Here is a 72,089-nt window from a genome sequence, read left to right on the forward strand (position 1 = left end):
ACTGTATATAAACGTCATTCTCTTTCCATTGGCTCAAATTGAAATCTCTGGAGTATATGCTGCCACGTTCAGACATCAGCTCACTCAAATTTTCTGGCCGGAGAAACTCCGGGTAAAGTCTGCGCGAAAAATGTGGCTGTTTGCGTTCACACATAGACTAAAGTCCCTCCGGGTAGCAAAATCTCTGGAGTTTTTCAGGAGATTTCCGTATGTGTGAAAAGGGTTTAAGTCTTTTAAGGAAATGTCTACTTTTCCTGCATATCATCCCGTGAAATTTTCAAAGTCCAGGGCTCATTAAGGTCAGGTTTATTATCAGGCTAAATTACGTTTAAACACAGACCTGTAAAGTAAAGCTTCGATTATAAAAAGTTAAGTGAAGCTTCATGACAAATGTTGTTGTCTCCTCTTTACAGCAACTCCATGCTGTATCATTTGCATATTTGTCTGCATCAGTCTCTCTGCAGATGGATTTTCTGACTCTCTGATCCGTGTCGTGGGCTCCGTGGTGCCGCTGCCTGCTGTGTGGTCCGGTCTGCGTGGGGCCGGCGGGGCCCCTCCGCACACTGTTTATGTTAATCACATCATAATGTTATTTAGATCAATTGATCGGATGCTCGCCGGGCTGCCAGGCTGAGGTCAGGAGCCGCGGGGGGGCAATGGGTTACATTTGCACAACACGTTGGCGCCGGGCGTCCCGTTGGACCGTGAAGCAACCTCTCGTCGTAGTGAGCGGTCGACGGCGTCCTCATGCCTGCGGCCCCTTGCTGAGCCTCAGAGCACTGGCCTTTTCCCCTCGCCAGCTTGTCAGACGCAGGCAGACTGACGGAGAGTCCCTAACCCCCCCGGCTGCCTTCAGACATCATTCCCCTCGTCGTCTGCTGCTGTCAGACGCTCAGATATCACTCCGACTTATTCTGCAAACCCCAACTCACCAACACGCCGGTTTAAAAACCCGCCGAAGAACAACTGAGGAGCACTCGGAGCTCATGACCTTTACTGTGAAGTGAGCTCAAATAAATGATAAATAACTGCAGCTTTGAGCTCACAGGATAACAGAGGAACCTTTAACACACTCCTGAGGACATGTTTGGGCCTTTTGTTTCGTACTCACAGGACTTGAAGTCAAACTGTCACAGAGAATATAAATAAATATCACACACCAGCAGCAGAAGTGTTTCTGTGTGTTTGACATTAAATATCTAAAGTCATACGACCCCTCTGCACATTTCAAATGCTCAGTTCACCGCTAAGAGAATACATTATTATGGGATTCAATATGATGCTTGGCAAATGCGTATCTCTGATATGATGTAATATAATGATGATTAATGATATTAGAAAACCACATCGAGATATGACATGATGCAATACTGTACTTTGTGATTTGATATGATGTGAATCGGACAATATGATGTTTAATGTTTTTATAATAAACTCTAGACCGACTCATTTTGTAAAGTGTCTTGCGAAAACTACTGTTATTCTTTAACACTTTAAAAATACAAGCTGAGTCAAATCAACAAGGCTTTAACTGAGGGACTTCCTGTGAGAAGCGAAAAGAAGGTACCTGTTGAATGTTTTTAAGTTACATCATAAACTGTATATAAGCACGGACGTTCTGTGACGATCCACATTGGTTTATGAAGCAGACTTTGAAGCTCATCTGTGGTGGTTGCCATATTGGAAACGCTGTCTCAAACTAACTTTCGGTAAACTTAGAAACAGACAAAGAGGTTGAGCTACAACAAGCCGGTCCGTCAGTCAGATGAGCCACGTTCCTTTTCACGTGAACCCCTCCCTCTCTAACTGTTAGCCCTGCCATATGGAGGAGGAGAGATGGCCCCACCCACTCAGGGACGCAGTTTTCAGGGGCATAATGACGGACTGTCATCAAAGCGAAGGAGAAGCAACTGACTAGAACAATACTTTCTTTGGTCTAAAAACAAAAAAAAGATGGTCAAATAAATTAACTTTGGGCTGCTTATCTGAATATAGAGAGTCCTGCAAACTCAGACTTGAATGTCGGTACACAAAGGGAGGGGAAGCGGGGGCGGTGTATAGTAGGGGGAATGCACAGAGGAACACAGGAGGTATTGGCAAAGATACTGAGAGACCGGTGCTTAAGTTCGACATATACTGGACATCTACTCTGAAAGTCCCATATTGTTGGCTACCTTTAAATGTTCTACATATTCTAACTTGATGTTAGCGCTCTAGTACACAACTGACAGTGTCTTTGAAACTTCAACAACTTCACTTCGGCTAAGACTCGCAATTGGAGGAAGCAGCCTCTCACCATCTGTGTCTATCAATTTGAAAGGAAGAATCAAAAGTCACACCAAGGCTTTAAGCAAAAGATTTTTAAAATGCTGACAGTGGGTTAGTTTTTTTTTTTAATTTTCTTTGCTTATTATGTTATCAAGAATATTATATATATATTATTATGTATCAAGAAGTTTTGTGCCATCCTGTCTTTAATATCTTGGAAGCAGTCAAGCAGCGGATGCAAAGACTGCAGGCTGCAGCTTTTGAGTGATGTGTTTGTCATCTGCAAAACCAAAACGATATGTCGGGGTTCCTTATAAGGGCACCCAGTGGCAGCATGTACAGATAAAACAGAAGAGGCACTAAAACTGAACCCTGAGGAACCCCCCAGTTAAGGGAGGCAGAGGAGGAAAAAGTATTTTTCAAGCTCACCTTTAAAACTTCTGTCCAACAATCCAATGCTAAAGTCTGGTGATTATCAGGTTTTGATCGGCCATGTCAGAGGCAGCACTGAGATCTTAAAGTATCAAAATTGCACATTCTCTGATGTCTACTGCTCGAAAAAATAATTAAATCATCAAAATGAGGCCTGTCTCCTGCAGAATTTCTGCACAACATATCATATGAAAGTGGGACGCAAGAGGATTTTCTGCAAGAAATGTGCAGAGATTACAAGACAGGTAGACTCAAAAATAAATAAATAAATAAATAAAATGGACACACCGTACGAATATGACTGCATTTACCGACTGTGTGGCTAATTTTAGCTTGATTGATTGTACTTTATGTCCATGTTCTGTACCCCTGCTTGTACTTGTACATGAGCTATTGTACAGTGGCAAAGCCATACGACCAAGGAAGTGTACCATGCTTGAGCATGAAGCGGAGCACTCACACTAGTCAAACGAACTGGAATTTGGGGGTCAAATGTGCCTGGGCACAGTACAGATTATCTGTGAGTGCACCCTAAAGGCTAGATAATTCTCCGCAGAAAAACTTTATCAGTTGCTGCACTAATTTCTGCTGCTGTGTTCACCTTGTCTCACTTCACCATCAGTGGAAATGTTCAGTTTAATGTGCGTAATATCATCTCATTTTATGAAGGCTACAGAGTTAGCTGCTGCTAATAACTTCACTCCTACGATCTATTTGTTTAGCGGGAGAAATACATCATTTTTAAATCATTAAAATAATTTCCAAGTCATTATTTTGTTTAAAATTATCGATTTCTTGAGTAAGTAGCCGTATAATGAGCGGAGATAATGTATAGTGAGCAGGTTGTTATCAAAAAGGAACCTCTTTCATGACCCTCCACGGGTTTCATTCCATGATAACAACCTGCTGACTACATTATCCCTAACATAGTGGAGCAGGACACGCCCTAAATCAACCGTAGATCATGTGATGCAGACGGTTTAAAAATGGCCGACGACTCTCAGGTGTCCTCGTAGAGACGGACGAAATCTCAAGTGTCACTGAAACATTTGCTCAGTATTTTAATGTGCGCTTGTTGTGATTTATTTCCTTTACGCTCGATAAGCAACATGTTGCACACACATACAATAAACTGAACAAACTAAACATCTTCCTCTCCTCCACACAAACACTCGTAAAGACAATACCCGCTCTCTATCTCACACACACACACACACACACACACACACACACATACACTCAAACACAGAGCCTCCCTCACTTGTTTGGCCTCCCCTAGGACCCATAGGCGTTGTCGGAGCGCGGCGCTGTCCCCCGGCGCTGCGGTTCACCAGGTGTTGTCTGCAACAGGCAATTAGTAGAATAGGTGTAGCTGTCAATCATGCGGCTGGAAGATTAGCTGCTTGGCCGTAATTAGCGGGTTAGAGGCTTCTTGGCCCAGAGGATAAAGGCTTTGCCAATAATGGGCCCTGGGGTATTAATTACTGAAGGTCGAAGCTGCCGAAAAGGCCAGGATCTTAGCAGCAGCGCACGTAAGATGATTGTTTAAATTTCAAAAATAATACTGGTCTGACAGTTGTTGGAGTCCCGCGGGGCGGCGGGTACAAGGTAGCCGAGGTAATTAGTTTGAAGAGGGAAAGGGCATGGTTACAGGCGTGTTTGTGAAGAGCAGGGAGGGAGGGAGGGAGGAAAATATAAATGTGAGGAGGGAGAGAGGGGAGGAGAGGGAGGGAGGAAATACAGAGAAATAGGGGGAAAAACAGAGGAGGAAAGAGAGACAGACGGAGAAGAGGAGAGGAAATATAGAGAAATGTGAGAAATGGAAACACAAGAGGAAGGGGAGTGATTGGGAGGAGGAGGAGGAGGAGGAGGAGGAAGGGATTAAGAGAGAAGAGAAATCTAAAGGGGCAGATAACAAAGGTGTAAAAATGTTCAGGATGAGAGAGACAGAGGGAGAGAAAACACAAGTATGAGGATTGAGAGAAAAGTGAAAAATAACAACAAGAGAGGAAGAGGAGGGATTGGGAGGAGGAGAGGGAAGAGATGAAGGGATGGGATTACCGAAAAGGAATCCAAAAAGGAAAGGTGAGAAAAATAGAAATGAAGGAAGAGACGAAAGGTAAGGTTGGTTGTTAACAGAAAAATAGAAACATATGAGACAAAATAGAGGAGTCAGAGAGTGAAAGATATAGGAATAGAAAACTTAGATAGTAGAAGAAAATAAATCGAAATGTTTGGAGTGATGCGGAGGAATAGAGGATGGTGGAAAATCTAAATGGGGACATAACAAAGGTGTAAAAATGTGCTGAAAGAAGACAAGGTATGGAAGGAGAGAAGAGAGGAGAGGAGGGAGGAGAAATACAACTGGAGATGTAAGGGAGTGATTTGAAGGAGGAGGAAGGAGTGATAAGCAAAACGGCGATCCAAAGAAGCGGACTGAACAGAGGGGGAAAAACACTATTGAAGAGGTGAAGAGAGGAAACAAAGAAACAAAAAACACAAAAGGAAAAGGAAGAGAAGTGATGCAGAGGAGAAAGATGGATGGATTAAAATAGGAGAAATCATAAGGGCTAAATAACAAGGTGTTAAAAAAATGTGTTGAGGGGGAAGAGAAATATACAGAGGAGGGAGGATTTTGAGACTAACATCTAACATAAGAGGAGGACGAGATACAGACAGATGAGAGAAAAATAGAAGAAGGAAAAAGATGAATAGAAGAGAGGGAGGAAAGGAGGATATACAGAGGAATGTGAAAATGTAAAAGTTGCTGGAAGGAGGAGAAGAACAAAAAATCAGGAATAGAAAATGTGTTAAACAAAGAAGAGATGGAGGGAAGAGAAAATTAAAATGTGTGAGGAGAGGGAAGAGAAGATGGAAAGAAGTTATAAGGAGGGGGAGGAGGCGGGGTTAAAAGAAGAAGGGAGGGATTAAAAAGGACATTTTAAGGGAGAAAGGTAAAGGAGGGATGAAAAAAGAAAAGAAGAAGAGATATAAAGATAGATTGACCATACGTCCTGCTTTGACCTGGACCATCCTGGTTTCAAGCTCCGTGTCCTGAGTACCCACGAATATCTATAAAACATGACTATGTCCCGGTTTTGAACAGTCCCTGTCCCGGTTTAACCAACCAGAACGATACACCGTGATGGCAACACTGATCTGTCTGTATGTCAGTCAGCGTCATGTTTAAACCAATAGAAAAACATCACAAAGTTCAATACTGATTTGTCTGTACATGTGTCAATCAATCTCTGGGTTGTGGATGTTGCTTAACTCTAGCTTATCATACTAACAGGACCTGCTGCGTAACGACAGGTCGGCTAGCTGTCATCCTGAAAAGGAAGTCAGAGTTTTCCAGAGAGCTCAGTGAGTTAGAGCTTCCTTTGAAAAACGACCAGGAAATTAATATTCTGCGTTTTGCCGACACTGCAAGAGTCGATATTCAGTTGCCCACTGTGAATGCCGACATACAAAGCCATATTAAAACGAGCTAAAAGGTGGGTACAGACTGGAAGTAACACTGTTTCGACCTACATCAGTGATGCAAAAGTCTGTGACAACCAACTTCAACGGGCTGCTCAGAAGGAAACCTTTGCCTACCACCTTGTAGTGCAGGTCACAGATCTGTTGATCGATGCACATGGGTTTGAAGTACGAGTAAAGTGTCCCGATTTGGAGGTTTGAAAATATGGTTTCCCTTTATTAAGAGAATAGAGAAAAGAAAACAAGAGAAAAAATCACAACAAACTCCAACAAACGATTAATTTTCCCTCAGATTTGATGCACAAATGTATCTCATATATCTGTTCAAATGAGTCAAAAACAAAGCGTCTAACTATTCACTAAACAAACACAAAGGGTTAAAGCTTTCACTAACTGCACTGCAGAGCAAACAGGCTCCGGTGGTGTTTGTGTTCGGATGTAAAGATAAAGAAATGTGACAGTTTTAGACAACATCATCCATTTGCCTGTTTCTTTGTTCGTGATAGTTGTACCTCTTCATGTGTTTTATTTTTGTGAAATATTTATTATGAGGTAACTAAAACTGTCAGATGAATGTAGAGGAGGTCAAATCTGAACAGGCCAACAAATTGTTCAATAACATATGTGTGCAATACTGATATGTCACTGGATGAAACTGGCAGTAGTCAGGTAGAAACTAGCTTTTTTGTAGAGTGGTATAATAGAAATCTTAAGAATTTAAAAGTCAGAAATGTGATTTTTTTTGTTGTGGTTTGTTGTGTACAGAACATTAAAATTGTACAAAAAGAATCTGCTGAAACTGACAAAAAAAATATAATATGTCTACACCCAGAGAAATAAAAACAGAAGGTGAAATCTGTCAGATAAGTTTCAGCAGACTCTGTAAAAAAAAAAAAAAAAAAAAAAAGGTTTCTTTGTGTGTGTTTGTGTTGTTTGTTGTATCTTTGTCTCTCGGCCTCTGGTTGTAATGCAGTCTTTCTCTCTGTGCTTGAGCTGAGTTGTGTTCGGTGTGTTTCCTGTAATAACTGCTGACATGAGAGTGAATCTTGTTTCCTCCTGCAGACGTCTCAGCAGTAATAAAACAGCAGTAAAATATTTCTTCTCCTCCTCCTGTCTGTACTGTGAATAAATACATCAGCAGGTGATGCTCTTTTACTGTCTGTCTCTGCTGATCTTACTGTCGCTCACCTGATACTTCCCTCTGACTCTCGGGTTTCTCTCGATGCAAACTGCAGCTGTAAAATAAAATCAGCAGATTATAACATTTCAGCTGAAAGGACAGGGACGGAAAAGTCATCAGCAAGAAGCCCTGACGCTACAAAAGTATAAATAACAACACAAACAAGGATTCTGCACAGCTGGAATACAGTTTTATTCTTAAGATTTTGCACCTTACTATTAGATTCTACAATTCACTTAGCAGACGCTTTTATCCAAAGCAACATACATCAGAGAGTAAAAACAACACAAGCAAGGATCTAGAAAAAAAAAAGGGAACAATGTCAGTAAGAGCAAACGATCAGCTTTGAGTCTGATTGGACACACAGGTGCTGACAGGAAGTGACCAGAGGCAAAGCACAACATTGAGGGCAGTTCTTGAGAGCTCTAATCAGTATAGAAACCATCTTACAAGTCATCGTTATCAAACAAAAACCATCGTCATTACCATCATCATCATCAATAATATGGAGACCATCATCATTAAGTTAGTAGGTATTCATGAAAGAGCTGGGTCTTTAGCTTTTTCTTAAAGGTGCACAGGGACTCGAGATAATAGTAAAAGTTTTGCAACCTTTAAATTTCTTATTCAAATTCAGCCCGTACAGTTGTCTTGAAGAGAAATGAGCTATAGAGACTAGTGTTGTAGTACTTGAAATCGATCTTGGTCTTAAGACCGTACTCCAGACCACTTTTTTGAAGGTCTTGGTCTCGTCTTGGAATCGAAAGCATTTTTACCCGACCTTGTCTCGGTCTCAGACTGGGCGGACTCTGGATTTTAAATCAAGACCGATCAAGACCACCACTGACAGGCTATTTTTCTATGTCATTACTGTGACTAGACGGAAAACGGCTCTTTTACTAACAGAACAAACAGCTTCAATTAATTCATAATTTGATGTTTAACCCCGAGTTACGGTCGTAACCTTCCCGGTTTTACGGTCTAAGTGAGTGACGCCCCCACTGCACACAAGATGATGATTTTTCATTGATATTTATGGTCTTGTTCTTGGGCTTGCCCTGCCTAGGTCTTGGTCTTGTCTCGGCCTGGTGTGGTGCCTGGATTAGTGTGGTCTGGACTACAACACTAACAAAGACCAAAAACTATTCTTTGTACCAGGCTGTAGACATGTTTATTTCTGCTGTAAAGCTGGACATTTTAACATGGGGTTCTATGGGGACTGAGTTACTACAGGAGACGGTCTCCAGTGGAAACTGTAGGAACTGCAGTTTTTGCTACATTTTTGCTGCCCTTGTGTTTTTCCTGCAAATAAAGACACAACATAGATTGCATTGATTGATTTGCATTTGTTTGTTATTTAAAATAGCTTAAAGAAAAACTACAAAATGTTGATATTGAAAGTCACAGTCAGTCACAGCAGTAGATGATACTTGAGCAGAGTGCCCCCCCCCCCCCCCCCCCCCCCCCCCCGTGTCCCCTGTCTCCCTCCTTTGTCTCCCCGTTCTCCATGGCGACCATACAGTAAATCTCTCCTCATGTAAAACTCTGCACCTGTGGCCCCCAGCGGCTCCTGATCCGAGGGCCACAATAAACATGTCAGTCCATCCCTCCATAAATAAACATAAAAACACAGCAGCAGTGCATGCTGGGAGGAGCCAGGGGTCATTACTGTGTGTGTGTGTGTGTGTGTGTGTGTGTGTGTGTGTGTGTGTGTGTGTGTGTGCGTGTGCATGTGTGTGTGTGTGTGTGTTGTGGGATTTGAACCTGCGGCTGAATCACCAGCAGGAGAGCGCGGCAGGTCGAGCTGCAGAGTTTATCATTTTTATCTCCTCTGTGGCTCATCTCGATGTCACAGCGGCCACACTGCTGCACATCACGCCCCGCTTACACACTCATGTGTTCATTCGAAATCATTAAACTTTATTTACAGTATTGACTTCAAAGATTCGGCCTTCTAAAAAACATCTTCAGCAGATGCGTGAAATACCTCTTTCTGATTGCATAACTTGAAATGTTGCTTTCTAATAATAAGGAGACCAGACCAAGGGGCTGTTTGTTTGTTTGTTTGTTTGTTGGGCTGGATAAATAAAGCCACAATATAGAGAACACACATTCTTCAGCGCAAAGTGCAAACTCACTGTGTAGAAAAGGAGCAAAAAAATAACATAAAAGGGATTTTTTTTTATGCAGTACTAATAATTTTTTCACTATAAACCAAAATGTTGCCAATGTATTTGTGCAATTTAGACAGTGTGAAGTAGTTTGCCTTCAATTTTTGATGGACTCATTCTTCTCTTGCACACCTGTTTTATGAAAAAGATGTTTTTTTTAAGCTTCATTGCTTTTGATGGTGTTGATTATTAACAGACTGTATACCCTTAAAATGTTGTCGACCTTTAATTCATTGTTTTAAAGGGTCATTGTAATGGAGGTGTGGCTAATATCTCAGGGTTAGTGGAGGGGCCCAATGTGAGATCTGCTCATCCACCAGAAATCCTGGAGACGCCACTGCTGTTACTTCTTCCTCTTGTTAAATTTCCTGAAACAAGAGAAAAGTTTCCCAACTCGGATCCAGATTTCTTCTTCTTTTCTTCTGTTCAGTCTTTAATGTGATTAAACCGACAGTAGGTCATTACGGAGGGTTTCACCTGACTGCACGCTGATCACTGCACACTGATCACTTCATGTAATATGGAACAGGAGAAGAAACCGAGCGTGCTCATTAACCTCTGACCTCGCCGCTCTCGGAAATTAAAAGTGAAAAAGGCAGAAAAAGGAAAAGTGAATTAACTCGTCGTCTCATGGAAATGAAATTCAGTGATAGTTTTTCGAGTGTTTAATAATGTGTGACGAGAGGTTCATGATCTGCACGCACAAAGACTTCAGAATAAAATAAATCCAGATCAGACAGAGGGCGGCTTTAAGTCAGATCGGTCTCATTAGAAAGAGGAGAAGGAGGATATTTTAGACGCATTGTTCCTTTAACTCATCCTGTGATCAAACTGTTAAACTGTGGAAAACCACAAACATCCTGTTGTAACACACAGACATACGGCTTCTGGATAATGCGTTTCGGCCATCACTTTTATTTAGGTCAGATTTAGGTCTGCATCCGCATTTGTAATCTAAACAGAGCAGCATATGATGCTTTTATGGTAATCTTTTTTTTAAATTGCACAGCTTTCCCCGCCTTTACGGTAGTGATCTCAGGGGCAAAGGAAACACACAGCGAAGCAATTCAGTTTTCTGACTACTCAAACAGAACATGTTTACAGGATGACCTGAAGCTCAGATCTCTCATGAAACAAGAGGAGGTGTGAGAGTGGGATATAGAGGAAAGGAGAGAGAGAGAGAGAGAGAGAAAGAGAAAGAGATTAAACTTCATGTTCATTTTAGATGTGTCACTTTTTTAAGCATGGCTCCTTGAGAGGCTCAAGGTTTTTTTCATACAAATACCGTAAAATCCGTGTGTAAGACGCACTTTTAATACCTATTTTTTCGTCTTAAAAGTTGGCTGCGTCTTACACACCGGTGCGACCAATATACCAGTATAAAATACTGAAACATGCGTCATCATTACCGCGGGTGCAGCAGCCCCTATCACTGCGACTTGACGTGATTAAAAACCCATCCGCATTCATTGTGTATTGAAAGCTGAGTGCACGCTGTGCTGGAAAAGACGGCGACACAGACCAGGCTGGCTGTGCGACTTTTTTCTTCTTTCTTCCTCATGAGGTCATAATCATGCATTTACAGAAACAGTGGTATATTGTTCCGTAAATAAACCTTGTGGAGTTCTCTTTTGATTGAAAGAGTCCTATATTAAAGTTAAAGAGTGACTAGCGGAGTCGGGCAGCGCGACTTGCAAGCTAGCAGGTCGCCTCTGTCCCTGCAGGCTGAGACCTCAACTACCGTACTGTAGCTAGTAGGAGTGCAAACTCCCGAAAGTGAAAACAGACGGAACTAACAGTTTAAAAAAAAAAATTCTCTCAAAGAGAACTTCAAAACAGGGTGCGTCTTATATACCGGTGCGACTTATATTCCGGATTTTACGGTAAGAGGGGTCCAAGTAAACAGGTTGGGAAAAATCTCCTCCATTATTACTGATGTGTTTCTGGTTGGATGATTATGAAAAACCGGAGTTGTGCTTTAGATGAAGAACGTTTTTCGTAGCAGATCTGCAAAGCCATGGAGAAAAGACAGAGTATACTGTTGAAGTCAGAGATGTAAAGGCAACATGCAACTTTTTTACTGTACCGTAGCATGTATGTATGCTATGGGTGAGTTAATACACAGTCAATGTACTTTACTGATAAATACTTGAACTTTGTTGCATTTGAACGCAGAATCTCCGCTCACAGTCGAGTATTACGGTACTTTTTTGTTTTCCTGGAGTCGAGGATCTGAACAGTGACTTTAGCGAAGAAGTTGTTTACTGAAGGGAGATAAATCTTTTCATTTACTCGACAACATGTCAATCTGTCAACCTGCTGATGTGAAGCAACATTTACAAATGAATGTTGACAGTGACGCTTCCGTCTGTGTCAGGAGGTTTGTAGGTGTGTATGATGCTGTGTGTGTGTGTGTGTGTGTGTGTGTGTGTGTGTGTGTGTGTGTGTGTGCATTTGTGCGTTTGAAGGAGGGTGTTATGGCACATTTCGTCCCGTCTGTAAACCTCCAGCTGGTGTTGAGCTCCCAGCAGACAATCCCACCCTGGACCCTGCACCTTGTTTAGGAGGAAACAAATGGCAAATGAAAAGACATTAAGTTCCACATGTTAGGCACAGGTGTCAGAGTAATAACGCGTATCACAGAAGAAGAAAAAGAAGAAGAAGAGGGAGAGGAGGAGGGTTTGTGTTTACCGGTGGATAATCTGAGGGTTCTCTCGAGGGAGGAGGAGTGTGAAGCTGCTGTCGGTTCCCACTCGTCCTCCTCCTGCAGAGGAGGGCGTTTGATTGGACGCTTGTTTTTTGCCGTTTGATGTCGGCTCTAATGGGGCCTGAAAGCCGACATGCTGTTTCTGCTCCAACAACATTTATCCTGAACGTCTGTTTGCTGCTTGTCTGCAGGAAGAAGAGCATTTTCTGAGCGGTCGAGCCGTCAGAAAGGTTTATGATTCAGGTGAAAGGCATCTTAGGTTCTAAAAAAATGAAGAAAGTAACATTCAGAATGTATTTCATAAAAGCATTAAAAATGTAAACTATCTTAACATCTGTTTTTGTCCTATAATTAATTAATTAAGAGTTAATGTCATAAACCACACAGTCAAAAACATGGCCCAGAGGTGAAGTTCAGTGACTGAATTACCTGAGGTAACACCTTGCAGAGAGCTATCAGCTCACACCTATCACTTAAAGAGGCCACATCCCTAATTGTACATCACTTTTAGTCTTAATATAATTTTAAACGGGTGAGTTGTATAAAATTCATCCCGTTCAGTTATCATGGAAAGAGGAGTTTGCTAAAGAGACTAAAAGTATTTATTTTTATTTTTTTACCAGGCTGTGAACATGTTTATCTCTGCTGTAAATATATACATTTTAACATGGGGCTCTATGGGGATTGACTCACTGCAGAAGACAGCATCTAGTGGACACTTAAGGAACTGCAGGTTGATTCACTTGCTTCCTTTTTTCTTATTGAAAATTGCCCCTTGAAAGAGAAAACACATCTGGTCTCCAAATTTGCAGGACTCAGTTGTTATATTAATAATTATTTAAAGTATAATTTAGACACTATATTTACAGATCTTTTATTTTTAATTCATACAGAGACTTAATTGTTTTCCTGATCACTGGAAAGTTTGAGTGTGACATTTCATAAATAGTGTGGTGCAGTTATCACCAACTCTCAGCAGACGCTCATTTTTTCACTCGAACTGTGAGTGGCTGTTAGCGCCGCTGTTTGTGAATTAGACGATTTTTCCAATTAGGCTGATTTTTATAGAAAGGGGCCAACTTTTCCTGAAGTTATTGGATAATTTATACACACAAAAACAGCACTGGTGCACAGAGATGCTGTTTCCTCTGCAGGGCATAGGGCAGCATTTAACCCCTTTGTGTGTGTTTTGAATTCAATTGTGTCTTTTTGACTTTTTGCACAGATTTAGAGGGCGTAAAAGCTGCATAATCCTTATGTGAATCCCCCTCTGACAACAGTTGAGTAAAATACCAACGGACAAAATCGGGGGTATTAACTGGAGTATCTTAATCATTCTCTTATCAATAATCAATAATATGATAATTCCTCTGGTTATTTTCTTGTATTTTCCTCCATTTGTCCTTGCTTTAGATTGATTCTGGCAAACTGTTAAGTGTTACACTGCGGTATTATTTATTGGTCAGTGTGTACTGAACAGTTGTATTTTATTTCCAGGCTTCCTCTTTAACACCTGTCCAGGGACAGCAGATGAAAACTTGCCTGCAGGCGAACTCTGGATCATTTACACAGTTTTGTCTTTTCTTTGATCAATGAGCAGCGCCCTTGTTAAACTGAATGAAATAAAAGAAAAAAACCCAACATTGGAAAAATGCACCAAGAATGAAAGAATACAAGAATTAAAAAAGAGCAAACTCTGATTTTGTTCAACTGAAATGATATGAATAGAAATGAAAAAATCCCTCCATTCACGGCTTAGTCAAATCTACACTGAATTCACCCTTGTTTCATTGAAGATAAATTTAAGGCTAAATATCAGAATAAATCACTTAATAAAAATTATTTTATCAAAAGTTACCTGCATTAAACCAGAGAACAATAAATAATGTTGAATAAGACTTACAGTATCCAAATACGGACATTTTGTGACTGAAATACAAAGTTAGTCTTTCCCAGAAACATGCAGAAATGTAAATGGAGTTCTGATTGTGTTGTTGTTAAACACTTCATTAAACTGCAGATCTCCTGCCTCTCCTATCCAAAAAGAAAAAAAAAAGACAGAACCATGTCCCAAGGGCCTGACCAGCCTGAGGTCACAACACACTCACACACATTTTCACACTCACGCATAAACACACAGACACAGGGTCCTGCCTAGGAGGCTCGACTCAGGAAACACACACCCAAAATGTTCCCTCGATTAAGAACGAACCTCCAACATCCTCCAATACACACACAAAGGTGGTGTGTGTGTGTGTGCGCGTGTGTGTGTATGAATGCGATGTTTGTATTCAGATCACTCTTCTTCTCTTGTTTTTAACTCGTGTGAAACTCTCGGCCTGACCTGGAACCAGCTCCAGGGCTCGGTCTAATTGTTGGCTGAATAATAAGTTTGAAGGATTTGGAGACGCTCGTTTCCAAACACTAAACTGTGTCTCTGTTGTTCTCTGTTCCCACGTCGCTCTGACTCGTTCAGGCCGAAGGTTAGGAAACGTACATTTCTCCTTTATTTCTCTCTCAGGGAAACCTCAATCATCTCTGGTCGTCCATCTTTGAGAAAAATCAAAAAACTTTTTGAGATTGAAGATTTAGAACTTAGTTAAAGTTTCTATCATGCCAAAACTGCTCTATTTAGACTCAAATATCACATATTTTTATTTTCTCCGACCTCATTTCTGAAAGTTTAAAGCTTACATTTTCTATAGTTCTGTTCACATTAACGTAAACAAACAGCCTGTATATGGTTTGACAGTTCAAAAACTGAAAGAAAAACAGAATAATGGACCACATTATTCCAGTGTGTGACATGTTTCTTCATTGTGAACACAATTTTTGGAATATATTGACACACTATTCTCACGGTCCCAAATCCTCACTATAGAGTCCCATATGGGGAATCATCCGCCACTGAAATCAGTCCTGAACAAATGTCCTTTTAAATGTTAAACTAAATATTTCTTGTAGTAAAACCAACAAATAAAACAATAAAAGCAGCGGTAGACCAGCAACTCCTGTGTTCTGTGAGGTAACGTTCCTGATTTTATTTATGTGGTCTGTTGTGTTTGTAGACAGTGATGTACAGTAACAGCTGTTTGAACAAAAAGGTCTATCTCTGTGGGGTTGTAATGTAAGAACACTTTGAATTGCCCAAATAAAACCTTTTTAATTTGATTTGATTTGATTTTGATCAGAATCAGAGTGGGATTTTCTGGCACAACTTCACCAACTAGCCAGGTGCATGAAGAGTTCCAGCAACACTTTCAGTAAGATCAACTTTATTAGGCCACAAGCCGAAACGCCTCGGTTAGAATAAAAATCTGATCAAACTTTATGGACCTTTCAGTCATTTGGAAAATAAATATAAAGTAGATACGACCCAGGTTCATAAATACAGAAATAACCCATTTTTGAATCAATGCAAAGACTGCAGCTTTTCAGATTTTGACCTTAAGCCTCACATGTACAGAAGGGTGATTAAAAAAAGTGAATTTGTCATTTATACTTTTTTTTGAGTTCAAAGATGGTATGGGTTTTGTCTTTTCAATATTATCTGGTTCCTCACTTTGCAAAGTCACTTTCTTTTGCGATGAATTGTTGGTGAGTCTTTTTTTTCTATGATTTCTGAAAAGAGAACTAGAAGTAATCATTTAAAAACATAAATATATTGTTTTTACGGAAAAAATACAGTTAAAAGAATATTTTTATTTTGTACGTTTAAACGTCTTGATGTGGCCGAATCGGAGGACCATGTGTTGTGATGAAAAGCTCCAGAATAAGACCGGAAGTGGACCTGGACCCGTTTGATCTTTCAGTTTCAGTGTCAAAAGTAAAACCCAGCAAACTCCATCATTTTAAAGTAGTGCAATCTGAAGGAGTGAGGGTGTAAGTGCAGGATAAACTCTTTGTGTGATGAAATAAACATTAGCGCGGTGGAGGTGAGCTGTTCCTCGGGCGGCTGCAGGTCGGAGGAGAAGCTCGGGGAGTTCGGATCTCCTCGTCAATAATGAAACACAGAAATATGTCGGAGTAAACACATGCAGAGCGTTTCCCCTCCACCTGCCGGCCTCGCCTCCTCCACCTCCAAACATCCAGGCTCTAGCGATTTCCACCAGCACACACACACACACACACACACACACACACACACACACACACACCGCCGAGGACGCCCGGCTTCCCCCTCAGAGGGATTCTGGTATACATAGCCTCCCCTCCATCCTAACTCCAAGTTGGATTCAGAGCGAGCGGCCTCAGGTGGAGAGGCGGAGAACAAAGTCACAAGCGTCCAACGAGGAGAAGAGAAAGAAAACAATGTGGAGATAGAAGTGTGAGCGTGCATGCCAAATGATGCAGAAAGAAACCCAAAAAAATACCAAATCCAAGTCTGACGGACTCACATTTGGTGATAAGTACACAAAGAGCGAACAAAAGTGTATTTAATGTGTCTGAATTTAGGGACTGCACTCTATAAACAAAGATCTTCTGCAAAGATGAGAACGCTGAAGTACCAAAAACTGCAGTTCCTCAAGGCTTCATTATGGACTGCCTATTAAAATAAGTGAAGCTTGGTGCCTTAGTTAGCTTACATTGTTTATGTCAGCTGTATTTAACAAAGCAGCAACCTCCAGGGCAAAAAAAAAAGGGGGTGGGGGGGTGGGGTGTCTTTGGGCGAGAGGCGGGGCACACCCAGTCAATCACAGGGCTGACATGTACAGACACATTCACTTTCACACACCTACAGGCAATTTAGAGTCACTAATTAAGCTAACAGGCATGTCTTTGAACTGTGGGAAGTAACCGGGGAGAACATGCAGACTCCATACAGAGAGGCCCTGTCGGACGGGGGATTCAAACCAGGGACCGACTGACCAATGCACCACCGTGCAGCCCATTTGATGATGTGATACACAAGATTAATGGAGACACATTTTGATTCGAAGTGCTGTTAAAATGCATTGTTTCAAATCACTGAGGAGTCGAAAAGTTATATTTAAATAAATGTTTGTGTGACTTGTGATCCGGTGCACCGCTACAAAACATCCTTTTTTTTTTATTGATGTAAAGAACTTCATGAATCTGTCCGGAGTCAGACTCAGGTTTATGTTTGCGCACCGTCATTTCAGATCATAAGAACTGACTGCACATCAGCTTAAAAAACCTTCCACTGCCAGGTAAAATGCAGCTCGGCTGAATCTCAGGGTTTTGTCCTCTCCGCTGGAAACATTTAACAGATTCAGTAAGTCTGAGTAACTGTGATCAGGGTGCAATAATTTAACCTAAAATCATATAATCACAGAATGGGTGATATCTAGTGTACCATTATAAAGACACCAAGTCTAACAGGCTGATGAAAAGCTCTCAGTTTTGGGGGAATGTTCTTCAGGTGGATGGTTCTCTGTAGACAGATGGAGGGGAAATTACAGTTTTTATGGTCGATGTGAGGAGAGAGGCGGACGAGCGGGAGGTAATTCTGTTAAAAAAAAGGTATAATAATGAGATCCTTCAGTTTGTCTGTGATTTGTTATCTTGAAATCTAAAATATACATTTCGTGTTCCTCGTCCTTGCTGTGTAAACTTTGGTTTTGTTGATGTTTTTGAACCTTTATATCAGATGTTTTCATCCTGCAGTTATCATATTATTCCTAAAAGAAGTCGACTCTGTGATTTAACGTCCTGTTTGGAGGACAATGTGTTACCTGAGCGCTGATCCACATTCAGGTGTTGACGGGGTCCTGCAGGCATCCGAGGTGTCCTGAGAGCGCCTGTCAGAGCGCCATGAATAAGACAGGCTGATCAGCCTTGGACTGTCAGACACCACAGAAGAAGAACACGAGTGTCTGTGATGCAGGCTCGTTCCGATTGGTCGTCTCTCTCTCTCCCTCTCTCTCTCTCTCTCTTTGTGATGGACAGCAGCAGTTCAATGAGTCGTTACCTCGCCGCGTCACACCTGCCGGCCAGGTCGCTCCAAATCTTTTTAGACTTTGAGTGTTCGTGACACGCGTGCTGATCTGAAGGACAGAATTTTAATCTGAAGGATTTCATTTTAATCCGACAGATTTCATTTTAAAGAGCTCATATTTTAAATTTTCAGGCTCCCAGTGACCATGGGCCAAGTTCACCAGATAAATACTACGACTGAAATCTGACTTTTTATGGTGCTACTTTGGCCGGTAACAGTTAAACGGCCCTCACAGATCACATTCATATCTGTATTATATTCACAACATGTCCCATTCAAATCAAATATTGAGAGCATGAGGGCGCTGAAGTCTTGAAATGATTATTTCTTCTTAACAAGAAGGCCACTTTTGTAGACTGTGAGGACATTTTTAGATATTTTAAAACAGTTATGGGATTAATTTGCACTCTTGCACAGAAGGCAAAAACGAATCTGTGACTCTCAAACATGTGCAGATGTGAGCTATCAAACAAAGCTGCATTAAAACACATATCGCCTCAGGACACAGTCAAATACTTAGAGGGAAAGATAATAGTCAAACATTTTTATAAAGTTATAGAAAGTTAGGATAAACCTGAAGCATACGGTGAGAGTCAAAACACTTTTGAGAGCCATTTCTGGAACATTAGATTTTGGATTATCGGAATATTTTTGGAGAATAAAATTTAGATGAGAATTTTTTTTTGAGGAGAAAACAATATTAGACATTTAGAATGGACATTTTATTTTATTATTTTTTTTTTTTTTACAAATGTTTAGAGCGAAGACATTGTTGTAGATTCAGGAGGTTATGGAGGATGTTTCTTAAAGTGAGTTTTAGATTTTGTTCAGAAGTCTAAAGGGGCAAGGAAGTAAAACAAAAAATGGGTATCATCTTTCAAAAGCAAAACTAAGGAAGCCCTAAAAGGACATACATCCATAAATGTTATTTTACTCCATGTTCCTGTCAGGAAACAGAACAGAAGTGTAATGTAATTTATCTTGTTAAAAATCACACAACTAGCATCACCTGGCCCCTCCCTCATCTCACTCTCTCTCTGGGTGGGGGGAGGGTGTCCATGGCGATGATGATGATGCAGTTGGCGATGTGTTTTTTGAGGCGTGTCGACCAACCAGTGAGCCCGTCTGTTGTCATGGCGAGCAGCTGATGTGTGTGTGTGTGTGTGTGTATGATGTTTGTGAGAGAGTGACATTAGAAGGGTTAATCCACATAAATGTTGACAGCCATATTGCTGACACAGGGAGTTAATAAGACTAACAGATTATTAGCTTCCTAACATTCCTCCGTCATCACGCCACCGCCTGTCAATCATCGACACAATTAAATTGTTTAATGAATAAATTTGCATTGATAATGGTGGGCTGCCGGGGAACATCTGGCTGCGGTGGTTTAATGGCGAGCGTTGCATCAGACGCCCATATGGAGGCCGAGTGGAGGGGCCGTTTGATGCTAACTAAATGAAAAGTATCACTCAAATTAATTTGGCTCGTTTGACAGTCAGGAAATCACTTAGTAAGACTGATTCTGCCCAATTACAACCTCCAGCGCTAATTACTATAGGAGGAGCCATTCGCATGTCCCCTGTTCACAAACACACAACTCACCTTCCTCCGTCAGCAACCAGGAAATACCTCCACCCAACAACAACAACAGCCGCTAACAGCTTCTTCATCGCTGCATCTCAATACGACTCCGCTGTGAGGAGCCGCCGACGGCGTTAAAATGAAATGCAAATCACTCGCTGTCCTCGCTGGCTCGCTCTCCTCCATCACATCTGGTCCGCACACTGTCTTAAAATCTTCCTGTGTGTTTCTTCACAATTAAAACGAACAGCGGGATCCTCCTGCAGCAGCCGCTCGGATATACATTTCAAAATAAGACGTAATTATCCTGCAGGAGAGAAGGGAGACTTCAGTGTCGTTATGAGAGAGGGGGAACGAGACTCAGAAGAACAATCAACAACTGGTGCTCAGCTGAAATCATTTCCGGAAAAAGAAACATGAATATTCACGGTCACATGAATTCAGGCCTTATACGCTTCGTCTCAAGTTGGAAAAAGTTCTGCAGAGTCGACGTTACGTCTTCAGCAAGAAACAAAAACCTCATCAACATCTGCAGAAGCCTACTTTTAAATGATGCATTCACAAATTTACTGCAGGAAGAAAGAACTGCAAGAAAAAGTTTTTTTATATTTATATGACTAATTGAGTTCTAAATGATAGAACAATTAAAAACAATTCTAAAGATAATTAAATAAGAAAAGATTATATCACAGGATACGTTTGCGTCTGATTAAAAGAAGAGAGAGAAATGAGACAGGTGATTGAAGTAGAGTTATTTAAATAAAAAAAGACGTTGGGAAGAAATTTATACAGAAGAAATAAAGACGTAAGGAAAGAGGGAGGAAGAGAACAGAAGCCTGCAGAAATGGAAGAAGTTGTAAATATTTTTTAAATCTTGATCACTTTTTCAATGTTAAGATGTAACTGAAAACTCTCAAAATGACGCTTTATTATAGCAGGAGTGCCCTGCTGTCAAACAGGAAATGAGGGGAGAACAGAATCAGAAAGAAGGAAAGAAAGAAAGAAAGGAAGGAAGAAAGAGAAAGAAAGAAAGAAAGACAGAAAGACAGAAAGAAAGGAAGAAAGAGAAAGAAAGAAAGACAGAAAGAAAGGAAGAAAGAGAAAGAAAGGAAGAAAGAAAGAGAAAGAAAGAAAGAAAGAAAGAGAAAAGTACTGAAGAAAGCTTGAAGCTAAGAAGGAAAATTCATAATTTCTGTTCACAGTAAACACGTACGTTTAACTGTTGGATTGAGAGAAAGATGCTGATTTAAGTGTTAGTAAGGCTAAAATATAGACAAAATAACTATCAGAAAGCTAGCCAAATGACAATTTTGTAAATTGAAAAATAAAGGGTTTGTGGTTTTTGTAGATTTGAACCCTTTCAGATAGATAGAAATAAAAGACAAGAAAAGCAAGAAGAAAAGACGTTTCTGGATTTAAAAAATGAATGTCTTCAGTAAGTTATTAAAGAAGAAAATGATCTTAAACTGGAACAAAGGACATCATGGAGTAGATTAACTTCTCTTTATAACTCTGTCTCTCTCAGGTCATGATGAAGGACACTCTCTCTCGCTCTCTCTCTCTCAGTTTGACAGGTTTCACACGGCGTCTTGTCCATGTCTGTTTGGACGTGATTAACAGGCCATCGGGACGCAGGGAGGCCATGTTGGCGTCAATTTAGGGAGGCGAGGCCTGGTAGTGTGGAGGATCTGAAGTCAGAAAAAAAGATTTAAAGTTTAATATCAAACATGTCAGTGAGGTGGGAGAGAAGGGGGGGGGGGGGGGGGAGGAGGTCACAGCAGCTCTTTGTGTCGTCTGTTTGCTTTGCATTTGAAATTCAAACCTCCGCGGGTCGAGTGCGGCTGATAACTGCCAGACTCAGGGAGCGGCCGGGACTCTCCCGCTCCCTCCTCGCTCATCAGCTGCTGGGAAGATTCAGGACTGGTCTGGAAGACGTCCACGCCGGCCCACACAGCATCCTCCCGCCTGGTTTAAACACACTGCGCTGTATTGTCCTGCGGCCCGGGGCGCGCCGCTGCGACGTGGGTGTCGAGGAAACGTCGAGCACCGAATCCTCTAAACTGAAGCCTACTGAGACGTTTGAAGATCCTCTCTGTGAGGAATTCAACTGTTCAAGGTCTTAGTCAACTCCGCCGACAAACTCTGACATCCTGAGGAGTTGGCAGTGTGACTTTGTGATTAAACAAAACACGCATACTCTTCCTTACAGAGCGCTGAGGAGTAAACATACAGGAATGACTAATCGCCTTTTGGCTGCTATTCAACAGCGTATAGGTGGATTCAGTATTTGCCCCATGTAAGCCGTGCTGCTCCGCTGGTCAAAGTGACGGTGCAATAAATCCACACTTTGCTGGATAAGCGTGGTAACATTCAGTAGAGTTAGCAGCACAAACTCGGGAGTCGGCCGTTGTTGTCAACCTACTCGCGCATGGCTAATAACTGGAAGCGCAATGTGCATGTTTCAGAGGACCTATAGCCAGTTTACATAAAACCAATTTTCAAAACTTTGCCTTTTCAAGCACCCAAAACAGTATTGCTGTGTAAAGAAAGAAATAAAAGGTTACCATTTCGTTCATCGTTGTGTAAACAGCCTCAGTCACTGAGCTTCCCCTCTTGGCCATGTTTGTGTTGCTCTAACCTTTTGAAGATGTTTTCATGTAAATATCTGACAAATAATCTGTCTTGCTGTGAGCTTTATTGTACTAACAGACTCAAGTCTGAGCTACACTTTGTCAGATTCTTACACTATTTTATTGACATGTAAGCAGCTATCTGTGTCTATGGGAACCATACAGTGTACCTGGACTTTTACATTAGCTGGCGGTATTAAATTGTTGTATTAACTGTATAAATGTAAACACTTTTTGTTTACCTCCTGATGTAGCTCCACCCTTTCATCTAAATATGGTCACTTCTGACTTTTAGTCCCCACAAAAATAAACATGAATACAGTTTCAGCTTTTTGATATTTGAGTTTTGCACAGCTCCGTTCTTTATGATCTTTAAGATTCTGAACTGTTCCTAGAGCTGTTTGTTGTTTTTTTTTGTTTTTGTGATTTGATTATCTTTGGATTTTACCACAGTCACTTTCACCCCCTCAGTACTGACTGACAGGCATGTTATCTCCCTCTGACCTGCTTTATATTTTTGTAGTTATTTTGTCATTTATTTCTCTTACCGTTCATTTTTTTTTCTGTCTGAATCAGATCTCAGGTCTGTTCTCACCCTCAGCAGAAGCAGAAGCAACGTGGCATCTCTCCGCCTGTTAATCAGTTTGCACATTTGCTGCGCTAACAATGTGTTGACAACACGCTGACATCACCCAGATGTCAGAGGCATCTGCCTTCTGCAGCCGACCGAATCAAATCTCTCTCATTGTTCCTCCTGCTGCTTCACCTCCAACACATGGATCGTTTAAAACTGAAACAGACCAGATTTTGTCCCCAGAATCAGAGAATTATAGCATTTATTGTTGGAGTCGACATCATAATATTGATTAGTAACAGATTGAATAATAATGTAAACAGAATGATTATTATCTGCTGCAGGTGTTACAGTTTTTAATATGCAAAAATCACTCACCTCCGTAGGTCGGTTCACATCTGCAGATGACTGCCTCTTTTTTTGGCCTAAAAACATTTTCTAAAATAGATAATTATTTCTTTCTGCAAGTTAACCTTAAAGAGTTGTTTGTCATAGAGCTGTAGGGACACTTACTGATACATGTCCATATGGAAAAACACAACAAAGAAGAATACTTTGGAAAATGTTGGAACCTTTTGAGGAAAGATTGTGCAAGTTGATGAGGAACTACAAACATATTTAGTTTCCTCGTCGGGGAACAGGGACAGGCAACAACAGAGCAGCTGGACGGAGATCGGACAGGGAAGTGAATGTCCATGTGTGACCGCTGCCTGAGTGGATGCATTTCTTGAAGTCCATCCCGACACAAAGGACACGTGGGAGAATATTGTTAGTGATAGTTTTAGTGTTTAAAACATATGTATCTATTTTCAAACATACAGGAAGCATAAATCAGAATCTATACTTGAGGTGTACACGTGTATTTTGAGAGGAGCCGGGCTCGCTGATCCCACCTGTTTCACGTCTTTATGCAAAGCGTCGTCTTCAGCTCAGTACTGAAACACAGCGACATGAGACTGAGAGTGTGACTAAGACTCAGAAAAAGAGGATTTCCCAACATGTGGAAGTATTCCTTAAAGGTTTCTGACACAGATGAGGTCAATGTGAATCAGTTCCTGGTCCTGACACATAAATCTAAAGTGAAAAAAGTGAAACATGTTCCTGAGCTGATCTGTGGATTCTGTTGATCTCTGTTTAATGAAACTCTCCATGTTGAAGGGCGTCTGTGTAATTAATGAAGCAGAGTTCAGGAGGCTCAGCGCTGATGTGGGAACGAAGCCGGAGGTAATCCTTGTGTAATGTTTGGATTTTCTTAATGACAGAACGAGTCCCCGCTAATGAACCTGCCGAGCAAGCCTCTCCGTCTGCTCGGCAGCTCCGCGTTTCTGCAGTTTGGGGTCAGTCAGAACGATTCCCATCCAGACGACCTGCACACGCTTTAATATTCACGTCACAGACTCAGAAATCCTCCTCAGAGTGAGACCTCGCCGCAATGTCTGTAAGTGTGAGTTCATCTCAGGCGCTGACTGGAATTCAGATTCAGTCTGCTGGAAAATGAGGGTCGAGAATTAGGATTTGCACTTCCTGTTTGAATGAGTCCAACTCCATTCAGCCTCTTTCATGAAGTCATTTATGATTTGTGACTTTTCAGGGATGGATTACTAACAGCTCTGTCAGAATAAGATAAGATACTGAGATACATTCTGACTGAGTTTAAAAACACTGGTGCCTACATTACCCAGAGTGCAGCTCATACAGCTAATACTTTCAACCTCGTATAGGCAGATTACCAACTTAAAAAAGAAAACACTGGAAGCTAAATGTAGGACTCAAAGTTTGTCAATTTTCAAAAATGTTCAATACTTTTTTTGACCACATGTTTAAAAGGATAAAATCTCTGTTATTTTATTATTTAATCATTGATAGTATCGAAAAGTACAGAAACTTATAAAAAAATCTTCCATAAGCGAAAGAGAGAGCTCTCACAAAATTGTCCAAATATGTTAGAAAAACAGAAAATGGAAAATAATTTGATATGAAAGCCGAATGCAAAATATAAAAAAATATTTTGCAGGCAAACGATAGACTTTATAAAGGAAGAGGATGTGATGCTAACAACCTTTTTGAGCCAAATTTAAAGCAACATGATGTAGGAATTAGGTTTGTCTTCTTTGGCGCCCACAAATGGTCTCTAAGTGCAACTGCACTGTCATAAAACACACAGTGTTAGCTACTCCTGATGGTCTCACTACATAGCAACCTGTACCATCAGTGTGTGAATGGGTGTGAATGTGTAGGTGTGACATGTGGTGTAAAAGCACTTTGAGTAGTCAGAAGACTAGAAAAGCGTTATATAAGTCCATTTACTTTGGGGTTCTGTTTGCTCTGCTCACTCTATTTCTCCAGCAAAGTGTAGATTTACTGCACCATCACTTTGACCTCCGGAGACACATAGCTTTCACAGCAACTCCTCCTCATCAGTCGTCCACGATAAAGTTTGTGCGTTAGGCATTTTAGTTTGTTAACATCTCACTACTCTGAAGAAGAAAGAGTATGTGTCCATGCAGGTGTTGTTTAATTACATCCTCAACTACTGGCCTGGCATGTATGTTGTACAGCAGCATTTTTCAAATAGAGTAAATCTGTGATTTGGAGATTTCATGAATGATATTTCATGTCCACTATAGACAATGGTGGGATTATTTGTGTATATTTCATTTCTTTATGAGCTGAGGAGTGTCTGCATTCATCAAAGGTTACTTTTATATGATCACATTGAAACATTTTAGCACAACAACATAAGGTCAACCTATTGATCGAGCTGGTTGGACTCGATTAAAACTACACGATGGTTGATATTGTCTTTTGTCAGTTCGAGTGTGTAAAGTTATTAAAGTAGAACAAATCAATGTTCTACATGTATGAGAAGATGTTAAAACAAAAGCAGTTACAGAGGATTAAATAATTCATAGTTTAGTGCAGATCAAACGTTGACCTTGTGTCTAATGAAACATTAACAGGATTATGAAAACAGGAACAGGACGTCTGATCATCCTCACAGTTTACAACTCTTCACTCGTATCACACTCGTTATAATCTCATTATGCTGGATTAAATTATCTGTTCACTGGAACCTTTGTTATTATTCTTATATTAGTATGTGTGTGTCTGTGTGTGTGTGTGTGTGTTGTTTCAGCTCTGTGTCACCCTGAACACAGACGAGGAGGAAGAGGAGGAGGCTTAAAAACAAACCTCCTGAGCTTTTTGTCTCTGCTGTCTGTGATACATAATGTTAAAGTAAACATGTGCTGACCTTTGACCCTGACCAGACTGCAACATAAGCATGAGATGATTAAAAAATATTTTATGTATTTTGGGATATTTGTCATAAAAGTCATTTGAATATCTAACTGAACAGTTTAAATTAATCAGATTTTTCTTTTTTATTAAATTGATTTTGTTCTCTCCATAAGATATAAACTGAATTAAATCATAAAATGTCCTTACTATAACATCAGACATTAAGGAAACATTCTATGTTGAAGTGCTGGATTTTCTGTCACCAATGCAGCAGCTAATACGTCCTCATTCTAAGTTTCAATTCTGGTCCGGTCTGGATTAATGGTCTGAATTAGTTTTAACCAGAGATGGTAGGCGGTTTTATGGCATCCTTACACGGTCATTATGGACGCCCCTCTGTTTGCAATGCTAACGGCTAACCAATAGGTGTCGCAGCGATAGAAGCAGGCAAGATAACTGGAAAAGAAATGACTGATTCTACCCGACCTAAAAAGCTCCACAGAAACATGATGTGGAGATGTTTTAGGAAAATGAGAGAGGTTAGAATGCAGAAAGTTTTCAAGATGCAGAGCGGGTTAAATAGGGTACTAAGAAGGGTTACAGAGGGTTGTGGGGGTGTTTAGTCTGCTCAGGATGAATAGACCTGAAATCAGCTCTAACATCACTTCCTGTTTCCTCTGCGGCCTGCAGAGATGCTCCGACGCGTTGAGTTCATGCTCTGGAGGAAAACTCGTCACTCTGCTCTGATGTGCTCTAATGTGTCAGGGTTAATTGGAGTAATCAGGGGGGTTAATGATCCCTCCGCTGGGTCTGCCAGGGACACAGAGTGTTATCAAAGCAACGCCGGCGGCGTGGAGGGGTGACACCTCTTTAACAAGTGGGACGCAGGCGAGAATGGCGGGTTAAATATTCACTGAGAGGCAGGAAGAGGTTAACATCACGGCGGGGGGCTAGACGCCTGACGGAAAGTTGTTGAGAGTGAAAAGATGTTTGCCTTTCTGCAGCTGAGAATATAGAAGACTACTTTGTGGAAAAGGACAGAGGGCGTCATTTTTGTACTGATAGTTAATCACCAGTTTTTGGACGAGGTCAAGGCCTAAAAGATAAAATAATAAGAAATACAAAAGACATAATCCAATCAATAAAAACATTAAATTATAAACTCTAAATGAGCAGCAGACTCCTGCAGCTTCACACTGTCGAAATCACAGCAAAGCTCTGCATGCATGAGTGTGTGTTAGTGTGTGTTTAAATGTGTGTGTGTGCGTGTGTTAGTGTGGTGTACATGTTTTCTGCCCCCTGGTGGTGGGATGTCGATATTAAAACAAACTCTGCAGCTAACCTGAAACAATCAGAGACTGAAGCTGCTGTTCAGTCGACTCAGAAAAACATCTGACTTTATATTTTACAACAGACCCTACACACTATATTCAAATCTTTATAAGGATCCCATCGTACCACATTGCAGAGACCACGGTGTGTATTCAGATTTTGAAAAAAACATTTGTAAAAACTTGCTTAACACGTCTTTAATATCCTTCCATCTGATAGAATAATGCAGTCATCAAAACATAGGTGTGGTTTTTTTTCTCAACATTTTGTTCCAGATGATGCAGAAATATTTGGATTTTCACACAGTAGCTGCTTGTACCCTTCCAAAGATGTTGTCTGTGAACTTCATGCATGCATATGTATTTTAAGATAATAATTCAGTTTTCAACAAATGTCCTGTTTTATTAGAAAGTCTTCTGCACAATAAAAATGTCTCTCTTTATAAAGATATGTATGTACAGTCTTCAAGAACATCTCTGGTTTACAAAAAATATTTATTCATAATAAATTGTCGCATCTGTCCTTTATTTTTTAAAACAAATTACACATTTAGACATATCTTGAAATAACAAATACTTCTTTGTTTGTTTTCGACGACTGTCCCCGTCTTTTAAAACAATGTCCTCAGTCTTGTCTTCATTTCTTCACATCTCAAAACTTGTGTCCCTGTTGCCTTTAAACAGATGAATTTGCTGTTCTAACTTTGATGTTTCTAATGTGTATGTTTTACATGTATTTGGGGAGATTGTTTATAGATTGTGTACCTTGATTATTTGTTCTTCTCTTTTCTATCTGACTTTGATTATTCATTATAACTGTTTCTTTGACATACTGAGTTGCACTAAATGCACTTTTTCTGTGCTCTGTCTGAACTGTTTCCTCCTCCGGCTCAGTGTATTTGGAGTGTCTTTGTTATTTATTGAAGCTGTGGATCTTCTGTATATCTGTTCTTATATCTCTGATGTTGTATTTTGTGTATCTGTTGTGTCGTGACGCCTCCTGCACATCTAATTTCCTTCAGGATAATAATAAAGTTCTCTACGTTTTTTCAGATGTTCACATTCAACATGATGGCCCAACTTCAACTTATCTTCCTCACCTAAACAAATGTCCTCATTTTTTAATATAATCGTCTACATTTGTCCACAACTTCCCTTCATTTCTTATAAAACAACATTTTTTTCATAAAAAGATCATGCTTCATAAATGTCCCTGTTGTTCCTGCTTCACTGAAATTTTTGTTTTAACAAAAGCGTCCTGATTCAGACGAAACAGCTTCACCTTCATGGATACACAGAGAGATAGACATACATACTTTATTGATCCCAAACTAGGGAATTGTAGGAACACTTTGCAGGTGTTTTAGGTAACTCTAATAAACTGTCCTCTCTGATAATAATTTCCTCACTTTGCAATTTTTTTAAAATTTGTCATCTTTTCTTTGATTTCAACTAAACGTCAAATCCACAACCTAAAAAAAGGTTTCAAAACTTTTTCTTAAATGACATAAATCCAGCTATATTTAGTGATTGTATGCAGAGATGTCTTAGTGATGTTGAATAAAAAGTAATGATAGTCATTAATGTCTGATCAGTTCAGTATTGATCTCTGACTGATTCTGTGATTCTCCGATTCATTTCTGTGTGTTTGTTCCAGTGGAAGGCAGAATACCCTGCAGGTACACAGACAAATAAAAAGGACAAGCGAGGCAGAGTTTATACACAAAGAGAGAAAGAGAGAGAGAGAGAGAGCAGCGGGTGGAGTTTTAATTTGAAAAGCCTTCAGGTGGAGTTCAGAGACAAAGAAAAGAAAAACAGTGTTTTCATTATTTATCTGTCATACATGTTGGGATGACTTATTCATTTTACACACATCACTTATTCATGTGTGTGTGCGTGTGTCTGTGTGTGTTAGTGTGTGTGTGTGTGTGTGTGTGTGTATGTGTGTGACCTTTTGTTTTTTTTAGTAACACCAGTTTTGTTCATTTTCATTCAAACTGCACAGGAATTTTGTGATCATGTAAATCCTAAAATGTGTGTATACTTTAAAGGGTAATTCTGGTATTTCAAATCAACTATTTTAGATTTTGGGCTTAAATCAAAACCAGTTTAGTTCCTCCTGCAGCAGTGAAACAGGCTGTGATGTCTGCTACATAATCCTTCATGGATCAAAGTGTGTCCTTTTAAAGTTGTTTGTTAAGGCTCAGATTGATACTCTTTGCAGGGTCATCTCCAGGATGTCTGGGGCCCACTGATCCCACTATGGGCCCCTCCACCTCTGCCTCAGCCAACCCTAAGATATGAATCAACACTTTTTGATACAGCACATTTTTAAGCAATAAAATCAGTTATTTAATGATCAACACTACCAAAAAGTACGGAAGCTTCAAAAAAACCTTCATCACTTTCATTAGACAGATGTTTCAGAAAAGAATGAGTCCATCAAAACTGTCAAGTAAACTCCAGCACACGTTATGTACATATACGTTAACATGTGAGAAATGTTTTATGTCAGATTAAAAATCATTCTGACTGAGGATTCCAACTTCCCTGTTTACATGGACGAATAAAAAAAGTGTTCAGATTATGACGGGTGTGTACATGCATCAAGCATTTCATCAAAATCAAACCTTTTTGACGTACACAGAGTTCTATATAAAGCAGGAATGAAGCTGTTCCTTCCTGTTAATTTGAATAAAATTTGCTCCAACTCCAAACTGATCCCTGTTCTTTCTTAAGTTTTTTAAAACTGTGTTTAAGGGTTTTTGATCACTTTTTCCTCTCTGTTTGCTCAACCCAGCATTTATGTTTGTGACTTTTTAAAGGAAAAGTCACAGCGGCACATGTTCTGTAAACCTTGTCCTCAAAAAATAACCAAAATCAGTACGAGTGCCCCATGTATGGAGGCTATGGTCCTCCAAGCAGGCGGCCCGGGTTCGAGTCCAGCCTGTCGCTCCTTTCCCACATGTCATTCCCTACTCTCTCTCTCTCTCTGATTTCCAACTCTATCCACTGTCCTATCTCTCCATTAAAGGCAGAAAAAGCCCCCCAAAAAAATAAAATAACCAAAATCGACACAACTCAGGATCATTTTAAAAATCATTGGTGTGCATTTATTTAACCTTTTGACTGTTTCTTCACATTGTGTGTTCAGATCATCAGTTTAAACTCTGTGATAAAACAAAGTGCAGAAATATTTGGCAGAAAAGTTGACGGTGACTAAAAAGAGGACGTTTGAGGGAACATGTGTTTGGAGCTGAAGATCAGACCTCCGCCTCCCGCCGAGGTCACGCCGTGGCGACACGTGGCGACGTCTACGGGAAGCTAAAGAGGACAAACAAACATCTGGAGCAGCAGGCGGAGCCACCTGTGAGAGCGCGGCCGCTCCGTCTGCAGGTAAGGTGACCTTTTCCTCCAACACACCGCCGCCCGAGAAACACACCGCCGAGCAGCTGCTGGAGAGCTGCCCTTCAGCTCCCACACCGCCTCACCCCTCCTCAACCACCACCATCCTCACCTGTCACCCCCTCGTACACACACACACACACACACACACACACACACACACACACACACACATGAATATTAAAAGAGGACAGTCTGCTGAAACAAGAGGAAACACCTAAAGACTTTAAACACATCCGTTTACTGAGATATCACACGTGTCAGCCTGCTGCACATTCATTAACTTTCCTCTCTAAGAGACAGTGATCTCGGCTCTAGATAAACTGACAGAGTGTGTGTGTGTGTGTGTGTGTGTGTGTGTGTGTGTGACGAGGTGACAGGATGAGAGTTCACCATGAATTAAACACTCAGATTTAACAGTGTGTGATAATCTGCTGTAAATCCCTCATGATGCTCTGATACATTTTTATTCTGATGTGATCTTCAGACAAACATCTGAACGACGCACTCGACTTAAAGTGTCTTTAAAAATACAGGCAGCTCAATAATACATCTGTTTCTTCAGTCAGACTGAAACACGTCAGAAACCATTCTGATCATGCTGCTGGAATTCAACTCTTGGCTGGTTCAGCTATAGCACAGCTAAGGGAGGCGTCTGTAGTTACAAGGACAATACATTTAAATCAAGCACAATTATGTGAGTGGATTTCATGTTGAAGTGAACTTATCAGGAAGTAAGAGATGTTTTGTCGCTCAGGTGTGAACAGGAATCCTACCTCTTGAAGTCGTCAGATTTAAAAACATCTGCCAAACACAGACTGATGTGTGAACGATGTGATTTAAATAAAAGTGCAGAATGAATCTCATTTTCTTCAGTATTGTCCTTTTTTTACGATGAGTTAAGAACACCTTCAAGAAATGAAATGTGTATTCAACATGCTAAAAGATTTTTGAGCACTGATCACAAGGTGAAGGGGGTCGTTGACTCTCAATAAGATGGACACTTTCAACTCCAAAAGCCTGGAAGGCTCATTTAATGAATTAGCGCCTCTGATGAGTGGAGGCAATTGATTCCACAGACAAGGGCCAACTGAGAAGGCACGGTCGCTACTGAGTTCCCGTTGAGCTCAAGGGACGACATCGAGGGACGGCTCAGAGGACCTGACCAGTTACTTTCGCTTTCTGATTTTTTTGTAGTATTGATGTTTTCTTTGTGAGCCTGTTTTGGTCTTGACGTATAGTTTATGCACGACATACACAACAACAAAACTAAATTAATCAAGTAATAGAAACTTTAATTCTCACATCAGGATGTAAACTAAACACTGGGAACTCTCAGTGTCACGTCAGCGGATGATGATGTTTTGTTCTGACAAAAGGACATTGATGTGTTTTTTTCTGTCCAAGACTCAGAAATATCCAAAAACAAAATTGACTCCTCTTTTTATTTTTATCACTTTGCTAAGTTTGCTTCTTTCTGGCTCTTGTTTGTACTGTTTCCAGGAAATAGTCACAGCCAAACTCTAAAGTCTTACATGCCAAAGAACACCCCTTCCTCTTGTCTCAGCTTTTAAACGGCATTAAACTAACTGTCACACTTTTAAATTGAAAAGAGGAAATAGTTACAAACTCAAAGAATACTAAAAGTTAAGTTTTTCTCGATACAGGAGGTGAGTGACTGACTGAAACTTTTTGGCTGTTTTCAACAACTGGCAACCTGCAGGGCTGTGAAATGAAGCAAGATAGCACAATGGGGATTGATTCCTGCATTGAGTCAATCCCCATGGAAAAACACATATTCAATTCTAAGAACTTTATCCATCCATTAGGAATATTCATCATAAGTACGAGTGCCAACCAAAACACATATCTGGACTGAGTCAAATCAAAAAGTAGATAGAACTGCAGCTTAAGAAAAAACAGTTAGACTAAAACATGGGAACAGCTTATTATTATTATTATTTTATGACTGGCGCCTCAGAAAATATTTTTTTTACCTTCTCTCTCAAAAAATGTAGTTAAACAAATCAGTAGCAGCAGAAATGTCTCCGCTCTGTAGCTATCTTATAGCTAACTTATGTCCAGTCAGAAATCTAAAATCTGCACGAACAAAACAAAAATTGTCTGAGAGAGTAATTGTTATAAGGACAAAAAGACTTTTTAACAAATTGATAGTTTAATTTGAATCTCCGACAGAAACTGAGATGTTAATTAACTGACTGTTATCAGACGAGTCCCAGTTAACTCATCTCCAGCACTTTATATTGTATTTAATGGTGAGGATCATTTAATTCATTCAGTGTAAATTACAACATGAACAAAAAATGAATATTTAAATCAGAAATATAAATTATATCATCAAATATAATTTGATAATATAACACATGCGTCTGTGGTGATAATTGAAGTTCAAGTTTAAAAAGTGTTTAAAATGTTTTTTTTATATAGTGACATTAAATGTGAAATAAATGTCAGGGTTCTGACTTCTGTTGATTCATTGAGCTTCACCTGCTAGCTGTGATTGGCTGATGAAGAAAACCTGTGAGAACTGACCAATCAGAGAGCTTCAGGGATAAAAACCAGGAAGAAGCTTCAGTCTCGAGCCTCAAAGAGCTGCTGAGAGTTGAGTTTAGTTTGGGGTCTTTTTGTGTTTTGAAGACAAACTTTTCTGAACGTGCAGCGTTTCTGTGTTTGCTGTTGTTTGCTGTTGTTTTCTGGTTGTTTTGACTTAAGTTTTGTTTCTGTAGTTGCAGCGCGTTTGATGCTTATGCAGTTGTTTTGCCTATTTGCAGCGCGTCTCTATCTTTGCAATGCATTTCAGCCTTTGCATTTGTTGTGGTAGTTTGCATTCGCTTTTGAATGTGTAGCATTTCTATATACGCTGCGCGTTTCTCTAAATGTTGTTTCATCAGTTGCTGAGCGTTTGACCCCTACCGGCCAACGTAACTTCCTGTCTCACAGATCAGATTTTTACTACACTGATAAAGATACATTTAAAAGAAGACTCAGAAACAGAAAAAAAAAAGACCAAACTTCACACAGGAGATTCTGTTTCTGCTGATAAATATCCAACTCCTCACGTCTCTCCTGCTGTAGAAAGGTTTTTGGAAATGTTGCTTTTCTTTGAGACCAAAAATGTTTGTTTCTTTGTGTATCTTTAAGCCCACGATTACACCCAGGCAGGAGCTGTCGGGGTGCACACTACAAAATAATCAGGCTGATTTTGGAGCCGGTTCCCCTTCCTCCCAGCAAAGGTCCGACTACTGAAGGTTCCAAAGATTATCCTGCCAGATCTTCCTGTGGTTTGACCTGTGTTAGGAGTGCTTTTACCCTCCCTGAGCTTGGCGATCAAGGCTGCCCTGATGTGATATCGTAAATATTCTTATTTTTTTACGATCAGAAGTCCTATTGCGCACCTTGCAGATTGTCACATTGAGTTAAATAATTACCAATCAGGAAGCAAGCTGACTGACGCAGGAAGCACAACAAACACAGCCATGGCTACTGCAGAAAACGTTACTGTTAAACATACCACAATCGAACTGACAAGGAGAGGAGTTAAAAATGGCTCCTGCCTGTTTGTTTACTCTTAAGTCGCGTTTTACCGCACAAGTTTCCACGTTTTGAGTGTCGAAGCTGTCATGATTTGGTTTTGTGTTTGAGTTTTATCCCAGTGTTGCTTGTTTCCCTTGTGTGTTAATGTTTCCTAGTGTTCATGGTTTCCTAGTTTTGTCTTCAGTGTTTTCTGTTTCATTTTGTCATTTCTTATCCTCGTGTATCTCTGTGTTCTAGTGTGTTTTGTTAGACTCTTGAGTTCTGTGTGTCTTTAGTGTTTCATGATTTATTTTGTATTGTCCTCAGTGTTTCTGGTCTTGTGTTTCTCCCTGCCTTGATTGCCCTCACCTGTGTCGTTAGTCTCACCTGTGTCTGATTACCCCATGTCTATTTAGTCTCTGTGTTTCTTCCTTTCTGTGTCAGTTCATTGTATGTTGTTTGTATGTCCTAAGTCAGAATATGTCTCTATGTCTCTATGTCAGAATTTCCAGTGTTTCCTCGTGGCTCCTTGTTCTTTTTGCGTTTTGTTGCACATTTTGAATTAATGAGTTTTGTTTGCCTTTGGCTTTTTGTTCAAATAAATTCTAGATTAGTTAATTCTGCACTTGGGTCCTCCTCTTAGTTTTCTCAATCCGTGACGGAAGCTCCGATAGTTAGTGAATGAATTTATGCTATGTTAATGTGTGATTTAAAAAGTTGAAAAGGACAGTCAAGAAGAATTTAAGCATGGAACAAAATATAATGTTTTGAAAAGCATTATTTACAAAACATCAGATGCAATGCAGACATCTTTGATGCAACCGAAGAAATGTGTAGATAGAGGTCAGGATAAAGGAGCAGTCCTTATAAACGGTGTTAATGAAGCTGATGAATACTCATCTCACAACATGGTCAATCATATTTGTCCGGTACCGCCCCTTAATTAATGCTTTAGGCTTCACAGTGACATTGAAGACCTCCTCTGAGGGCAGCTTAACATGCAAGGACTGCAACACATCATAAACTGACCTCTGTTTATCCACTGCATCGCCCCTCAGACCCTCTGAAAGTCCCCTTGGTTCAGACGTTTAGTGAAATCAGACTGTTAAAGGACAGGCTATCACAGTGCGGAGCAGAAGTGTCCTTTAAATGACTGAAACTGTTTTTTTTTTTCTGCAGACATCTGCAGCTTTCTAAGAGTCCCTGATGTCCCACAGTCAGTAAAGTACACACGAGATGAGCCACAGTAAAACAGCTGATTTTAGACGTTTCAGCTTCCTATACTCGACATTGGTCTTCTTCACACCTCTGATGACATCACTATGACATCATCAACTTTACTGTCAGTGTTACAAACTGTAGAGGCCTATACTACGAGGAGAGCTCAACATACCGGGGTAACTTTGTGTTACCTGGCTTCACTCACCCTATAAGATCACACGATGCTGGTTATCAACCTGATAAATCAACCCAGAGTTTCTATGAGTGGATTAACATAAAAGGGGCGGAGTCAACTTAATATAACCTATCACAAGGGAGGTCTACCATCAACAGATCTTCATATTTATCAAACTCTGAGCAACCTATCTTTAACATTTGAAGAAGTTGAACACATAAGCTTACACAGACTAAAATCACACCGCTGCAGAGACAAATGTTGAAAGGACAACTGACCAAAAAAAGAAAAAACGCTGTGTGTGAAAGCACAAATGAAGACATATCTCTTTCTGATTGTTAGTTCACCTTAAACCTTACTCCTGGTTTCTTAAATCAATTTGTTGCTCAGATTTTTTTCTTGTATGTCAGCTGAAGCCCAGACCTTTTTCAGTCTGTAGAAGGATGAAGGATGAAAGAACAAATTTCTAGGCTTTTATATAAAATCATCATAAGGGTGTTTGTTGGTCCCTCTTCCTCCTCCCCTCTCACATTAGCTCACAGAGCTCCATGATCAAGAGATCTCATTGGTCGGTGGGTGGAGTTTATCTCTTTACCTGCCCCCTGAGCAGGTTAGGTGTTCAGCATCCGTTACCATGGTGACGTACCCCAGAAAGAAGTGAATAACATTCATAGTCCTGAAAACACAGAATTAACATGAAGTTATACCTCGACAACCTTAAATCTTGCTACGTAGTATATCCCCAAGGTGTGGCTGTTTAACAGGCACATTCATTAAAGAGTGTCCAGGTGCATTATGGGACATGTAGGATCCATTGTTCTTAATTTACAGCCAGGATATGATTAAGATAATGAGATTATTGCAGCAAAAGTACTTTATTTATCTCTGAGATGAAACTCTTTAGAAAAATAAATATATAAATATGGACGTACTCAGTGACAAAGCCTCAAGTATTTGAGTGAATGTTGAGGGTTAATCAGATGATGATGGAGTAGTTTCCAGGAAAATAAGAAGAAGAGGAGAAGGAGGGTTAATATGAGGAAGTGATGTTGAAGGATCAGTGGTCACTGAAGGTTAGAATCTCTTCAGCTGTGTCTTTTTATGGCTTTACATTAACACAGATGATCACATTTATATTTTTATAGATTAACTGTGACTGTCTGCAGGACGCCTCGATGTGGTTCAACAATTGAAAATGAGAGAACATATCTAAATGACAAAGGAAATCACGCAGTAGTCTCAGTCCTGATGTTTGATTTAAGGGTGTTCAGTCCAAAGTTTAATTAACATGCAGGTTAAATTGACCTGTTAGTCTCACATCACAGCTTAGTTTGACCGCGAGAGTTAAAGCATTTCTGGAGAAAGGACAAGCAAAGGTCATGACAAATTAAAAAACAGAATTGTGTATCCGTCAGACGGGTAAATAATGTTTGAAACTTCAATTTTGTTTGTCTTTTCTTTTTGTGTGAATCATGTGAAACTTTGCTCTGTATTGTTTTGAAGTCAAAGTGTTTCCTTACAGAAAAATGTTCTGTAATAGATGTAAAAGCCACAACGATGAGCAAAACAAATAACTTAAGTTTGTGCCTAAAGTAAAAATGCTGAAGAAGGTTAACCATCATAAAATGAACAATTAGGATATGTATACTGTGCATATTTATACCACAAATTCGTTTGCATTAAAAGATCATCACAGTCTGTCCAGGAATGTGCAAGATGTTGTCATGAGAGTTTGAAAATGTACAGAATTAAATGCAGACAGATACCCAATCTTCCTTTGCATGCATAATAGACAAAGCATTTTTAATATTGGCCTATTCTATTCTATTGTTTTCTTTTCTGCATAAGTCTCTAGAGGTCACTGTGGGATGTTTCACCTTGCTCTGCAGGGTTGTAGAAGAGCAGGATGATGGGAAAAATTCAGATAGAGCCGAAGAAAGTTTGAAATGTGTGTGTGATCTGCACAGATATAAATACTAAATGCCCTGTTTATGTCTGAAAGGTTCACCTGCAGCAGTGGGCGGGGCTTCTGTGCCTTTAGCTGTCCACCTGTTTGAAGCCTCGGTGAGAGCAGAGAGGGGAGAGGAGGGGTGGCGATGTTTTGGGAGTTTGGGGAATGAAGTTGCTCCGATCGTATCAATTAATACCAATAAAGACCTTAAGTGACAACACAGAGAGGCATTAGGCCGACAGCGTGCCGCAGCTTTGTTCCTGCGAGGCGCCAGCTGCCGGCGCCGGGCCCCGAGGACGCTGCTGCAGCGCCGGGTTCTGCTCTGACGCCGCGGCGGGACGCGTTGGGTGGCGGCGGTACGACGCAGCCGGGCCGGCCGGGCTCCCCGCGCGAGTGCAGTATTAATGAGGCGACAGCACGGCCTGCTCCCGTATTCATTAGGCATCTGGGCCGACAGATGTGAAGAGCCGCCGCAAGACGAATAAAAAATCACTTCCCATCTGGACGCTCCAAACTGGAAAAGACAAGAGGCAGTTTCCTCTCTGTCAACCCCCCCCTCTATCTCCCACTGCTCCAGTACACACACACACTCTCTCTCTAACACACACCAACATTTATGTCTGCCTGAAAGTGTGTGTTTCTGAGCATGTTTATGTCTGTGTGTGTGTGTGTGTGTGTGCACCTTTTTGTGAAGTAAAAAAACAGGCTGCATGGTCTTTAATTAAAAGGAAGCAAACATGTTCACTAACACTTGAAAGCGTCTCGGCCTCTCACTGTTACGTTCAACGGTTCCCGTGAATGTGCAGTCAGTGTGTCATGATGACGTTTCATACATGACAAAGTGTAACGGTAACGTGTAACACGCAACGGGTACCTCAGTCCACCGAGAGCGTGGAGGAGAGGTCAACAATTGTTCTTCAGGGACATTGTTGTTCGTCCTTGAATGTCCCTTGACTGCTCTCTGCTTTAACAATATCTAAATGTATAAAAACCTGATCATAGAGACGTCACAGGGAACGCACCTGCACGCTGACGTAATGGCACAGTGCCAGTGTTAAACATTGACTGCATGCTACCTTTATGTCAAAGTTAGTGTGTGCAAGTGTTTCAGGTATCACTCCAGTAAATAGAACAAGCCTTAGCTTCGACCTTATAAAAGGAGATATTTTCACTCATGCCTGCTGAGCTGTTAGCGTAAAGCTAACCGCAATGCTAGCAAGATGAAATTGAAATTGAGACTAAAGCTGCGTCCCTGATGATTTAGTTATTTAGCTAAAACACAGGATAGCCTGGGCATTAAAAGTCAACAGACTGTAGAAGAAATGTACGATATCAAAAATGACCCCTGCTTCTTCTTTTATTTCAGGAGCAGCTCTGGAACATGCTTTAATTGTAAAAGCAGCAGCTGAGCCCTGGCTGTCTGAAAGCCCGTTTCCACCAAGCGGTCTGGTTCAGTTTGGTTCAATACATATGTATTTGTGTTTCTACAGTGAAAAGTTGGGCTTGGTGCCAAAATAGCAGATCCATATCTTCCTCCTTTTTTGCCTCCCTTCTGTCGGGGTGCCAAGCGTACCGATCCGACCCTAAAGGGCGGAGCTAGACACACTGATTTTCTGTTGATTGGTCTAAAGAATCTTAACCTCCCGTGCGCCAACTTTGATAAAGGACAAACGCACCACGTTTAAATATCATTGGATTTCGGGAGAGTAATTTCAAGGCCACATTGGGCTGATGTCAGCGCGTAGCTCCGCCCCATGGACGACCCCGGAGGTGCTGACCTCTGCTGGTTGTCTTCCATTGTTGCCCTTTGTTTACCGTGTCGTGTTCTTCTTCTTCAATGTTGAATTCCGCCGGGCTACACCGTGCCAGACTACACCGTGCCGCGCTGCTATGATGTCACGACATTACATAGCTGAAGCGGCTATGGCCATCCAGCAGTCAGGGTAGGTTGACTGTGGAAACGTTAGCAACATAAGGGTTTGTCGTACCGAACTGTACTGAACCAAAGCGGACCACCTGGTGGAAACAGGGCTTAGGCTCCTGATTTCTGAGGATCCCTGGCTGTTTTAGGGGCCCCTGATTTCTGAGGATCCCTGGCTGTTTTAGGGGCCCCTGATGTCTGAGGATCCCTGGCTGTTTTAGGGGTCCCTGTGTGACATCAGACAGAATCTCACCTGATTTCTGTGATATTTAAACAGCATGAAACCTCGAAACACAGATGTAAAAGATGAATATGAACAATATAACCTGAATGTGTTTCTGCAACATTAAAGCACGTCTTCACTTTGATCTGAACTTGACCTCCCCCCCCCCCCCCCCCCTCCCCCCCTCCATCCATCCTCTTCTTCTTCTACACCTTTAATAAACGCCTCCATTAAAAGGCTCATTTGCTCTCATCATCTGCTCCGGAGCTGTTTTATATTTTTTGATCTGCTGAGTCCAGACGAGCAGCTCCTGTGAAGGTCAGCGGACACAAACCTGAGCCCCCGTCCTCCCCCCGTCCTCCCCCCTCCTCGGTCAGTGTAAGGACCATTACCTGAGTCCCATTAAACCGGTGGCTTTGTCCCAAATCCTTACAAAGACCCCTCCAGACGTTCAGAGGTTCAGTGGTGTTCTTTTGTTAACGACAGCTTGTAAAGATGTTTGCGTTTAATAATAATAATTGAAGCTTTTTTATTGTTGTATGTGAACGAGAACATTAACGTTTTGATTTTTATTCCATAGAAATAAACAAATATAAATAGAGCAGAATCGATATCATGACTCTAAAGTCTGATAGCATCAGGGGCAAGTTTCCTCTTTCTTCTCCGCTGTTGCTTAAATTTCCTCTGTGTGGAATTTGAAATGCAGAGTTTGACCCTCAGTCAACACCGTAGTTTTTAGATTTTTAGATTCGAATGAATATGGCGAGTTTTTTATGGGATTTATTTTTAAGCTTCTCATTTATTTGAGCTGATTTTAAAAGCCTCTACACATTTCCACAACACAGACAGAAAACTTAAAGCTCTCTGCGGACTGAACAGAAAGTGTTTTTCATAAAGCAGAGATGTGTTTACAGGACAAACAGTCTGCTGTCTGAGCTACTGCACAAAATCAATGTGTGAAAATGTAAAATAACTCAAAAACTTAATTCTAGATGTTTTACTTTATACTGTAAAATGCAATATATTTTTTAAAAAAGCTTATTTTTCTAGTTATTTTTTTCTGCATGGCTCTAATTGTTCTCTATAAATGTGCCACATTAATGGTGTAAATCATTAATAAAGAGTTGAATTCAGGTTTTATTCTCTGTCTTCCAGCTGAACTGCTCTGCGTCCTTCTGTCAGAGTCAAACTGTCTGTAAAAACCAACATGAGGCCGTAAAATAAAGTTTTATTCATTTCTTCTGTTCGGAATCATAAAATCTGAAGAGGACGACCTGACTGAGAAGTTTCTGATCACAGAGATGAACGAGTCCAGATGTGTCGGGTTTTAAAACCTGTGATTCCAGATGTGAATACAGTTTAAAAAAAAATGTGTCAGACATTTAAAGATCTGATTTAAAACAAACAGAAGACAAGGTCTGAACTGTTTAACGATGAAAGAGTTAAAATCTTTACATGTTCTCCTCCTCAAATACAGCTAGGGGTTTATTTTTGTCCCAAAGCAGCTCCTGTAGAGACGGAACAGTAAAAAATGTAATCTTACTATTTGTATTTGTGTTTAACTATCAAATTGATTTGATTGTGTTTAACAAGAGTTGTAGTTAGAAACTGTTAGATTTTACTGCAAATCTTTTTTAATCTCTAATGTACAAAATAAAAACCTGAACTGAATTTTTTTTTTCTGTTACAAGTTCACTTTTACTTTCATACCCGTCATCGAGTCTGAAACGTCTTTAAATATGTCCATGTGTAACTTATTTTAAATGAAAAAATACAGATACATTCAAAGTTAAGTACAGGTGTTATCACTGGACTGTAATTCATTTTTACAACTGAAATTAATTCAATAAAAGTTCAGATCTTTATAAATGATGGGAAAAGCTCCCAAGTTTTTGCATTCTCTCTGAACAACATGCTGCACAATCCTGCACAACTGCACCGCTCCAACATCACCATTTATAAATTCAAGGTATCATTTACATATGTTTTAGATTTTATTTCTTAGTATATCTGCATAAGAAGAACTTTAGTACATTTTCATCAATTTCTTTAAAAACAAAACATCCCAATAAGTTCTTTGATTTTGATTGAAATAAAACCTGTAGATGTTTCTAAGGGTTGAAGCTGTTTAAAAAATCTAAATGTTGCTTTAAATTGACAGATTCTGAAGTTAAGATGATTTTTCTGTTCTATATTATCATGATAGAAACAAGACTGAAGACAAAGAACATGAATTAAAAGAGAAACAACATCTCCCAGTTTAACTTTGCCTTTTTTTTTTTTTACGAGGTTAATTAGTAAAAACATAAAAGCAGACTGATTAAATCCAGAGATTAAAAACACAGGCGGACGAGATGAAATCAATAATTTCTCCAGGTGAGATTAAAAAAAAGAACAACAGGGAGATATTAAAGACTAAAGGTCGACAGGAAACAACAAAACAACACAAACAAAGTGAAAGGACTAACGCTGAGAGGAAGATTAACAGAGTGTGAAGCTTTTAAACACAGAAATAAAACAAAAGGAGCGGCAGAGTCTGTTGATAGAAAACATGATGACTGATGATAGAAGATGAATCTCTCTTTAAGTTTGGTCATTTTGTCGATAAAACGGACTTGTGTTGTAACAGGCATGTTCATTTTCTTATTTGACATAAATCTGTTGAAAGTCTTAAATGATTTATGGTGAAATAAAAAAACAATATTTTAAAACTCACCTGCAGTGTTCCACAGCTAGATGGCAAAGTTTTATCTCATGATGTAAACATATGTTGGAGTAATCCCAGGATAAGGATGTGGAGTGCACTTCAAATAACTTGAGGTCTAATACGACCACATTCAAGCATCACAGATGAGGTAACCTGAATTTAAATCCACAATCATTGGATCCTACATTTCCCCTGATGCAACTGGAGTGGGTCTTTGGATCGAGTGGCAGGTTTATTCTGGAAGGTTCCTAACTGAGTGAAACGACCTGGAAGTGTTGAAGTGTCGGCCACGATGAGAGCTCTTTGAATTCTCTAATGGAGAAGGAAAGGAGCTTCATGCTTCCTTTGTTATCTCCTTTAGGACACACTGGACCATTCCTTTACCAAAGGACAGGAAAAAAACATGACCAATAATTAATTACGTGAGCTTTACCTCTCAAACGTTCAACACAAAGTGATCATCATGATTGTATAGATTTGACTTCCATTGAAACACAACCCCGTCACTTCACCTACTGTATGGTAATTAATATATATATATTAAACATATTTATAAACATATAAACATATTCAACACAAACTTCCAATGAGTCAATGATTCAAAGAGTATTTGTGTTGATACTTTTAGACAATACTACGATGGAGGATTAGGGCCACGTTGAGGGAAAAAGAATCTCAAATTTCAAGATTTAACTCGTACATTTAGGACTTTTATTCTCGTAAAAAGACTTTAAAAGTTCTCCTTTCATAATTTTCTTGCAGGCTGGTCTCGAATTCGTAAATCTACGAGTTTAATCTCGAAATTATAGATTTTGTTTTTCTTTAACGTGGCCCTTATCCTCCGTCGTACAATACAGATCTGTTTTGATGACGTTTAAGAGAGCTTATAGTCGAAACATGATCATTGTTTTCCTAAAAGAAATAAGATTAATGAGATAAATATGCAATTTTCAATGCAGTTCAAAGTGCTTTGCACATTATTAACGAGCTGAAGACAAAACCAGTCAATCAAATAGATGAACAAGATGATTATATAACATGAATACAGCAACAAAGGGAATTACAAATCAGTGATAAAATCATTCTTAATAATAATTCAAATTAAGACCTAACAGGAGTTCTACTGTAGGATCTTCAGACTGTCACAGCGGCCTCGTCCTGAGGGCTCGCCCTGCTTCATAACCTGTGAAAATCTTAATGAGGTCATAACGATCATGGAGGTTTTTATGTTCTTTCAGGTGTATTTAACAACACGGCGGGAACACAGCAGGCGATAAGTGAAGTCACTCTTAAGTAGGTTGAAGGTTTTACACATCAGACCCACAGCACATCTGTAACATCAGCCAGCGTAAGAGCAGTCGGATTCTCGCGGATGTCGCTGCAGCTCTCTTTTCCTCTTATTCACACCTTTGCTTGACCTGTGACCTTTTTTTTTTGTCAAGGAAAAGTGGATTGTAAAGGACATCAGAGAGAATTCATTTGGACTTTTCAAAGGTACACCTGGACAGTGTTATTCTTAGTTATCCTGATGAGGTCGTTGTAACATCTGACACTGAACCTGCACGTAAAAGCTTTTAAAGAAGTAAACAGTGAACACATCTGATCTGTAAATGTGGACGTAAAGACAGCTGAGCATCCTCTGGACCTTCTGCTGGAGACCGCCGAGAGCCCTCCGACCACATGTTGAGCCCACCCCCCCCCCCCCCCCCCCCCCCCTGCAGGTGATTTCAGGTGTTCGAGGAGAGAGAGAGAAGCAGCGAGCAGCTCACAGGCGGATGTGAATGAAAGATGGCCGACAGGCAGTGTATGGAGACAGACGGCGTTGTGCTCAAACGAGAGCTGTCACATATTTCACGCGGCCGTGCACTCATTAAAGACGGAAAGCTCCGGAGCCGTAATTGTTTTAATTTATTTGTTTATGGCGAAGACAGAGGGGACGGGCACATGGCACTTTGCTGTTTTATTGGGAACATATGGAAGACATTTATCACCATTTGCAGCCATCGGCCTAAATGATTTTATTAACTAATTTGTAACTTTACACTTTTTTAATCAAACACATGCTGCGCGCTGTAATGCTCTGATAATGCTCCGGGGCTTTGTAAAGAGAGCAACGCAGCCAGAGGGAAATAAAGAGGAGAGGAAGGAGAGATGGAGTGAAAGAGAGGAGGACGGGAAGGGGGTGGGAGGAGGAGGAGGAGGAGGAGGAAGGGGGAGCACTGCCATGATGGCGGCTCGGGGCTGCAGGGTGTGGCTCTGGGCTCGGAGGTCTTTAGTTCTCCTCTTGGCGCCTTTTTACCTGAGATCAGTGAGGCAGTGAGCGGCGTCTCTTTTGTTCCTGTTGAAAATGTTCCCACCCCCTCCTCCTCCTCCTCCTCCTCTTCTCCCTCCCCGTACCAGAGGGATCACACCACACCGCCTCACCTGAACAGGAACGACTCGGGTCCAAACCACAGCGGACAGGAAGTTTAACGTTCAGGACCTAGGCGGCCTCAGCAGCAGACTGGATCAGACCCAGGTGGAGGTTTTAGGGTGCAGCGAGGCGAGGAGCCGCAGGTGTAATAACCCCCCCATTAGACTGTATTAATTGAACTGGTGTTTACTGGTTTAATGGTGTAATGGTTCCTACAGAGGGAGCTGCTAATGTTTCTGCTCACACACAGAACAAACATAGTGGAACCTTTAAAAAAAAATTAAAAATCATGAAACAACTTTTATTTCTCCACGATGTCTGAACATTTTTGTTTGATTTTAGCGAAGTGAACACAAACCTTCCATGAAGGATTTTATGTTGAAACCAGATCGTCTCAGTGACACTGACCCCAGGTTCAAAGGTCACCTGAGCTGAACTGCTTCAAAATGGACCGTCACACAGACACAGTGTGTGTGCTGCAGAAGAAGAAGATGCAGTTTCAGATTCAGACACAAATCAGAAAGGATCCAAAGCTTTACCTGCAGGTGAAGTGATGACTCACCTTCTGTTAGTGACGGTGGCCCTGAGGGTCAACTGCAAAAACATTACACTTAATCCAACAACATTTCATAAAAATTATAAAACATTAATAATTTTTTTGCTTTTTATGAAATATTTTTGTGTGTTTTGTGAAATGTTTGTTGCTTTCGGTGAAATGTTTTTTCAGTTGACCTTCAGCTCCACTGTAATCAATCCTTATCTGTTGGTTTATAAATTGGTTAGAGTGTCTTATAGATGAAGATACATCATGAAAAACATCAGCTGTTCTCTGTGGAGCACTTTTTTTGAGATGGCTGAATTTGCAGGGTTCATATTTTGTTTGTTTTTTGTCTTTGTATTGTTTCTGTATTTGCAGCACGTTTGTTTTAAAGCTCTTGTTACAGCATGATTTTTGTTTTTACATAAGCAGCATGCAGACATTGTTGTATTTGTTTTGGACTTTTTTTGCAAGTTGTTTTACCATTAGCATTTGTTTTCGAATTTCCAGCAGGTCAGTTAACCTTGTCGGCCAATTTATAAGACACCTCATGTTTCATAAAATAAATAAAAAGGGAAAAAGGATTTTAAACTTGATGCAAGTAATGCTGGGAAGTGTATGTGCAAGTTTAAGTTTTCACAAAAGTTAAGGCAATTTGATGCATTCATGAAACGATCTACTGAAGAGTAGACATTTAGACTTCGTAAAAGTTCTGGAGAAGATAATGAAACTATTTTTAATCCAAACTAATTTATCTGATCAATAAATAATTAGTTAGTTTTGTTGCAGTGTTAAAAGTGAGTTTCATTTCTGACATTTACATTTACAAGTTCAAGACCTGAACTTTTACATTATGGCACAGAATTTAAGTTTTACAGCGTTCTGCAAACGTTTATGCTCTTGAGCAAAGAACTGAGTGTGTGTGTGTGTGTGTGTGTGTGTGTGTGTGTGTGTGTGTGCGTGTGTGTGTGTGTGTGTGTGTGTGTGTGTGTGTGTGTGTGTGTGTGTGTGCGTGTGTGTGTGTTCATGTGATCCTCTGCTGTTTGTGATGTGAGACGACGTGACGACACATTTACACTCTTAAGTGAGTTGACATCTCAGACAAATCTTCCATCATAAACGTCATCTGCACCCCCCCCCCCCCCCCCCCAACACACACACACATTCACATAATATCCAACATGGGCGACACAAAGTGACAGACTGTCCGTCACCTTCCTACAGTTAGCTGTTTGTGCTCGGCGTCTCGCTCTCTCGTCTCTTAAATAAAACAAAACGAGTGTCGGTTTGTCGTCCCGCGGCGACCCGACCAACAACATCTGGACACAAACAAAAGACACACAAACACACAACCGCTCCTGAATAAAACAGGACACCAGCACTGTGTGGACACCCGTCCTGAACTGTGACAGAGCCGTCTCCCATTAAGGCCCTAAAGAGCAGAACATCAAACCGGGTGGAGGCGCGACGCGGCGGGAGCCAGGATCATCACATTTTAATAGAACATGTGGCATCTCCTCCCCTCCACTCCACGCCAAATGGCAATCCTGAATTCTGCCCAGCTGTCGCGCTACAAATGGGCTGCAATTACCTCACGCCTCCACCCGGTTCAGCCGTCAGACACCATCAGTGTGAGGGGGTCATCGGACAACATCACCTCCGAACTGACGGAGAACATCCTGGAGATCCTCGACAACATTGAAAAAGAGGCAAGAGAGAGACTCAACCATCTGAAGGTACTTTGCAGAAAAAATGGAGGAGCAAACCCTGAAACAGCCTTAAGAGTTTACCAGTCCTACATAAGACCGCTCTTCGAATACGCAATGCCTGCTTGGTGCAATGTAGGGAATACTCAACTAAGGAAAATTCAAGTCGTTCAAAATCTGGCTATAAAAAGGTGCTTCAGACTCCCTACTTACACCAGCAACAAATACACTCACAAACTCTCCGGCCTCATGACCCTACAAGAAAGAACGTCTGTCCTGGGAATAAAGTATCTTCATGGAGCTCAAAAAAACCCATCTCTTCGGCCAATCATAGAGGAGGAGAAGACAAACCCACCAAGATACCTCTGCAGCACACCACTGTCTGTCTGACTAACATTTAAACACTGAGTCTTAAGATGAAATATCAAGTCTTTTAACCTAATTTAAATGGCATTTTACAGGAATTTTAATACATTTTATAGTATATTTTACAACAATTTTAATATATTTTATAGGGTATTTTAGAACAATTTTAAAACTTTTTATGATGTATTTCAAAGGAATATGATGGGTATTTTAACAGGAGGATGTCAGGATGTATTTATGATAAAGATTTAAGTATGTCTTTTAAACTTTAGGACCATGTACATCCACACACAGGGGCACACGCGCACGCTAGCACGCACACACACACACGCAGACACACACACACAAAAACGAAATTGAAAACGAGCAAAAAAAAATAATCAGGATGAGTGGTGATTGTAAACCAGTGACTGATTGTGAATTGATGAATTGTGAATGACTCCCTAATGATGCTTGACGACCTCCTTTCCAAACTCCTTTACCCTCTGTGGCCACCTAAGTGGAAAAGCGGGACTGAGAAGGACTGCTAGTCCCGAGCTGTCCCTACAGGAACCATGATATTCTGTCTGTCTGTCTGTCTGTCTGTCTAACATCCTGGAGGACCAAAGAAGAATAATCAGCAGGAAGAAGTGCTGGTCTGGTGTCTGAAAACCTCCATTTAAACTTTGTATCATAAGTTTGTAGATTCCAAGAAAATAATAACACTTTAAAGTATTTTCTAGGAGAACACTTCTGAACCCTAATTTAACCAAATGAGTGTTTTCTTTATTTACCTTGAAGTTCAGTATCTGAGCTACTTGGATTATTTTCTACTATGTTCATTTTTATTAGAGATGGGAAAGTCAAAGTTAAGTCACTATCACCGCTGACCATCGGGTTTAACGTCTGTTTCTGTGGCGACATCCACATAAGAGTGGGGGGGGGGGTGTTCTGTGATAATTGAGGCCCCATCTGCAGAGCAACAAACACATCTCACCTGCAGACACCAGGGAGTATGGAGAGCCAGCAGGGACAAACAACCTGTGTTAAAGACGACTGAGTGACCTGTTAGAGAGGAGAAGGTGTCGTTAATAGTGTGAAAAATCACAAACCCCCTGCAGCTGACTTTTTTGTGTTTGTTCATCTTTATGTTCAGGACAAATGAACTTTATTTCCTTCTGGTTCTGGATAACGTGACACCTCTCTGAGAACAGCTTACATTTCTCCTGTCCACAAGCCAAATGTCCCTTTTTTCTGTGAGCAGTGAATGTTACCTGAAGGTGTCAGAAACAGGTGGAGCTGTTATGGATGTTTCCTGACTTGTAGGTCTGCTGGATGAGAGACAGACTTCACTGTTCCTCTCTGAAATACGGCTGCAAGACGACCTGGACCTGTTTGATTGTCGGTTACCGGGTAATTATGTGAATGGAGTTTGGTTAAGAGCCAAGTTTGAGTCTGACGGCGGGTTTTAGGAGGTCGGCGTTAAAACTATCACATATTTCTGCTCCTGTTGTAAATCACAGGACGAATGGAGTGTGTTAATCTTTAATGCTGCAGCTGGAGGACGATAATTTACTGACTTCATCACAGGAGGCAGCGGGAGGCCTGCAGCTCGGACTCAGAGAGTGTGGGAACGACGGGAAAAACTGACACGGAGTCGGAACTCTGTTTTCTCAGAGCTCAGACGTTCGTGCACGTTTAAAAGAATCAACTTAATTTTCTTTCTCAGGAGGAAGCAGATTAAAAGGTTACATTTTTAAATGTTAACTCACTGAACAGAATACTAGAAGCATGTTTTTGACTAAAGCTTCAATGTTAGACAACTACAATACTCATAAGCCTCAGTGTGAGAGTCATCAGAAGGTTGCAACGCTTAACGTAACCATCGATAATCGCTGTCAACAAAGCCTAAGTGGAGGGTTGCCTTTTTCAGTTATTCTGTACTATAGGGCACCTGGGTTTGAGCTTGTCGGTTGCCATGGTAGCAGCTCTTTTTTCCTGTCCTCTCAGGTGAGTTTGGGTCCAGACAGAGTCAGAGCTCGTTCTCCACTTACTTTTTTGTCTTTGGGGAGTTTCAGAGCAGCAGTAAGGCCCCCTGGGAAATGGAGTTTGTGTGTTAACATCTGCACACGCCTGGCTTTATCATTGTTGGTGTGTGTGTGTGTGTGTGTGTGTGTGTGTGTGTGTGTGTGTGTGTGTGTGTGTGTGTGTGTTAAACTGAGTAAACACACAAATGTTCTCCATGAACATCTTTTTAGAGGCCTCCTGGGACTGAAGTGAAAGATCAGAGTTCATTTGTCTAGCTCTTACATAAACACAGGAACCTAATCACTCTGTTCCACTTTAAAATCTGTTTTTTTTAATTATATTTAGTGTTCATAGTGACATAAATTAAAACAGGAAGGATTCAACTTTTAAAAGATACTCAAAGATGATTTGTGTATATTCTGCTCTACAGTCTGACTGCAGCTTGTGATCCAGATTAAAATGAGAAAACTGAACTGTGTTTTTGATAAATCATACCTGAGGATGTGATAACCCATAATGCATCTCTTGAAACAGCTGCTGTGCGACAGCTGACAGACTCTTCATAATGAACCCTGGTTGTTTCGTCGTGTCGCACTATGAGCCGCTGTCCGCCGCTCTGACAGCTTCCTGTTCCACGCGCTCTTCTTCTTCTTCTGTTGGACTAATTTAGACGTCCATCATGCACGGCGGGAGCGTGTTCGCTTTAATGTTTTAATATCATCGTCTTCACCTCGGGGACTAACGCGCTGTAATCGCTGGCTCCAAATAATTTGTTTTCCAGCACGGCTCCCCTGTTTCCCTCCTGTCCATCAGTGAATTAAAACACAGCTCACAACTTTCTATATGAACCTTCTTTAATCTAATAAAAGAGCTTTCAGGGAGTTATTATCTCCTTTTTAATATGAACAAGCCGTTTATGATGTTTTCAGACTGTTTGAGCCTGACTGCAGAGACATCACTGAGGTCCAGCACTGATGGTAGCTTCAGGTCCTGCTCACACATAGTTCAGTTCATATAACAGTCAGATCTAAAACATTGTGAAAAACAATCTGGGAAATGTTTTTTTTATAAAGAAGCGGGTTTCTTGAAACAGGAAAAAAAAGAGAAACATGTACTGATAACAATTTTTAGAAAACAAATCAGACAGACCACCACTGTAATCTTCCTGAGTTACACGTCTCCCAGAGTGGGAGACTTTCCCCGTAGGACATGGGAGGAGGGGGTAGTAAATCCATGAAGGCAGAAAAAGCGAATCCAACACTCTGACAGTTTTTGCACGAAGATCAAACCAGTCACACACGGGTTACGAGGTACAAACATTATCACCCCAACCGCTTGCTGATAGCGAATCTTGTTGAATTTCTCCTCCTGCGATCTCACATCAGCTCACACCCGACTTCACGGGGAAATTTTGGAAGACTTGCAGAAAAATGTTAAGAATCCTTTTGTGTGCATTCACACGAGGATCATTTGGAAAATCAGTAGTTTTGTGCATGTGCAAAAAGGAGCTATAAAGTGTTTTTGTGACCCCCTTCAAAGTCTCAAAACTTGACCCGGGACCGCTCTGAATGCAGTTAAGTAAGTTCACTTGAAGACTCGGACTTAGGACCGCGGACACTTTTCTACTGATCAACAGTCTGTGGCAGTGAAGGTTAAGAAATGTAAGCAATACGTTCAGTTAAATCTGTTTAAAATGTATTTTCATGTTGAAAGAAATTCTTTGTTTTTTTTATTGTTTGGTCCCTGGATGCAGCTCACCCCCCCCCCCCCCCCCCCCCCCTTCATTAGCAATTTGATTTTGATTTGTAATGAGGGAGCAACTTGTTACTGAGCCGGACTGAAGCGTCCGCTCTCCTCCAGCGACCCACCTCCAACCACCCTCCACTCGCGCTCGCACTAAGGAGTCAAGTGCAAGCGTTGGACAAAATTGTCCTTGGCTCGAGTTGTGATTTCCTGTGGCCTACATTGAAGTTTTAGTGGGCTAAAGTTAGCGATCTTTAGTTGGCTCATAGCTTCACATTGCATGTAAATAATGACTGTGATCTACAAGTAATTGTGATGCATTCAAAGTCATCAAACTGCTCCTGTTTTTTTGGATTCACAGATCAGAGTTTTGTGCTTGTTTCAGTGGAAACATATTGTACACTCATAGATACATTTTGTAATTGTAGCATTTACTCTTGTAATTATCCAAAATAACTTTGACACCAGACTGGACATCACAACATCAGTTTGTGTATTTTCTCAGTTTCTGACATTTTCAGGTGGAAGGTGATAGGAAAGAAAATCGGAAAATATTTTAATTAACAAACAAAAAGCCAACGTTAAAGGAAATATTTGACATCTTTTATTCAGTTTTCTTACCTGTACCCCCCCCCCCCCCCTCCCTCCTGTGACAGACCCTCAGGTGTGGAAACCTCATCCACGCAGTTTCTGTGCCGCATTCGGGAGCTGATTAACAGTCTGATGACTGTTCACCTGCAGCTGTTCTCTTTGTTTCTGTAGAAATCAACTCTTTGCCGGGGGAGACAACAACATGAAATATTCAACTGCAAATCCAAAAATCTCATCCACTCTTCTTCCACGAGGGAGGAGGAGATGGTGGAGGTCTGCTGAGATTCTCCGGTGGAGCTCCATTTTTTTTCTGTGTTAAATCAGCTCCTCATACAGAAAGTATCGGACTCTTTATTCTTTTCAGAAACATTCAGGATCAAGATAAAAGTTTTGTTTTATCATAGAGACCATATGTGATGCCTTTACTGGTTCAATATTTTATATAACATTATTTTAACTATTTAGAATAATTTTGCATTCCTGCACCGAAACTAATGATGACTCCACCCACTCAGACAATTGGCTGACTCCAGCTCTTTTCGCACATGCACAAAACTCTTGAAAATGTCCATAAACAGATTAACCAAATTTTTCACAGCAGCTTTACCCGGACTTTTTCCTATCAGCCAACAATTAAAATTTCCATAAAGTCAAGTGGGCAGAATGTTGATGTTTATATCCAGATCTTTGTGTCACGGTTGTGGAAAAACAAGTGAGGTGGACCCAAGTGCAGAATTTAATAATTTTGGGTTTTCTGCACTTGGGTCCACCTCCCTTGTTTTCCCACACCTGTGACACTTTGTGCACGTAATGAAGCTGATTTTCTCTCTTCTGTTCACCAATATGTTCTTTACCTTTATTTGTTTATACTATGAATACATCATTTACATGTAGTATGTGGATTCTGTCAGACAAATCTCCTGTTGTCAGGAAGTTCTCTGGGGGAAAATGACTGAAATGTCTTAGAAATAGTCAAGGGTGCGTGTGTGAAAATGATGTCTGTGACACTCTAAAAAATCTGCTAAAAACATATCTTTGCACTGTTTTTTTCATTTTATTTTGACTTCTGTATGTTTGTCCATGTAAGCGGTTTGGGACTTCTGTCTGTGAAAACTAATACAAAGAAACATTTAACTATTATAAGGTTTTAATTCAGCCATAATGATAAAAATGACATCTATACTTAAAATTAAATTAAATGTTCTTCACACAGAATCTCATCCCAGTCAGAATATTTTCTATCAGCTGGACCATCAGTTTTGCTGGTGCGAAAACCTGCAAAGTTCACATTAATAATTCACACATTTACAGTTTAGTTGAGCTGAAAACACATTAAAATACTACAAAGACGTACATTTTGACTTAAGATTTCTGTGGAAGATACTTGTTGTCTTTCATCCATCACACAAACTGTTGCTACAAAGTTGACTTTCTCTCTTCGAGTGACTAATTCTAACTCTGACACCACATCAAAATAATTATGAAGCATGGGGCAATTCATTTTGGACCTGCTAAGTTAGGCTTGCAACATCCTGACTCTGAGACTGATTTCAATTTGAGGTTCTCACTCTTAAGAAAAAGAAAATGTAAAAACTTTCCTGTGGTGTGAAAAATGCAGAAAAAAAACATTCGCTGGCCATCTTCGGCTCGGGAGGCAGAGGGGATCCATGCAGAGCTCCTTCTTGGACCAGACACTGACAAAAACTACTACTGAAAGCTGTGTGAATGTGCTGCTGTATGTATCTCTTGAAACATCTCAAATTGTTTCTATGCTTGAACTTTCTTTGATTCTGTCGTATGCAAAAGAAAGATCTCACCCTCTTCTCTGGTTTCCTTTAAAAAATTAAGTTTGAACACAAAGTGAAAACTGGGACTCAGATCCAACTAAAAACGCTGCAGAGAAACCTCGAGGCTTCAACACTCAGCAACAAACACACAAACAAAAGCTCTGCCTCTGCTCGTCCGTCTGCAGTTAAACTCTGCTGCTGCAGGGAGTGATTCACCATATTTCGCTCTCTCTCACTCTTTTTACATCCTGTTCTCTGCAGCAGCTCGGCCCGCCATCTTCAATATTTCAGACGATGCGACGGGGATTCGAGCTAATTACCTCGCCAACGATCCCGGCGCCGGGCTGACCTGCGCCGGCAGGAGAGGAGCATTAACATGTGATGATGCAAATGAAATGTGTCCCTCTGTCTGTCTCCGTCTCTCTGCTGCTCGCCTTTATCAAAAAATGATGACCCCCGGCTAATTATTAGCGAGCAGGGCCCTCGCCAAGGGAGGGGCCATTGTTCTGTTGGAGGTTTTTACATTAAAGATGGATGTCGAGGGGAGTGTGTAGGAGGAGGAGGAGGAGGAGGAGGAGGTGCTGCTTCCACGAGAAGCTCGTCAGACGAGGAAACAGGCCGGTTGACTCTGGCTCTGACCTCTTAAATATTCACCTCAGGTGTTTTCCTGCCGCATCCTTGTTATCCTGCAGCTGCTGAACGTAGCATCGTCCTCACAGGTAAAGTGAACAGCAAGTGTCTGCGGGGCACGACAGCATTCAGACCCAGCAAAGACCTGACCGTGCCGCCGCCTGCTCGTGGTCACACCCCCTCCTTCTTCTCCTCTTCATCCTCCTCATCAGAGTAGTGTTTAACATGAAGCCTCCCAAAGAATAAAAACAGAATAAAAGCCGTCATGTTGGTGCAGATGTTGAACTGAAAGACGATTCACAGAAACAAAGCGCTGTTCAGCTCTGCAGCGTCCCGTGTCATGGCGGCGGCTTGCAGGGAGCCGCTGCTCCTTTAGAGGAGCACCATCACAAAGAGACGAGCTGTAAACAATGAGGAGCGTCTCCGTGGCAACCAGGGCCCCATCTGTTCTGCGCTAATGACCTCTCCTACTCATACACTGTTTTAATTAAACCACACTCACAAACACACACACACACACACACACACACACACACACACACACACACACACACACCGTCATCCAGAGGTTTGCACCACCTGAATCCATCTTTTTCCACTTCAGAGCACTGGTGCCCAACCTGAGGCCGGGGGCACCTCAGAAAGGTCACAGGATAAATCTGCGGGGTCAATAGAAACTTTACTCACCGAACACCTGCACAGATGATCACCAGGCTCAGTACCATCAGCTAGGACCTGGAATGTCCTGGAAAGTCTTTAAATATACCTGCAGGGTCTTGGGTTGTTAAGGTTAACGTCAGTGTTAACTGGATACTATGAAGACAGGAGGAGGTGAGTTTGGTGCGTTCAAACGCTACGACAAGAACGAAGCATGGTGCCTTCAAATGCTCAAACAGATAGCAAACATATAGAGTGCCCAGATACACAAAAGGATTGAGCTGCTTATGCTGGTGCTTACCGGTTGCAAATGAGTGAAAAAGAGAGCATGGATCTAATAATAATAATCTACAAAGCATGTGCACAGGGTGAAATGGGCGCACACTGCACAGCAGAGCAGCTAGCGTCCTGGGCGCTGCTGTCTTATTTGTATCTATAAAAATTAGGGAATATTCAAAAATTCTGTGCAAAATTGCCCCCTTCCCATGCAAATAAGCTTTATTACAAATACCATCTCATCCATAAAATAATTGCTGCATGCAGTTACAGTGATGCTATTGAACGCCATTGAGACCCCCTGAATTAGAAAAATCAGCAAAATGTCTCTTCTCTTTTCTCTCTCTCTCTCTCCGTTTACTCGAATAAAGGCAAAAGGTCGGCACATTTTGTTACTGTGGCGCAGTATTTTTAAGTGATGTCACACATGCAAACTTTCCCGTGATCAGGAAAACAATTCCGCCTCTGAATGACTTTAAAATAAATGATCTTTTAAAGTCTGAAATTATGACTTTGACACTAGTATTGCACACACACACACACTCCACAACACATCCATATGTGTTCTGTGGAGAGGTTTGGAGCCGTTACGCACGAGGAAGTTCCTTTCTTTCCTCCCTAAAGTTTCCCCTGGGTTGAGGAAGCTCTGTTCTAAACAATGAAACTAGATTAAAAAAATTTCAAGTCGGCATCAAAATGATTAAAAAAAAGTTCCCTCTCCCCTCCTGGCTCATCATCTTTATGCGGGCAAAACAGCTTTATCAAGTGGCAAGGCAAAGATGAAGATGGCTTTTCTCCACAGTAAGACTCGAAACAAGAGAAAACTGTGTGGAGCCGGTTAACTTTGTGGGCGCGTTAGAGCTCGCGACCTAACTTGACATGGACCGTGTTTGCAGGGCAGCATCTTAATGTGTGAGCTGGTGGATAAGCACTCAGAAACCAGGAGAGCCTGGATAGGAGATCCAAGGAGCCTTGCTCAAGGGAAGAACCGTTTTAAAGGATTCCTGGAGGATCATTTTTAGCGATGACATAAAGACACAGCAACTGAATTCCCCCTGTAAAGATACAGACATATATCTTGAGCTTCTGATAGGTGTATTAGCAATAGAACGTTTAATTACTACTCAGCATGGTAAAGTCGCCCTTAAGGCTGATTTAATTATTGAACTGTTACACTGCTAAAAACTCAAATCTAAACAAGTGTATTTGTCCGACTTCTAGTAAAAAGTATTGCATTCCACTTATAATAATAATAATGATGATAATAATACTTTATTGGTATAGCACTTTTCAATACAGGTAACAAAGTGCTTCACAACAGACATTAAAACATGTTTAATGTTAAAAGTATTAAATAACAGCTCTCTTTACATCACACCAGACATCAGGACTCACCCCTCCTCAGGTGAGGTTCAGAGATAGAGAGAGAGAGAGAGAGTGGATGATGGTCAGGAGGATGCTCTGAGGTCAGAGAGCTTCGGTCCTGTGCAGCTTCAGACCTCACAGTAATTTAGCTAGAGACCTCAGGGTGTGCCCCCACCCGACACACACACACAGGCACGCGTACATAAACACACACTCATTATTTACCCCCTTGTTAATAAAAATGAAAAACTGCGATGTGAAATCCAACACACACAGGACAACAGCTGATGAGTTGATTTAAAGATGGTGGAGTGAAGACAGGAGGGAGTGAGTGTGATGCATTCAAGTGTGGTGGTGTTCAGATTCTCCTGTAAGAGAAACCAAGTTTGTGAAAATCCAAAAGCTCAAACTATAGAACCAAATAACCTCAACCTGCGCACATGAATCAAAATGACGTAGACTTATTCACAAAACACACACACGGGGTTAAATGCACAACTAAGTTCACTGCAGGTCAAACAGCGTCTCCTGTTCCCTTTCTATGCAGATAAGCATTATTGAGGGCCACGTGCAGTTAGAGTGGAGGTTTCAGCAGCAGCAATCCAATCTTTGTGAATCAGGACTTTCTGTAAATTACATCTTTTATAACAAATCAGACCAACACCAAGTTTTATTTCCTTTATGTTAATATAAAAATGTTTTTAACCACATAAAAAGTTTTCTTTTTTTTCCCCAAACTGACTCTCTAGATCAGGCATGGGCAAACTACGGCCCGCGGGCCATATACGGCCCGTTGGGCTTTTTAATCCGGCCCACCGAACTTGTCCAAATTATATTATTATTAAATTAAATTTTATTATAATTAAACCTCGTTCGTTTTCCCCTGTAATGCCCGCGTTTCCCCAATAGATGACGCACTTCAGAGTGTGGTGTATTACTCCCTTCTTCACTTTTTCGCTTTGCCCTATGAACCCGTATGAGCCCTTCTGTAAAAATGAGCGGACCAAAGAAAAGAAAAGTGGACAGTGAATGCCGAGTGTTTAATACGGAGTGGACAACTAAATATTTTTTCACTGAAGTCTGATCAAAGGCTGTATGCCTGATATGCCAAGAAACTGTCGCAGTTTTCAAAGAGTACAGTATCAGCCATCACTTTGCTACGACGCATGCTAACTACGCTAGTAAGCAGTCCACGCAAGAACGGGCGGCTGCGGCTCAGAGGTTGAAGGCTAATTTACAGACTCAGCAACATTTTTTTCACCAACAAACTGCGATTCAAGAGTCAACTACCAAGGCAAGTTTTTTGCCGGCATTCAAATTAGCAAAGGCTAGCAAGCCTTTCTCCGAAGGCGAGTTTTTAAAAGACTGCATGGTAGAGACAGCAGGTCTCTTGTGTCCGGAGAGCCAAGGCCAGTTTGAAAAAATCAGTTTATCACGCAGGACTGTGACTCGCTGTGTGGAACTGATTGACGAAGATATAGCCAGCGAATTAAACAAAAAGGCTGAGTTCTTTAAGTTATTTTCACTAGCGCTGGATGAAAGTAATGACGTAAAAGACACTGCTCAGCTCCTCATTTTTATCCAAGGGATTAATGACAGTTTTGAGATAACGGAGGAGTTTTTGACCATGGAGTCCCTGAAAGGAAAAACACGAGGAGAGGACTTGTATAACCAGGTGTCTGCTGTCATCGAGAGAATGAAGCTACCTTGGAGTAAACTTGCCAATATCACAACGGATGGATCGCCAAATTTAACTGGAAAACATGTTGGGCTGCTGAAAAGAATCCAGGATAAAGTGAAAGAGGAAAACCCTGACCAGGATGTTATTTTCCTTCACTGCATCATCCATCAGGAATCTCTGTGTAAGTCTGTATTGCAGCTTAATCATGTCGTGAATCCAGTTGTAAAACTTGTTAACTTTATACGAGCAAGGGGACTTCAGCATCGTCAGTTTATTATGTTCCTGGCGGAAACTGATGCGGATCATCAGGACTTACTGTACCACTCTCGTGTCCGCTGGTTAAGTTTGGGCAAAGTGTTTCAACGAGTGTGGGAGCTGAAAGAGGAGATCAGCGCATTTTTGGAGTTAATGGGGAAATCCGACAAATTTCCTGAGCTAAGCGATATACCTACGTATGTGAGCAGACATTCAGCGTCATGAACATCAACAAAGCCCCTCACAGATCCAAGTTAACTGACCAACACCTCGGATCTATCCTGAGAATTACCACTACAAAACTAACTCCAGACTTTAATGCACTGGCAAAAAAGGGAGATCAACAACACTGTTCCCACTGAAACTGAACGTGAGTTTCTCTACTGTGTTTATTAAAATTTAAATTAATTAAATGAATGCATTTGGAAATCAATTTGTACAATGAGCCTTGCATATTCATGCTTTGCTACCTGTTAAAGGCCAAATCCTTTCATGTAATGGCTTTTACATGTCATTTATATTAGTTCACACAAACACTCCATCCATCTGTTCCTGGCCCGGCCCCTCTGTCAAATTTTAGAACCCATTGTGGCCCGCGAGTCAAAAAGTTTGCCCACCCCTGCTCTAGATCACCCTCCACTCAAAATGCCCCCGCAGCTCAGGGTTGTCTCAGATCCTCTGCAGTGTTGCATTGTGGGTAGACTATGCTGTTAAATGGCGACATCTTAACTCTTTATAAAATCTCTCCTGATTGGCCACCTGGTTCTGACTTGTGATTGGTCGAAGACTCTGTGGACAGCAGAGACACTGGTGCAACTCGGGACCAAACAACAACAGAGTGAATGTTTCCGTTTCAGTGAAGTGACACCGACATCGTCTCCTTGACCCAGAGCCGGCGGACATCTCCTCCCCCCTGCCTCCCACCCCACTGTGTGGGGGTCTTGGGGGCCCTTCAGACCTTGACTGACTGATTAATGGACTGGACGCCAGTCAGCTGGTGAGATTACAGAAACGCCGCCTCCTCGTCAGGGGACGCCGCTGCAAAGAGAAACATCCAGCAGCCTCGGTGCCAACCGTCCTCCCCACTCCTCCCCCATCCCGACGCCCCCCCCCCACCTACCCTGGAATCTCAGACATTGGGGAAATTAACGTTGGGATGGAGGAGGGGGTAGGGAGGGGAGATGGCAAAGCGCTTGCCAAGCCATCTGAGATCTTCCTCCTCCTCTTTCTCCTCTTTCGATTTTGTTTGTGCCCGCCGCCGATTCCCCGGCCGGAGTTTTTCGGCTCGGCGTCAAATCCCTGCCGTCCTCACGGATTCTCCAGATCTCATTACAGTCAATGAGGCTGCAAAGACTTTCAGATCAAAGTGAAAGACTTCAGCCTCTGAAGGCAGCACGAGGGGTTTTATTTTTTTAATTTCAGGAGGGGGGTGGGGGGGTTCATCAGCGAAGCTGCCAAGCTGAGTGAGAGCCGTCCAGGAACGACAGGAACAGACACACTGCAGGGATGTATACTGAACATATATATATCTATATATAACATTTAATTTAAAACAGTACTGTGCTGAAACACATATTAAGGTTCAGGTTGAATTTACAACTTTAGTTACTGTAGAATAACATGTACAAATATTAAGAATGATTCAAAATAAATCAGATTTTAAAAGTTTCTGTGTGGATGTTTCAGTTTGTGGGGATCTTGGCGCCAACTGAGGACAATGTATGTAGTGTGAAGTCTCCTTTAAAGCTCTGGCAATCCAGATTTGGTAATCCTTAAAACTCTGTACCTGGATCAGGGTGATTCAATCCAGGATCAACGTGAGCTGGATGAAATAGTCCTTGGTAGAAAAATAGTGGATTACAAAATCCAAAATAAATGTTTAATCTCGACTGAACCGTTCAAACAAAACTTGAACGTCTGTTTTGATAGTTATTTAAGAATTGTTCTTCTTTCTTCTTGAAATCTTGAATTTCCCCACTGGGGATCAATAAAGGATTATTTCATTTTATCTTAAATCAACAGATTCATCATTCGCCAACAGTCTCAACAACATAGCTGCATTTTGATGATCAGTTTAGTACTCGACTGGATCAAAGTTCCTATTGATCAAACACTTTGTCTGAGCAATCAGTGACTCAAACAGACACGCCAAGACCTCTGACATCTGCTTGAGATGAACCAGGCTAACAAATACTGTAAACGAAAACCCATCTGAAACATGTCAGACAATCAGAAAACTGCTGACCTGATGGACAGAGTGATAAAGTCCATGGTAGCTGGTGGTTGAGGTGGTGAAGGACCAGACACATGAAGGCCTGGGCAATAAAACGAGAACGATAATTATCGCAATATAATTTTTCTCAATGTAAGTACAAAAAATTTACAATAAAGGTTTGATAGATTTAAACCTGTAATTACACCACCCAACCACCGGGAAACATGGGGTGCTAATGTGCATTGAACGCTAGTTGCCACTAAAGAGACATTAAAGAGAAGAAGAAAAAGGCGGTTAACGGTTACGGGTATGTAGGCTTACAGATGCTTTGAGCAGAATGGAAACACAGCTGAAATGAGGAGCTCAGCCATAATGACACCAAAGAAAACGGTAAGCCTACCAGCTCAAAGCACAGAAAAAACATTGTCAACAACATGACAACAAAGGCCACCTAACTTAAGGGGTTTGGAGATAATTTTAGTTATTTTACAGTCCGACAAAAACAAGTAACATGCTCTGCTAACTGTGCCGAAGACAAGTGCAGCTAGAACGGGCAACACCACAAACCTTTTCCAGCGTTTGAAACAATGTGACCCGTTAGAAACACACCAGAGGAAAGAAATGTCCAAACATCCCAAACCAGATTTAGTGTGGACCGTATTGTAAATATTATAAACAGTCTATTGTGTGGACCCCGAGCAAGCACCAGGCCAGTAGGCTAAGTGTTCCTGCCCAGCAGCAAACTGTCATGTCAGGGTTTCCAGCGTCATGCACAGTGCTTATGATGGTGAAATGTTCCTCTGTTCACATATTGTTTGTCATGTTCTGACAATAAAGAATAATTAAACCATAATTAACCATCTGGTTTCTGCAACTTTCACTCGGGAGCAAAAATCAGCCTTTAAATTTGAAAGATATAATGATTGACCATTATCCAGATAATTATCAATATCGATTGATATGACATTTCTTATTGTGATAACATTTTTAGTGATATCGCCCAGACCTAGACACAGGACCTTCAGGAGACCAGAGGACTGTACGAGAATCCTGAAGCTCCAGTCAGAGATATCATGTATGATGAAGCTGGTTATCACCTGTCTCTGTTAAAGGCTGTATATGCGATTTTTCACATTTAAATGTAATAGAAATCAAGTATATCCTCTGAAAATAACTCTGTGAGTCATGACTGTCTACAATGGGTGTAACACCCGAGTCCCACTGTCTGTGATGTTTTCCGAGTTTTCCGAGTCCTATCTTCAGTTTGTTTACATCGCTCGGACAGCCGGCTGACTCCTCCCCTCGCGAATAAAATTGTTTAATTGAGGGACTAGAGAAAAGAAGAATAACATACTGTACTCACTGCTTAACTGTGTTTCTAGATCACGCTCATTTCAGGTAAATTTACATGCAGTGTGAAGATACGAGCATAATAAAGATCGCTAGCATTAGCATGCTAACACAACAATGCACCGCAAGTTGTTTTGGTTTCATGCTGGTGCTCAAGGGCGACATCTGCTGGATCAAAAAATCGCATATAAAGCCTTTAACTACTTCAGGCTGTCTGTATGGATTTAAATGAGCGCTCAAACATCAGTAAATGTACCTTAGTGTTGGTGGTCATAATGATCTTGTCATTAAATATCTAATAGGTCACACCTGTACTTGTAGCAGAGTATTTTTACAGTCTGTATTAGTACTTTCACCTGAGGTCATCATCTGCATACTTTCTCCACATGCGTGAATAAATAACTGTCAGTAAACAGACGTGTGAGTTTGTCTATCTCTCTGCTGCATAATCGTCCTCCTCACATGCAAACATTCAGCGCTCTGTGTGGCTTATAAATCCTCTGAGCTCCCTGTTTTAACATATTCATCACCGTCGACCCGCCGCTCTCTCGCGGTCGCCGGGGCTGAGCGCCTCCGGATGTCCGGGGCAGGACTCCCCGGGCCTGAGCGTGAATAAATTGACCGGGTCGCAGAGAAGACGGCGCTCCGTGTCATAATGAGAGAGAGGAGATGTCAGGAGGAGATCCCTGAACCATGGCTGTGATGTACTGTACACACAGACACACACACACACACACACACAGATTTATGTTTAAACTGACAGGCAAAATTTTCAGCAGTGTTTGTGGACTGTTTGTCACCTCGTGTTTCTGAGCTTTATGGCCTCTGTCTCTGAAGCCTTTACAATGTGAATGTTGTGTTTTGTGTCTTAATGTTGGACTGAAGATCACATGACATGAAAATAACTTCACAAGCCATCGTTCCTTTAACATAACGTAATCGTGTGTATGAGGTGTAGACTCTACTTGTGGTCAGAATTCATGATTTCACTGCAGCCTTTGCAAAAAGTTGCTGAAAAACTGAATGAAACTAAAGTGAATTTCCTAAAAACTTGGAACCCGCAGACCCCACAGCATCTGTATGCACTCCATCCGAAGACACTAATCCATTGAAGATGTTTCTGAAGAAGAGCGCCGAGAAGAGCAGCTGGATTTTCGACTTCAAGAGATCACACAGGAATAAAGAGAACAGCATTCAAACTCCACGTTACTTTGCCTTTCTGAGGTTGATTTGCTGTCTGTTTTGATGTCGATAAAGCGATGGGATATACAATCATCAGTCCGTACATCGGGTTTTTATTTTAAATTTGACCAGATGCTCTAGGTGTTCCTGTGTCAGACTTTTCTGGGCGGGTCGATCTCCTCTGTATAGCTTGACTTGCGCTGGAAGCAGTTTCGTCCAAACTAAACCCAGCAAGTATCTGGAGTTGAGTTGAGCAGTGGCGCTTCTGGAATACGCCAAGCATCGACTAGATAATGAGCAATCCAGAGGGCAGCGGTTATGGAACGCGGCGTACACAGATGCAGATGGGGTCTGTGGGTAACTCTGCACTATGCATTATAAGGGGTAATATGCCCATACTTATAGATTTGTGCTGTTCTTCTTTGTATCTCGTTTGCTGAAGTGTTTTAAGCTTTAAGGAAAAGGGGTTGGAAAAGCTCTCGTCTCCCGGCTTAAAGATCGGTTTCTGTTTGACTCATCCATTAACACCAACCAACATGCCAAACAGACTTATCACCACGTCACCTGTTTACACCTTTTCTCTGCAACTGCATGTCATGTTTGTTGCTTTTCTCTTGTCTTTTCTTCAGGAGTAGACATTCTCCCTCTAAAAAAACTAAACTAATGCCTGATTTTGAAATGTTAAAACGCAGACACAAAGACAAGAACGGACCTCAAACATGTCCAGACTTCAATGGTTCAAACCGAGTCCAAATCAAGTGAAGACCTGTTTCAGTCTGAACGTTCATAATTCAAACACAGACAATAATGTAAAAAATTATTTAAGCTGCAGATCATAATTCATCTCCGTCTGATTAAAAAACAAAGAGTGCAGCAGCTCACGAGATCCGTCACTCAGCTAGGGATGCTGGGATTTTACTCTTTAAAGTGAGCTACTCCACGACCACACTCAGTTGAATCCGTGCCAGGCGGAGCTGCTGCTGGGTGGAGGGAAGGGGGTTGGGGGGGGTTGTGGGGGAGGGGGGGTTGGTGTTATGACCCGGGAAACCTGCAGGGCCGTGTTTGACCTTGGGCTGTACAACTGCTTAACGCTCTGCGTGTGAAACAGGATCCCTCCCTGTGTGTGTGTGTGTGTGTGTGTGTGTGTGTGTTTGCCTGGAGATGCTAAAGCGCTAACACTACCTTCCTGTAAACCCCCCGCATATGAGGTCTTTTGTTGTGCTTTGTTTTGGTTGGTGGCGGGCCCTCCTCACTGCTCGCCTCCTCTGAGGCTCACACAACAAGAAGGGGAAGAGAAAGAGGGGAGAGGTGGTGCCGAGGGGGGGGGGGTTGGAAAACTTCTTCAACAACCACACGCCAACCCCCCCCCAACCCCCCTCTCCCCAATCCAGGCCCTTCAGATCCCTCAGCTCTCCCTCTCCATCTCTGCATCTCTCCATCCAAACCCCCGCTGCACTCAGCATCTGCTCAGAGGATGAATAAATGAAGCGCTCCCTCTCCAGCCCCCCTGACTGACAGAGGCCTATCTTAATTGTGGCTGAAAGCTGGCTTTTCTCCCTGCTAATTAGCAGATTGCGGCGTTAAATGATTCAAAAAGTCGGGGCTTATACGGGCGCTGCCGATCATCACTTATTCACGCGGCGAGCGGCGCTTTGTGCGAACATCGGTGCCCGAGGTAAATTAATTTACTCCAATTAGCAGCCGCTGTCAGTGCGCATCACCGTCTCCCGTCTTCAGGACACGTCTTTAAAAAGTAATGCTCTTATTTTGTCCTCTGGTTTTGTTACATCTGATGTTCGCTGGAGGGAAACGGGGCAAACATAATGAGACCACAGGAAGTCACACACACACCTTCACACACACACACACACATGAAAACACGCACACACACACACACACACACACACACAGGGAGGGATGTGGGCCAGTGAAGGTGGGAGGAAGAATCTCTGCAGGCACCTCCTGCAGGATCACAGATGTAGGATGAACAGGAGCGAGTTCACTCGTTCTTAGAAATTCAAACGAATCGATCTTCACATGAACACAACATTCAGACTGAAACACACACACACACACACACACACACACACACACTCCTGCTGCACATGTGACACACTGAACACAAACATGTCTACACTTTCTGTAAGAAATCCCTACAGACTCCAAGTTTCATGGCAACTAAGAAACACGAGGTTGAGGTGTTTCAGTCTCTGATGTGGAATCTTTGAACGTCTTCTTTATGAACAGAACTGGTCAGAGACCTCTGGGTAAAGCCACCAGAACACACTGAACAGATCATAACCTGGCCCAGGAACACCTTTGGATTCCTCAGGATTTGTCAAATTTGCTGTGCAGAGGGACATCCACCTGATGCCATCTGCATGTCTTTAAAGTGACAAAGACTATGTATTTTGACTCTCATCACATTTTCGAATGAATTCACGTTGGATTCATTTTGAAGCTATGTACAGCCGTCTATTATTTGATGTTGAGCACACAGAACATTTGTTAGAATAGATCCTGTCTGATCCTCTCTCCATGTCTGGAGATTTTTATAAAAAAAAAACCTAGAATATACTTTTGTTCCTCATGCACCAATGTATTTTTGGATCGTTTCTGATGTTGTGGGAATTATTCAGTGGAATATAACTTCAGTCCACCGACAACATGTTTCATACAATGTCCTGTGTGTTTTCATATTTCATAAGGTGTCCTCTGTGTGTTCACATTTCTACAGTGTACTGTGTGTGTGTTCTGTGTGTTCAGAGGCACAATGAAAGGAGAGAAGTTAAAAAAGCTGGCCGGAGTTCGGTCTATTTAAGAATAAAGAATGAAATAATTTTGTGTAAACAGCAATGTGCCATCCTGCAGGATCACCTGGCTCTTAAAGGGAAGGAAAGCTAACACTCTGAATGGCTTGATTCATGCTATGCCCAAAACACACAAATGTCTCTTTAAGCGACTTAATCCAACCTCTCTGCACTCTGCGCCTTGCTTTGAACAAAGATCGATCATCGTGTAACTAGTAATATAGGGCAACCCCCAAATCATTTTACACCACATGCTATAGACAGTGCTCTTTACACCATCAAAATAGGGCCCTAAAAGTCCATTTGTGCATCCTTTGGTTTTTTACATTTTAGTACATTTTGCTTAAAGTTTTGTTTTTTAACAAGTACTATTTTATTATTAGTTGATATGGATGTCAGATTACTTAATATTTTTGTGTGTGTTGATTTCCGTCACACCTGAGAGCGTCACAGCCTAAATCTTCTCCTTCTCCTTCTCCTTCTTCCTCCTTCTGCTCGGCTGTATTCCATATGCTTCATCATTAAAAACATGGCTGCTGTAAGGATTCATGTATAAATGTTGAATCGCAGCAGCGAGCAGAGACACTCCAGAGACGACAGATGTTGGTGCAGAGACAATTAATTAACAAGCGTCTTAATCCCGCTGAGAGAGCGGACGTCGTGCTCATGGAGATCTTGTTCGGATCTTGTTCTGATCCAGTGGATCCGCCTGCAGGATTTTATCTGTTGGAGAACCTGGACTGTGACGACTGACAAGACCATTTATGATTTATCTACAGGGCAGAATCAGCTCGAGGTGGACCCAGATGGTTAATCTTCAAAGTGCTTTTCTTAGATTTAAGAGGGCCAGTTATATTCATGAGGTTATTTAAAGTACACTCACTGAAATATTGTGTCAATTTACTATTTTGGTATACTTAAATGAGTATTTCTGTTTGATGTTACTTTTATTAACTACATTATTAAGTTTGTCCCATTTTAACTTGTGATACTTGTGAAAACATGTATTTAATATTCTATTTATTTCACCTTTTACACCAAAGGTCTTTTCTCTCGATCAAAGAAGATTATTGTTGCAAAGCAATAAATGAAAAATTTACATTGAATATGGGACATTGTGGTTAAAGTTGTACAAAAAAAATAAATCAACATTTTACCCAGAAGTCAAATTTTAAGTCATCCCGTTGTAAATGATTTAATTTAAGAAATGTAAAATCAGTTTTGGGAAGACAGTAATATTCAACTTCAGCTAACAGTTAGCAGTTCACATTGTGGAGTTTAAATCTCTTTGATTGGATGTTGTTCTTGAAATGCAATATGGGATTTGTAGTTGACTTCTTTTCTTCATTTTGTTATGTTCACAGCTTCTTAATGAATTGCATTTTAATTAAATAATCACATAAACCATAAACCTTTTTTTCTTCTTTGACAGTTATTTCACCACTGTTTCCCCCTTTTAATACAAAAACAAAATGATGACAAGCAGCAACCTCAGATGTTGAATAATGAAACCAAGTGGAAGTGCAAGAAACTGCAGTTCCTTGAGTGTCCACTTGAGTCTGTCCCATTAAGATTAACCCATGGTAAAGTGACTTTAATGTCCCGAATCTGCATCCGCAATCTGATTGGAGTTGAGTATTATAACTCGAGTCAGGCCATGCGAGTGGAGCCCTCACCTCAGACTGGAGAGGAAGCATTCAGAGACAGTGGCCATCTTGGATCTGTGGATCAACGAACGTGCAGATTATAATGTCAGACAAGTGTTTCAGCTTCTGAGGTCATTCATAGAGAACTTTCAAAATCTAAACATCAAAGTTCTTCACAAGCAGGCGGATCATAAGCAGAAAAAACTGTAAGAAGACATGATCATTCAAAATATGTCTAAACGACATAGAGGTCAAGTTTATCATAAAGTTTTCATGTATTTAAAGCTAATCTGTGCCTGAGCTGACAGGAGATCTGCAGGCGGAGCAAGCAGACACCTCTGGTGTTGAAAAAAGAAGCCAATGTGGAAAAAACTGCAGTTCCTCAAGAGTCCACTAGAGGCTGTCTCTAAAAGTGAGTCAATCCTCATAGAGGATGTTAAAATGTCCAACATGAATGTAGAAATTAACATGTTTACATCCTGGTAAGAAACCCATTTTAATATTGTTAGTTCATTACTTTATTGGCTCATTGATTTCATTAAGGTTAAAGTAAACTAATGACTGGCAGGTGGGTGTGATGTAGCTGTTTGTCATGAGGCTTAAGTCCCGCCTCAGCTCCTCCTCTTTGTCTTATTCTATTGATCGATTGATCTAAATGTAGGTATAATCAGCATTCCCAAATCGTTCTCATTTGTTGTCTTGTTTATAGAAATATGACTCAGGGAGACGTCATGTTCATTAACAAGACAAGTATGTGTGTTTCCATGTTTGTTCTTCTCTTTAGGTTTTCATTCAAATATCCGTTAGTTTACATTAGCAAAGGTTACTAACATAAACAGTTAGCCTTAGGAAGTACCTTCCTCACTGATGAATCATCCTGTTTCCTGTGTTTCCCTGTAAAGTGACAGAAGAATTAAGTGACCTTGAATGAAATTACAGATTTTGGAAACATTTGGCAGGTCTGTGACATTTGGATGTACAAATGTTGTATACTTTACCTTGAAATAAATAACTCTCTTGAGGCTATACAGAATAGATTAAATCACGTCCATCTTCTACAGGATCCGTCAGATTATCATCCCTGCACCTCCCTGCAGATGTTCCCGCAGCTCGGAGGCTGAAGTCATGTGGATGTGGTGACAGAGATGGCGAGCAGATAGACGGCCGTCTGCGTGACATCATTAAGTGTTCACAGCTGCAGCAGGTTTTAGCTCTGACAGCTGAGGATCCATTTATCAGAGAGCAGCACCCGACATGTGCTGCAGGACACACACACACACACACACACACACACACACACACACACACGCGCGCGCACACACACACACACACACACACACACACACACACACACACACACACACACACACACACACACACAGAGTGTCCTGACTGTACCTGTAGTTGATCTGTAGTTTATAACATCAGTTTATTGTCAGTCCTCATGTTTCCACAAATCAAAACCACATTTCCCATCAGCCCTCTCTCCCTGCAGAGGAAACATGTTGGCAGTAAATCTTATATTGGGTCTGAACTGGTTCAAAATAGGATCATGTTACAGAGAAATATAAACTGGGAATTAAACGAAAAACATGCATTTGACTCACTGACTGCTGAAACTTCACATTTTACAGTGTTAGAGATAATTTCTACACTGTCAAATTGAAACATATACTATGAATTAAATAGTCGGTGATCTTTTAAAAATCTTAAAACCTATTATCACACAGTCAAAGAGTATTCTCCCTGCATTTATGAAATCCAAAATCATCTCCTGTTCTCCCTCTCTGCTGGGTTAATCTCCCTCCTCCTCCATGAACTGAGTTTGGATTAACTTTCCTGTTGCTTCCGGTTATACTTGAGGCCGATCAGGTCCCAGTTTGATGACCTTTTAACCCGAGGTCATTATCAGGATTTCTGGTACTGGTGAGGATTTCTCTGATGGTGAGAGAAATCACCATCAAATCTGAGTCAATCAAACAATCATATCTGAATACATGATTTGTCCGGTCTGACTGTGAGGCCATAAGAAACAACTCTTAAAATGCTTGTTTTGTTGAATGGCTTGACTGCCTCTGATAAACCAGCCCTACAGGAGAATCTTACCACTGATGGACAATTTGTGTATCTGTGAGCTTCACATCTTCCATCACTCTGATTTGCTTTGATATGAATACAACTAACCATATCCATAATGATCCTTTTTATTATGAGTTTCTGATAAGGTAGCAACTATGATTAATGAATCCATCTATTTATTTGAATGGGTTCAGAGACTAATCTTTAAATCCATAAATCAATATTTTTGTCAAACCAACAGTTCAAACTCAAAACATTATGTGCAAAACGACCAAACGCAGCAAGTCGTCACATCTTAAAAAATACATTTTTATAAACTTAATCATCAGGAGAGAAGCAGAAACGTGTCGTTATCTGAAGTTTGACAGCTCTGGACTAAATAAAATCAGATTCAGCTGCAGGAAGTGACATCATGATTTTATCATCCCTGAGAAGCTTTTAAAGAATGAGAAATGTCTCTTTAGTTTAAGTGAAAATGCGTACTGAGATGATGTGATTGAGCGATTTCAGTGGTAGTGAATGTGGACACAGGTTAAAGCTACGTGCTTGTGTGTGTGTGTGTGTGTGTGTGTGTGTGTGTGTGTGTGTGTGTGTGTGTAACGAGGCTGAATCATCTGCTGCCCACATGCTGCACACGCCGTCACCTCCACTGTAAACACGTCAGTCTGAATGATTCTGCACCAACACAACACACTGCATTTTAACAGGACGGCTATAAACCACAATCACTAATGCTCCCCAGCTGTGTGTGTGTGTGTGTGTGTGTGTGTGTGTGTGTGTGTGTGTGTGTGTGTGTGTGTGTGTGTGTGTGTGTGTGTGTGTGTATGTACGTGTGTGTGTGTGCGTGTGTGTGTGTGTGTGTGTGTGTGTGTGTGTGTGTGTGTGTGTGTGTGTGTGGCTCTGCAGTTCAGTCTGAATCTGATTTTACAGCAGGAGAGTATCAGTTCTTTAAATAAAAACTTTACAGAAGGTCAGCAGCTCAGACAGAAGCTTGTCTCCGGTAAGTCCCTTCATGTGTGTCAATCATCTGATCTCACAGACATTTAATTTAAATTTATCCAAAAAAAGATTTCAGACAAATTAATTCAGTCTGACTGAAATCTGTTCGAGCTGCTTTTTTTTTTTTTTTTTTTGAGACGTTGGCACTGTTTCCATTTCTGTGAGTTAAAGTAGAAACATCTAAAGCATGAAGCTAATGTGAGAATGAGGTCAACTCTTAAATGCTGCAGTTCCTTAAGTGTCCACTAGAGGCTGTCTTCTGCAGTAAGTCAATCGCCAAAGAGGCCCATGTTAAAATATTCAACTTTATAGCAGAAATAGACATGTTTACAGCCTGGTGCAAAGAACAGTTTTATTCTCTTTAGCTCATTTGTGTGTGCTCTTTATTGTACTAACAGACAGTTCAACATGTCAGAGTTCCACTTTTTACAACCAGTTCAGCCACCAAAACAAAAAAGAAAAACACAGAATTCAGAGCAGAAATGAGCAGGTAAAGGTAATGACATTTTAGTTCAGTTGTAGTTTTAAACCGGCTCACCTCTCTCCTCACAGATGGTGTGGGTACGGTGTCCTGCTGTGTTCAGTGTGGTCGCTGGTCCTGCAGCAGCAGCAGCTGCTCTGTCGAACGCTCCACAGAGGATGAGAGGAACGTGGGAAGCAGAGAGTTATCTCCGAGGACCGGCAGAAAGCTCCGGGGAGATTTAACGGAGGAGAAACGAACCTGAGGAGGAAAAAAACAGCAGATTGATCTGGACGAGTGTTTGTGGGAGGATGTTTGAAGCTGACTGTTAATGAGGATCTACAGACATGTTCTGTAGTGTCAGATACTTTCTTTGAGATTTCATGTCTTTATCAGAGACTGCACTGACAAACGAATACACCAGGATCTTAGCTTATTAATTAGTTTCCCTTAGCTTATACCTCTCACATAACTAAATATTTCACAGCCTTTTCAGTTCCAACGTTCATTTACTGTTCCTCCTTTTTTTTTACTTTGACAGAAAACCATTCTATATGTGTTTGATTTGTTTAGAGATTGAAGAAGTATTAATTCAAGTTAAAGTATCACACTGTGAAAATACTGCACTACAATTAAA

The sequence above is a fragment of the Labrus mixtus genome, chromosome 10 (genome assembly GCF_963584025.1).
Source record: "Labrus mixtus chromosome 10, fLabMix1.1, whole genome shotgun sequence".
NCBI classification, from domain to species: Eukaryota; Metazoa; Chordata; class Actinopteri; order Labriformes; family Labridae; genus Labrus; species Labrus mixtus.